This window comes from Camellia sinensis, chromosome 12 (assembly GCF_055761805.1).
Source record: "Camellia sinensis isolate YWXY chromosome 12, ASM5576180v1, whole genome shotgun sequence".
NCBI lineage: Eukaryota > Viridiplantae > Streptophyta > Magnoliopsida > Ericales > Theaceae > Camellia > Camellia sinensis.
The window spans coordinates 154,730,445-154,802,533 of NC_138972.1; the positions used below are offsets into that span (position 1 = coordinate 154,730,445).

Sequence of the window (72,089 nt, forward strand, 5' to 3'; positions counted from 1 at the left end):
ACATGAACCAACGTCGGTCTCTTTGCTCGTTGAATGACAGGTTTAGCCGACCTATCTACATTTAAGTGACCTCGGGATCAATGCCACGCATCTCGTATGGCGTCCAGGCAAACACCTCTATGTTTGCTCGCAAGAATGATTCCTACTCCTTTTTCCTTCTCCTCGGCCAAGCCTGAGCTAAGAAGAAAAAAGCGCTCCTCATCTCCTTGTTGGACCAGAATTTTCTTCAAGGCTTCCTCGTTTTTATCGGCCTGCTTTTTGCCGACGTCATCCAGAATCTCCATGTCCTCGTCTCAATTTTTACTGTTTCTGCCTCTCGCACATTGCAAGTGGATTTCATTGCTGCCATGGATCAATTATTTGCCTGCACCTGATCCCTTCTAACCTCCTCAATTCCAAGCTTCGTTGGGAATCGCAACAGCTGGTGCAGTGTTAAGGGAACAACCCTTATTGCGTGCAATAATGGCCTCTCCAAGATAACATTGTAAGGGAAGGGCGTGTCAATTACTGTGAACTTTGTTCTTACCTTCTTGGTACCTGCCTACACCTCCAAATTCATTACTCCCAAGGGCCATGTCGGTGTTCCATTGAACCCGACCATTGGGTTGTTGGATTGTTCCAAATCATCTCGGTGTAGGCCGAGCTCCTTGTAACATCTGACATACATGATATCATAAAAGCTTCCTTGGTTGATCAAAATGCGCTTTACTTGGCATTCTCCAATCTTGAGGGTCATTACTAGAGCATCGTTGTGTGGATGCTGTACTATGTCAAGGTTTTCCTCAGTAAAGGACACCATTGGTCCCTGGTACTCATTTGTCCTAGGCCTCTTTTGCTAGACCTGGCACACATGCTGTAAGTGTTTCACCTTCTGGGTCTCTCCTCGCATATCATTCTCTTAACCCTTGAGTGGATCACGTTGATCACCCGAGGTTTTGCTTGCTGTGGTTGTGGTGGAGGTGGTGTCGCCGGTGCCTGGGACAGTCTTGCCTACTCTTCCCTCATCCTAGCTTCATCTACCAAATCCTTTCAGTGACCTTGTCTGACCAGATCTTCCAAATGTACCTGTAGGGCTCTACAACCCTGCGTCAGGTGTCCATCTTCATTGTGGTAGGCACAGTGCTTCCCCAGATTTCTCCCCATAAATTCGCCAGGGATCCTCTCCGGCACTTTGTAATACGGCTGATTCCTAATCCTTTCCAGAACTTTATAAACCGGGATCCGGAACATAGTGGTGACTGCCTGTGTAGCCCTCAGTCCTGTTTCTTGTCTATTAAATCCAGTATTATCTCAACCTCATTTCGGCAAGCCGTTTCTCTTTTCCTGCTTCAATGCCTTTGCTCCTGGTGTATCCTCTTCTACTCTGGCATATTTCTCGATCCTTGCCATAAGCTCTTCCATACTCTTTGGTAGAGTCTTCGTTAATGACTTTCGAAACATGCAGTCATCCTTCAGGCCATTCTTAAAAGACACGACTGCCAACTCCTGGTTACATCCTGGTATTTGGTTGAACACCTCATAGTATCTTTGGGCATAAGCCTTGAGGCTTTCACCCTCGCCAATTTTCAGAGCCATCAAGGAGTCTACCCTCAACGGCTACAATTTGTGTGTAACAAACCTGGTCACAAACATCTCAGCCAAGCCTTTCCAACTTTTCACAGTTTCTTTCGGCAACTTATGAAACCAATCTGATGCAATTTTACCAAAAGATGAAGGGAACACCTTGCAGAGCCACGGTTTCTTCCTGGTATACAGTGTCATTGAATTCAAATATAAGCCGACGTGAAAGTTCGATTGGACTTACTGTCATATAGTTGGAACCTCGGCATATGGAACCTTTTTGGGACCTCAAACTTATCCAACTCTATTGAGAATGGCGTTCTCAGCTTGACTGAGGATGTGACCTTGGAATTCTGTCGCTTCCTCTGGAGATAGTCCCTTAAGTCCACCTTAGTCCGACTAGGAGCTCGGCTGTCGACAGATTTTAGCCTCTTTGGCGCGCTGCTCCCGGTGTCGTTATGCGTCCTCTTAGATTTCTCTTCATTCACCGTATCAAAACAAAGTTTCTTCTCTTGAACATGCCGATATTCCTTGACATAAGTTCCTTTGGTACGAGGCATCCTCTAAGACTCCTCTCTCATTGACTCTGCTTGCCCAGCATCCCGTGAAGGCCAATGTGAGCGTTCCTTCACTTTGTCATGCTGAGGGACTGTTGGGATTGCTTTCTGCCCCCCTTTCTGGGCGTCGTTCTTGGCCGCTAGAATCGGCATGTCCTTCAATGGAAACAATGGTTACATGACGTTGTTCTGCATCATGAAGTTGACAACCGATTGTAGGTCTGCCAGCTTGTTTGCCATTCATTTCATCTCCCCGTCCCTCCTTAGGCATCTATCTTTCCATACCTAGAGGTCGCTTTCATTGTAATACTCGCCTTGACCTGCTTTCTTTGGTGCGTCTCCCTCTTGGCCGACGTCCTTTTTTTCGGGATTTTGATTTCATTAAAGTTCTCCTCCTCCATATTAGGATCAGCGTGTTTGCCACTCTCACTAGGGATGTCGTCCCTGACCTTTTTTTTTTGCCCGTTGTTGGCCATCTATTCTCCTTATGTTTCCCATAGATGGGGCCAAATTGTGGGTGTTGATTTTTGACCAAACAATCAAATAGGGAAACTCAGCAGGAGAGCACCGGCAAAATAGATTAAGCCCGAACAACCTGTCACAGAAAGATAAGAATCTGGCGGTGGTTCGTCCATCCGGGGGCACTCCGACGATCAAGTCAGTAATTATCTCTCAAAGATAGTCAATTGTGCTTAACTCACAAGAAAGAACTTACTGCCTATAGTATATCATACATAAAAAATATACCTTAGACCCACGAAGGTGCCCTGTTTATATAGCCAACACTAACCTGATCCCTGCAGAAGCCTAACTTCAATGGACTCAGGCTCAATGCTCATCTTGGACTCTCAGCTAGATAGGGATAAACTCCTTAAGAGCTCTATCTTTATTTAGACTGAGATCCTCCCCTGTTCTAAGACTCTTATCCTTTATCCGATCATCTCGGATTCTGGTATCCACGCAAGTTACCTCGGCCTAGCCAAGATCACCCCGACGCTAGGACCAGGCCACGTGGCACCTCGGCTAACACCCCGGCGTCACCTTGGACACGTGCTGTCATTCACAAAATATGTCCCCACAACTATAATGGATTAATGTCGTGCAATTAAAAGACAAATGTACCCAAGCCATTGTCAATTTTTTTTAGAAATATGGTGGTAGGTTGAGTAATCAAAAACCAATTGCCTAGGGTGAATTGATCAATTTAATGGCCAACTTCTATATTGTTGAATAAGCTTAAAGAAACATGATCCCTAGTGTTTATTTACAGTGATAAATCAAAATGTACTTAATTCACAAACATTCTCACGCATTCACATACACACACGACACACTCCCTCTATGGTGGCCCCTCCCCATTGCTGAACTTGACCATCCAGTTAAACCCCCACTCTGAACCCAAAGTAACATATACAAATATATATATATATATATATATGTATTTTTTTGTATTTATTTAAAGAAAGAGAAGATATAGTGAAAGGGATGAGAGAGAGCCCTCAAAAAGCAGTTAGAGTGATCATGTGTGATTGTCCCTCGCCAAAGTCACATATCTAGGTTCTCTTTGGATATGGCCCACTTGTGACTTCGGAAATTTTCAACTTCCTGTGCACCACCCTGTTTACACCTAGAAACTTATGTTGAACTTGTTTTTTCCTCCAACAATGAGAAATCCTTTCCTAAAGCCAATGGCTTGTGAGATCTAATTGCTTACTATTCTTTTTGATAATGCTAAATCCTCTACGATAAGTTAAATCCACAAGAACAAAAAAAAATCAATTCTCCGACAATTCATAAGCTAATTTTCAACTGAAACCAAAAGAGAAAAGGAAATCTGAAGGTAACACAAACATAGGAAAGAAAAAGGAAATAGTCATGGTTTTTCCTCTACAAAATTGTGAAAATTGTGAAAAAAGAAGTAAAAAAGTAATTAATATATCGTAGCCTTAGAAAACAATTGTTCAATATATCTCAGTGTCATGTTGTTTCTATGTTCAAAACAAGCACTGAGAGGACAACACTTAACTAAGGATTCAGTAAGTGCCTAGCAGAGAGGAAGAAAATAGGCAAGGAGAAGCTAGTTAAGATGTTAATTGGGAAAAAAAAAATTTAGCCAAGGAAATGCCATGATGTTGTTGCATATTGCCTGCCATCTGCTTTTAGTTCGTTGTGCATTTGTCTTTATTTTTTTGTTTAAAATGGTAAGTTTTTTATTTAATTTAATGATATGATTCTATTTTGTTTAAAATGGTAACTAAATCCTAGAAAAAAGCTTTTAGTTGAAAAGATCACTAGTCCGATTTTTATGTGATAGTTAGAATGACATAAGCGAACCCACATTTTAGTTGATCTGTTATTGCTTGAGAACGTAAAACTAAATCTTCAGCAAATTCCTGCAACACATAGTATGAGGACAGAATAAGAATGGAGGAAGCTTAAACCAAAAATAATATTACTGTTAGAGAGCGTCCCTGAAGTCCAATATGCAACCGTTTTCCACCTTTGTGGTAAGGGATAATAACAAGGCGTTTGCTGATGTATTCTTTACAAACAAGTGGTTCTATTCTGTAACAAAAGCCAATGTAGCTTCAATAAACGTGTTCTAGATTCAACTACTTAAGAATAAGAAAGCTATGTGTGGATGCATGTATAAGGGTAATAGGTTGTAGAAGTCACATGAAAATATCAGGTGAGCGTTGAGATGAGTAACTATCCATAGAGATAAATAGAGTAAATCATCTATAGAGATAAATAGATCCCACATTGCATACCAACATTTAACTAGAATAGAGTTCGAAACTGCATATATGACCTTTAGGAAACCACATACAAAGCTAGCACATTTTATGAAACATCACTGAACTTCCATTGTTCCACGTATTATCTTTTCCCCTTGAAATGCCCGAGTTTCTACACAACATCCAAAACTTCATTAAATTATCGTTTTCCTCGTGCTTTACCCTGATTAAGAAATTTTCTGGATATTCTAAGTTTTCAAGAACAATACAAATACTTATCTGAAATAAACCAAGAGATCAGCATTATGGAGCAAGATAAACAAGAACACGGGCAAATCAAGAATTTCATATGGTGCTCACTTAGACCTAGTTTAGTAAAGATTTAGATTAAACCCAAATTCATATGTTGAATCTCCGTTGATAAGTTGTTTTATTCATATTATTTATATTTAATCAAGTTTTATTAATCAAGGATAGTCTGAAAATTCTTAGATTTGCTGCAACATAAGCAATAGTAGTGGTTTGTGGGTCTTGTTTTAGGTCAATCTCTGTTATTAGGTGTTTTTTAAGTCTTGAATGTTCTTAGCAGTCAAACTGTCGTTCTTTGATTTTGCAATTGTATTCCCAATAAAAGTTGGACAGGTCCAGCACCCAATAAATTGATTGGTCAGTGTGGTCAGATACAATGTGTAAACACCCCATTTTGACCGGCTTTAAGACTCAGACGTCATCGATTGAGCGCTCGGTGATGGTGCATGCTGTGCTCGTTCTGAGGTTTCGGAGTTTCGGCTGAGAGCTTTACCCCCGGACCTCGGGACCCTTTCGTGCTTTGCCTCGGTTTGTGAACCAGGTCTTGTTTTCTCTTTCCGAAGGGAAGAAGAGGTCTCATAGACCATCCCTCAGTGGCCGTAAGCTACTTTTCGTGGTCGTAGGCCACTTTTCCCGTTTGGAGACCAGTTTTCGATTTTCAGAGCCGTCGGCCACGCGCCTCGGTTTGGGACCGCTTAACATTCTCCGTTTGGCACGGTTTTTGGCACACACCTTGTTTCCTCTATCTAGAGGGAAACTGTGGCCCGGGAGACCACCTTTGTGGTCGCACGCCACTTTCGTTGCTTAACAGCCTGTTTTCGGGGCACCTGGATGCGCGTTTTGACCCCCGAACCCTCGTTTTGCATCTGTCTTGGTTCATTTTTGGCATGGACCTTGTTTTCATTGTTTGGGAGGTGGTGCAAGGGTGGGAGACCACCTTTTCTCCTTTGAGACCACTTTTCTCCCGCCAGCCGATTTTCTTGTCAGGAAGCTGGTTTCCTTGGTCTTTGAGCCACATTTACTGGTCTCCCACCATACCACTAGCTTGCATTCAATATGGAGACCACCAAATGGGGCTACCGACCACCTTTCTCTAGGTTGAACCTTTTGAACTGGTCGGCTGACCAAGGGAAGTGGTCGGCCGACCACCTGAACTGGTCGGCTCGCCTCCCTCAGTCTTGTCTCTGTGAGTTGTTGCCAGCTGTGCCAGCTGGAAGGCACAAACTGGATCCTCCATACACGTGTATGGAGGATCTTCAACCTTGGTTTTTAGCTTCTTTGAGAAGCTTTAGCCTTGTATCTCTATAAGAGAGGCCCTCCTCTTCCTTGGCACAGGTTCAGAAATTTGTCTAAGGCTTGTGCATACACTTCCCTCTATATCTCTTTGTTTTGGGTTCAAAAGGGTCTTATTCTTGACCTATTACACCACACCTCATAGCCACACACCTCCACCATTGTTCTAAGGTCCTTGGAGGGTCTTGAGAGCTCTCAAAGAGTTGGTTTTGGGCTGGAGAAGTTGCTGTCTTGCTGAGCTTCAAGGGTAATACACTTTTTCCCTCTTTTAAGCTTTATTTTGATCCATCTCTTAGCCTTATTTTCTTGCATATTTGAGCTTTGTTGTCAATTAAAAAAAAGTCTTGTTTTGAGGTCCTTTTGATATTTGTTTAAGGTCATTTTGTTGTTGGGGGTCATCTACCCCCTTGCATGCTTCATTTTGCCTTGTTTTAAGCCATGCCCTAAGGCCTTTGTGTTGACCTTTGCTTGGCATTTTAACCACTGAAATCTAGCAGATTTTCAGTGGTTAATATGTGTTTTTGAGAGCTAAAATCAGAGAAGGGTGACCCTCTCCTTTCTTGTCTTGTTCACTAGCATTTTTGGCCTTACAAAGGAGCCTTCATTTGCACACCTCCAAGCCTTGTTTCAGTCCATTTTCAGTGACTTTTAGGGCCTACCTAGGCTCTGTCCAGAGTTGGTTTTGTTGCCTTGGACGTGTCTCTTGCATGTGTAGAATAACCCCTCTTATAGCCTATCAAAGGAGCATGTCATTCTTGCATGCATAGATCATGTTTCAGTGGGTTTTTAGGCTTTATTTGGCATGTCATGTCTCTGAATTTTGCTGGTTTAGTAGCCTCTTGAATGCTTCATATGCTTGTAGTGTAATCCATGCTCACTAGCTCACATTACATGTTGTTTGGGCCCTTGATTCTAGCACATTTTGGCCATGTTCCAAACTAATTTTATTCATGATTTGGGCTGCCTTAGCTCTGTTTTGAGGTCCCATGGTCGAATGATGTTTTCCACGCATGCTTGTAGTGTAATACCCTTGCCTAGCTTCGAGTTTTGAAGCCTCTTGCATGCTTCATTTTGCCTTGTTTTGAGCCATGCCCTAAGGCCTTTGTATTGACCTTTGCTTGGCATTTTAACCACTGAAATCCAGCGGATTTTCAGTGGTTAATATGTGTTTTTGAGAACCAAAATCAGAGAGGGGTGACCCTCTCATTCCTTGTCTTGTTCACTAGTATTTTTGGCCTTACAAAGGAGCCTTCATTTGCACACCTCCAAGCCTTGTTTCAGTCCCTTTTCAGTGACTTTTAGGGCCTGCCTAGGCTCTTTCCAGAGTTGGTTTTGTCTCCTTGGGTGTGTCTCTTGCATGTGTAGAATAACCCCTCTTATAGCCTATCAAAGGAGCATGTCATTCTTGCATGCATAGATCATGTTTCAGTGGGTTTTTGGGCTTTATTTGGCATGTCATGTCTCTGAATTTTGCTGGTTTAGTGGTCTCTTGAATGTTTCATATGCTTGTAGTGTAATCCATGCTCACTAGCTCACATTGCATGTTGTTTTGGCCCTTGATTCTAGCACATTTTGGCCATGTTCTAAACTGATTTTATTCATGATTTGGGCTGCCTTAGCTCTGTTTTGAGGTCCCATGGTCGAATGATGCCTTCCATGCATGCTTGTAGTGTAATACCCTTGCCTAGCTTCGAGTTTTGAAGCCTCTTGCATGCTTAACTTGAGTTGTTTTCATATTTTGGCATCATTAAACATGTCATTTCAGAGCTTATACTTGTGCCATATTCCCATGTTTTCCACTCTTTAAATACGTTTGAGAGTTGTGCCTATATGCCTCATTTTTGGGCTATTGCATGAGCTTCATTTTGGTGCATTGCAAGCCATCATTTTAGTCTATTTTGCCACTGTTTTGGGTCTGCATAAGGACTATTTGGTTTGGTTTGGTCATTTGGGCATCGCTTTGCATACCTCTAGTGTAATGCACTTCACTAGTTTCGGTAATTGTGCTATCCAACATGCATCGGGTGAGTTGTTTGCATGATTCGGGACCATCTTGTATGTCATTTCAGAGCTGGAACATGTGTCATTGTATGCCATATTTCATCCTTGTCATGCTTTGGTAGAGTTGCACTTTGTTCCTTAGGTTTGGTCTCTTGCATTTGTGCATGTTTGCATGTACATTATTGCCTCATTTTCATCATATTGGCCACTGATTTGGGTGTGGCCGAGGCCCATCCATCTTGGTTTAAGTCCATCTTGCATTGTGTATGCCTTATAGTCCATGTTATCGCATGTTTGATCATTGCATTGCGTATGCCTTGTTCATAACATTGCGTGTGTTAATGCATTGTGTATGCATGCCATATAATCCATGTGCATTGAGTATGCCATTGATTAGTTCATAGCATTGTGTATGCCATTTGCATGCTTGCATGTTATCCTTTGCATGTTTACATCACTTAGTCGCATTACATTTAGGATTGCATACTAGAGTTACATTTGTACATGCCTTGCCATTCTACTTGTTGCATTGTATTTGGAATAGGAGTTAGTCCAAACATGGGAAACGAGGAACGTTTCATACTCTAAGTGATGAAACGTGCCTCGATTCCTGGTCGCCGACACTCTTGACCATCCATGATGGAGTTGTTGGTTTTAGTTACTTATATGTGCATTCATGTCCCATTGAGTCGTGCAATTCGACTCCTTGGCCATCATGCATCGGAATGCGTGATTGATGGCGCGAGGATCAAGGACTACACTCCCTAGAGCTTATGCAATGACAGGGAGAGTGTTCGGGCACACATATGTTGAAAATGCTTTGCCTTCTCTCTCTCTTGCCTTTGTTGCAGAAAAAGTAGAAACCAGGACAATGAACTGGTCGGCCGACCAGGTTTTCTGGCAGGCCGACCACCTTTTCTGGTCTTCACCACCAAGGGTGGTCGGCAGGTGGTCTCCCTTGTCCATAGCTTGGTCGGCAGCCTTCTCACAACTTCCTTGGGTGGAGTTTCATCTCTCTGGAGCCTTGTGTAACTTTCTGAAATTAATTGCAAACAAAGACGAGCCGGGGCATCACGATGGATTTCCCGACAAGGCGACTCGAACATGCATGCATCCTTTATCATTCGGAACAGAGCTGAGACAGTCCATTTCATGTAGCTTGCATGCTAATTTATTTGCTTCCTTAGTTTAATTTGTTAATTAATTAATGTTGTGTAATATTTAGCTGTAATTCGTTATTCATTTTGGTTGTGTAGTAACTAGTTTGATTAGCTTAGATTAGCTAGTTGATTCTGTATTATTTATTCGGACCCTCCGCGAGAGGGCGAACTTTGTAATAAGTGTGCGTGTGTGTGATACATGTCTTCTAACCCCACATCTTTCTCCCTTTTATTTACCAGTTTATGATGGTTAGTTTTAGGGCATATTTCAATTAGCATCTATATGTTCGCATGTTTGCATTCGCTCATCTGTATTGCATGCACCGGGCTCAGCGCATCATGCTAACTGCATTGTATTCAATTCCAAGTTGAATACATGTATCGATTGTTGCATCTCATATGCCATTTTAGAATAGCCGAGCCAAATGTAGTTGCATTTTTGCATGTGTTGCATTAGACATTCTTAGCATAAGTTAGGATTCATGCATGTTTTCTAATTAACTTCTTTCTTTGGCTCGGAGTACTTGGTAAGTGTTTATAACTTAGCATCCTTGCATGTAGTGACTGCCATGATAGCATGCTTACCATGAGGCTATGTGCTTATGTAATAACCCGACCCTCGTGCATGATTCTGGTATTCTTTTTCGTACTTTATTTTGTACTTTTGACTGCTATTTGTGAAAGTCTATGTGAAATTACGTATAATTCAGTGAACCGTGGGAATATGGACTCCTATCTGTTTACTAAGAAAATTATCTGTCACACTTAAGATGTTTAAATTAGGAATTAAGAGCCTTAGAGGATTGATAAACCGAAATTGACTTCACATTTAAGAACATCATAATTTTTAAGTAATAATAAGCAATTTTGTAGAAATTTGATTTGGAATGATTAAATTCATTAAGTTTGTCCTATTCAACTTTGACCTCCTATTATATATATATATATGTGTGTGTGTGTGCTTCTTTGAATAGGAAACTTGAGAACTTCAAAAAAAAAAATCTCTAGAGAAGAAATTAGAGAGGGAAGGGTTTGAAGAAAATGTGGGAGTTCTCAAGACCAAAGAGTGGGAAATTAAGAAGAATTCAAGAGCATTAAGCTTAAAGTAAGTCTAACCCCTCTAATTCTACTTTCTTTCTTTCACAATTTAAAGTAGGAATTTCTTGATGTGGTGGGTTGGAGTTGTAAAGGAATTCATATATTTGACTAAATGGTTATATGTGGGTGTGATGGAAATACTTAGAATTAAGTTATGTTGTGAATTTAAGATTAAGGATTTAGTTCATGTTTGGATTAATACATGTTTATAGTCTTGAATTACATGTTTTTGAACCACACTTTATCAATTAAAGGGCTTATTTGGAGTCTTATGCAAGCTTACAAAAAATGGGGTTTTGTTTGGGAAAATTTCGGACTACACTGCTGGAATCGCCGCACGTGCGGGGATCACTGCCGCACGTGCGGAAGGCCTGTCGCACGTGCGGGGCTAACAGCCGCACGTGCGGCCCATGTTGCAAAAATTTGTTTGCTCGGTTTTACGTGCTTAACCCTCTGGTATTTTTAGAATTTGTGTTTGATGCCTTTACGATGCCTATAAATTCATTCGAAGTGATATGAAACAGGAAACGAATTAAAGAAAAGAAAAGGAATTAATGTCTAAGTTGTATATATGTGTAGGTCTAACCCGGAAAGGACGAGCATTCCGTTATAGCACTGTGAGTAGTAGTACTTTGATGTACCTTTAACCGTTTATCGTTATTGATGTTAAATCTTCGTCGTAAGAATTATGTTGACATAAATGTTATGAATGCTATATGAGGAACATTGTGAAATTATGGAAACATCAAAAAGGATTTGTGAAGTATGGATCACCAACTTGTGAAATATGAAACGATGTGGCCGAGGGCCATTTGTGAAGTATGAATTTCTGAATTGTGAATTGTGAAACTATGAAGCTAAGAGCCGGATTGTGAACCTATGAAACCCAAGAGCTAAGAGCCGGATTGTGAACCTATGAAACCCAAGAGCTAATTTATGTATATGTGAATTTATGAGGCCGAGGGCCGACTTGTGAATTTATGTGGCCAGGGGCCATTTGTGAACTATGAACCTATGAGGCCAAGGGCCAAACTTGTAAACTTGTGAATCCAAAGGGCCGAAGGCCGATGTGATAAGTTGTGAATCTATGAAACCTAAAGGCTATCGTGAATGTGTGAACCCCTCAGGCCAAGGGCCGAACTGTGGAATTGTGAAACCGATAAAGTCATCTGTAATCTAATGAAAATGTGCTTACTTTGTCCTATTAACTTTACGTTAATTATGTCAACTCGTGGGAATGATGTAACAGTTACCATTAGGACTATGATAATTATAAGGCAAGGCAACTATGTTAACATATAAGAATGATTAAACAAAGGTGTATGCTATTGATAAGAGAGCACGTGAATTAAGTCATTTACCCAAAAGAATTTATGTTCATTCTTGAAGAATAGATTCAGAGTAAATATAAGAGTAGCTATGTGTATCCATCTGAATTTGAAGTTATTTTACTATGTTGCTTATGAATTGGAAGTTATTCAGAATCTACGATATAAGTGCAAAGTTTAGCATTATTATGTGACTCTCATGAGACTATGAATTGGTCTCTTATTGTTAAGCGTATGATAATGACATGATCCAACAAGAAACGCTCTAGTTATAATATGTTCCGTTTGAATTAATGAATAATGTTCAAGTATGTTTCAGGCATGTTTCCAATATGTTACAAGTTCAAGTATGTTCAGGTATGTTTCAAGTAAATGTTATAAGTTTAAGTCTGTCACAAGTTATGTATGTACATGTTCAAGTATGCTACAAGTTCACAATGTTGGGGGATTCCTTTATGGAACGAACAAAAAGGAATACTTATTATTGATTTGCTAGCACTATTACGGTGCCAAGTATAAGCAAATATGAATTCTGCTTTCTATTTTCTGAGTCAAGCATAATGCATATGTATGAATTTATTTCCGGGGTATGACATTACATGTATGGTTTGGTCTGGAAGACCTAATGATTATTGGTATGGAACAAAGTGCTACTTGGAACTAAGTGCTACATTGTGAGCCACCGCTAGAGTCCATGTGAGACATCTCTTGAATCCATACATATATGAAAGTTATGAGGCTTATAGCCATCCGTATAAGTTGTTATGAAATGAAACAAAGTGCTACACGGAACTAAGTGCTACATTGTGAGTTACCTCTAGAGTCCGTGTGAGACACCTCTTGGGTTCGTATATGCCATGTGTTTCAAGGGCCTTAGTGCCATATGTTACAAGGGCTTTATGCCATATGTTTAAAGGGCCTTAGTGCCATATGTTACAAGGGCTTTATGCCACATGCTTCAAGGGCCTCGTGCCACAAGTTCCAAGGGCTTATAGCCACCATGTTTATGTTGCAAGATTGAACTTAAGGCTGTTATGTACGTAACGCAGAATCAGACTAACCATGTGAATTCTACATCTTTATATGCATCGCTATGTATTATGTTTCAATTTAAGCATCGTTTTATTTATGTATTACTATTCACTGAGCTTGGCTCACTCTGTCTAATGTCTGTTTCTGTAGGTAACCAACCAAGTGGTCAGTCCTAGTCGTGATACCCGTTTTCTTTTGTCAACCTTCGTGGGTTCAAGCGCTGCACAACGCCATTATTTTTGTAAAGTCTATCGAAATGTTGGCTAAATTTTGATTACCCATTTAAAGTTAAAGAGGTAGAACTTCAATGAGTTTTTTTTTTTTTATATATAAGTCTAATGATGGGGCTGGGTCTGTACATATGGTTATTTATCACCAATGCTACAACATATGGTTTGGAGCTTTATCTATTTTCCATGATGAATGTGATGTATAAGAGGTCCTGGCATGTAGATGTAGCTCAATGGAATTTATATGTATAGTTATTTTCCTATTTTATGCTTCCGATGAGGCCCCATATGTTATTTATTACAGGATAAGTGTTCGTTTTCAAACAGGTCATGCCCAAACTTTTAGGGGCGGGTTTGGGGCGTGACAGCTTATGTGATATAACTACCTGAATGCCTGTGGGTGAAGGTTGGGTTGCTTGAGTTGGTATAATTCGTCGAAACCCGTGTTTTAGCCTACTTGCGAGTAGCAAACTTCAATCTATTTTCAAAACAAACATATATGCGATGCTTTGTTCCAACTCAGGCAATTCAATCTATACTTGTATGCTGTGCGCATAACATAGTAATTCTAGACTAATAAATCGGAATAAGAGCACATATGTTTTCAAAAACAAGATATCATGTTTAGTAGTGGCCGATATTTGATCGGGCGAGCAGGGGTGCTCATTGCATGACCTTCCCCAATCGTACCCAAGTTCCCGAGCCGAGGCAACTTTGGTGATGACGGACACGTGACCTTAGACACGAGTCAAGGTTTCCTAAATTCCCCCCAAAATAAAATATTTAGGTGGCGACTCTATATCTAGCAAAGTAGTCCATGTTTGACACTTCTTTCTAAAATCAGTTTTTCAAAACGATTTGCCGGATTTGGACTCTTTGGTGATTTATCGATCTTGCATTGCACTTTGCAAAATTAGATTTAGAACCATGACATCGAGTCTGAACTGTAGTGAGCCCAATGAACAAAACAGGATTTCTCCCGGGACATTCGGGGACGTCTACACAATGGCAGCCTCATATTGGCAGGCTGGAAATGAAAGCAGGAAAGAAACAAGTTAAATGATGTTTCAACATGGTACAATTTCAAACTCCATTAAATATGACTGAAAATTTTCGTAATCCCATTTCACATGAATCTTATCATAGTATCACAATGTCAAACCAAAAAAGATGTCTATGGCGAGAGAATATAAATTCAACTAGTACTATAAAACATTGTTTTCAAATGTCACTAAAAGCCTCGACAATAACCCTATAATGATGATGTGAATTTAGCGATAAAAAGCACTCCAACAGCCGCTCCAAATCTCTCGCCTCAAACATTTGCTTCTCTAATATCATCTTTATCATTGATCTCTTGAAATCCTCAAATGGGTCGTTCGATTTTTTCACCACGAAGCTCTCCTTTAACCCCGACAACCTCACCGGCGACTCAATCTCCGCTTTCTTTTTTTTTCACTGTCGCCACCGTGTGCTGTGACAGAGGAGGGGGAGGAGGAAAAGGAGGGAAGAGGTCATTGTCGGAATAGCTAGAGATGGAGGAGTTGTAGATTTTGCATCTGTAGACACCCCATTTTTGACCGTCCTTAAGACTTGGACGTCATCATTTGAACACTCGATGATTATCCATGCTCGTGTTCGTTTTGAGTTCCCGAAGGTCTCAGCTGCGCGCCTCGCCTTAAGATCTCTTAACTCGTCTGTTTTGTGCTTGGTTGTGGACCAAGGACTTGTGTTTTTACTTCTGAGGAAATGAAGGATGGCTTGTTGGCCATCCCCACACCCCATCGGCTATGGCATGATGTCATCAGCCTTGTTTCCTTGCCATCGGCCATAAATGTTGGCCGGTCGGCACTTATTTTGGTCGATCGGCCATATTTTCTGGCCGAGGCCTTTTCTTTGCCTCTTTCAAGTATTGTGCATGCCAGCTGTGCCAGCTGATGAGCACAGACCCTCCCCTCCATACACGTGTATGGAGGGATTTGAACCAAAACTTAGCTTCTCTAAGAAGCTTTGAATTTGATTTCCTATAAAAGGGGAGCCTCCCCTCCCTTTCCAGAGGTTCAGCAAATTGATATAGAAGATATATATATATCTCCCTCTCTTCATATATTTGTGTGTGTGTTTGTGACCTAAAGTGTGTTTTTGTTCATACTTTTGCACTAGAGCACCTAGTAAAACACCTTCCTTTGGTTGCTGAGGCACTAGGAAGTTGGTTTTAGAGTTCTTGGGTTGGTTTTGATCCAAGGGAGTGGCTGGAGTTGTGTTCTTGAAGGTGTTCTTCAAGGGTGAGCAACTAACCTTTTGTTTCCCCATTTTGGCTTAAGCTTTTAGACCTATTTGCATATTGTTTCAAGCTTAACTATAAACTGAAAAAAGTTCTGTTTTTATATGCTTAAGATGATTGTTTAAGGTCTCTTTTGGGTTGGGGGTTGTCTACCCCCTCTTAGGCCTTGTTTGGCATTATTTTGGGTCATCCTTTTTGGCCTTTGTTCTTGCTTTGGCTTGACCTTTCTACCACTAAAATTCTGAGGATTTTCAGTGGTAGAAAGGTGGTTTTAGAGTCTTGTATAGGAGAGGGACACCCCTCTCTCCTTGTGTCTCATATGCTTGTGTTATTGGCTCATAATGGTAGCATGTTTGCTTAGCATGTTTTATCTTCATTTCAGCAAGTATTTGGTGTCATTTGGTCATGATATACCTCTGTTCTAGGTTGGTTTAATGGCTTCTTGCATGCACCATATACTTGCCTTGTAATCCTCTCTATTGCCTTAACATGCATCTAACATTTGAACTATCATACTTGCATATTTTGGCTCAACTCAAAGGAAGTTTAGGTCATATTTCAGCATGCTAAAGCTTTGTTTGGTATTGTTTTGATCATATATGCATTGCTTTGTATAGCTACCATACATCCTCGCTTACTAGCTTTGAATGTCCAAGTCATTAGCATGCACTACTTGGACCTTTTTTCATGATTTAGCATCATCTAATATGTTATTTCAATCCATGTTTTATGCTCATATACTTGTATTTTCCATCCTTTCAAAGCTTTGAAGAGTTGGTGTTTTATGCCTCATGAATGGACCATTGTGTATGTCTCCATGCTTAGGTCTGTGGGATGCCATCTAAGTGGATTTTTGGGCTTATTTTGATATTCCATAACTCTGTTTTACATTGTTTAAATCATGCCATGTTTGGTATTGTTAGGTGTAGTGTAACACCCCATTGTAGACTTGTTTGCCTCATGCCTTTTGGAGTTGTATTCTAGCTTGTGTTGGCTAGATTTAAGCTTGGTTTTGGTCTCATCTTGACCTGTCTTGGGACTATTTTGGGTCCCCTTGGCCCTTTGGGGCTTGCCTTACATGGTCATGGTTTGAGTTTCTTGGCTAGCTTCAAGCTTTGAGCCTTCTTGCATGCTTTGTTTGTGTTATATGTGTGATTAGGCATCATTCCTAACATCATTATGGAGTTTATGGTGCTGTCATATATCCATGTTTGCTACTCTTTAAATGTGCTTAAGAGTTGTCCTCTTTATGCCTTAATGCTTGGGCCAATTGGTATGCATGATTGTCTTGCATTTTCATGCTCTTCTTACCATCATTTTAGCACTTATGGCCACTGATTTTGGGCATGGCTGAGGTCTGTCCATCTTCGGTATAAGTCCATTGGGTATGTGGTTTGCATGTTGTTGCGTGCTTATTGCATTGTATATTTGCATGCTTAGATTGCATTGCATTGTGCATGCTTAGCATCTTACATGTTTACATGTTTAAGGCGCATGTCTATTGCATATTAGTTGCATTGCATGACATTAATGCATACTTGTTGCATACTTGGGTTGTTTTCATGTTTGCTTGCATACTCATATTGCATTGAGTTTGTTTGCATGCCATTAGTCTTGTTGCATTGTATAAATGTCCCCATGTTGCATTGTACTTGGCATACTTGCATTGCATTGTGTTTGGTTTGGGGTGTCGAACCAAACACGAGGACCGAGGGACGTTCGTACTTGAAGTGACGAACGTGTCTCAATCCTCGGTCGCTGACACTCTTGATCCAACATGATAGAGTTCTAGGCATTCATGTGTTTTGTGCATTCATTCCATATTGAATTGCACACTTGGCTCCTTTGGCCATCATGCATCAACATGTGTGATTGATGGCCCGAGGGTCGAGCACTACACTCCCTTAAGCTCATGACATGATAGAGAGGGTGTTAGTGCAGACATTGTCTTGCAAATGCATTGCCATGCTCTGTTTGTCCTCTGCTACAGCAAAACAGCATTCTGCAGGAAGATATGGCTGGCCGGCCATCTTCAGTGCCGATCGACTAAACATTGTTGGCCGATATCCTCACAAATGGTCGATGACCAATTCCACAGGGCCGATGTTCCTATATTTTGGCCGGTGACATCCCACAGTGCTCAGGGAGTGGTTCTAAAGCATCCTTGGGACTTGTGCGGTTTTTAGAGGTGTAAAATAGTGCAAACAGAGGCAACATGTGGCATGGCAACGGGTTTCCGAGCGAGGCGATCGAGCATGCATCATTCAATCATTCCAAGGCGGAGCTGCGACGACCTATTTAGTTTCATAGCTTAGTTAATTTGTTTAAATTAGTTAAGGGTTTTGTAATATTTAATTAGCTAGGGTAGTTGATTAATTATTCGATTTGTATTATTTATTCGGACCCTCCGTCGAGAGGGCGAATTTTGTAATAAGTGTGCGTGACTGTGTGAATGTCTTCAACCCCACGTCTTTCTCCCTTTTACTTACCTGCTTTCAATGGTTAGTTTTAGGTCATGTTTCAATTAGCATCCTTATGCTCGTATGTTTGCACCATTCATCTGTATTGCATGCACTGGGCTCGGCGCATCATACTAACTGCATAGTATTCCAATTCTAACTTGAATACGTGTATCGAGTTGTCGCATTTCACATGCCATTCTTAGATTGGCCGAGCCTATTCTAGTTGCATTTTTACATGTGTTGCATTAGCCATCTTAACATGAACTAGGATCATGCATTTGATTACTAACTAGCTATTGTTTTGGCTCGGAGTACTAGGTAAGCGTTTACACTTTAGCATACCGCATGTGTGTAAGTGTTGCCATGATAGCATGCTTGCCATGAGGCTATTTGCTTATGTGATATAACTGCCTGAATACCTGTGGGTAAAGGTTGGACTACCTGAATTGGAACAATTCATTGAATGCGAGTTTTAAGCCCACTCTGCGGGGTGGCAAAAATCATGTTTTCTAAGCCCACCCGAGGGTGGCAAATCCACGTCTTAGCCTACTTGCGAGTAGCACCATCAAACCATTTTCAAATAAACAAACATGAAATGTTTTGTTCCGATTTAGGCGATCCAGTCTATACTTGTGTGTTGTGCGCATCACATAGTAATTTTAGGCTAATAACCGGAATAAGAACGCATATGTTTTCAAAACAAAATATCATGCTTAGTACAGGCCGATCTTCGATCGGGCCAGCAGGGGTGCTCATTGCATGACCTTCCCTTCTCATACCCAAGTTCCCGAGCCGAGGCAACTTTGGTGATGACGGACACGTGGCCTTAGGCAACGAGTCAGGGTTTCCTAAATTCCCTCAAAATAAAATATTTAGGTAGCGACTCTGTATCTGGCAAAGCAGTCCATGTTTGGCACTTCTTTCTTAAAATCAGTTTTCCAAAACGATTTGCTGGATTTGGACTCTTTGGTGATTTATCAGTCTTGCATTGCACTTTGCGAGATCAGATTAAGAACCGTGACATTTGAGTCCGAACTGTAGTAAGCCCAAATAAACAAAATGGGATCCCCCCCCGGGACGTTCGGGCGCGTCTACAACGTCGTGGTATCTCGTCCTACTTGAATTCCAGTGTGTGTGGCGGAGGAGGAGGAGGAGGTGTTAGGAGTAATGAGGCACTAGAAATCAATCACACACAATAACACAAGAGATTTACGTGGTTCAACAATTGCCTACATCCACGGAGAGCGATATATTATTTCGGAGGAAGATTACAAAACTCACTCCTCTCTCTCTCTCACTCTTTCTTTGCTCACACTATTCTATCCCAACTCTCCTCTTAGCCTCTCCATTTATACACCAAGATGGAGGAAGTTGGAGAGCACAGTTAGCACAACACATGGCCAGCTGTGTACTTACCTTTCGATGGCTGTCCACCTTTGAGAGCTGTCATTTGACAAGCTGTGTATTCACGTGTGAAGGGAACCACCCCTTATATAGGGTGAAATCATCACCTCCTCTTCCCATGGACTGGAGCTAACAATTCTCTCCCTCCACGCCCATATGGATAACTGACTTCTCACTTGAAGTCCATCCCGGTCAGTTTCTTGTAAGCTTCCAATTTGTCTCTGGTGACACCCTTGGTCATCATATCAGAAGGATTCTTGTCCATGTGAATCTTCACTAGTTTCATTAGTTATTTTTCCATTACTTCTTGTGCCCAATGATATCGGACATCAATGTGCTTTGTACGTTAATGGTACATGGAATTTTTGCTCAAATCAATTCCACCCTAACTATCACAATGTACCTTGTATTCTTCATGTTGTAAACCCAAATCTTGGATAAACCACTTTAACCACAACATTTCCTTTCCAACATCTACGACAACGCACTTTTGTAGTTTGGACTGCCATGAAACAGGTCCCTCTGCAAAAGTGAACAGAAATCCTGATGTCAACTTTCTACCATCAAGATCACCTGCCATATCAGCATCTGTAAAACCTTCTAAAATTGGTTTAGCTCCCCCGAAACATAAACACATCTTTGAAGTTCTCTTCAAGTACCTAAGAATCCATTTGACCACCTCTCAATGCTCCTTTCCTGGATTGGCGAGGAATCTGCTTACAACGTCAACTGTGTGAGCTATATCTGGCCGGGTACACACCATTGTATACATCAAACTTCCTACACCGGAAGAATAAGGGATTGCCTCCATTTCTTTTATTTCAAAGTTGGTTGTGGGGCACGAACGCTCTGTCACCTTGAAATGGTTGGCCAGTGGTGTGCTAACTGGCTTGGCATCTTTTATGTTAAACCTTGAACCTGTTCAACATATTTCTTTTGTGCCATATCTTCTTGTCTTTCCTGTCACAAACAACCTTCATGCCCAAAACCTGCTGTGTTGGGCCGAAATTCTTTATGTCAAAATATTGCGATAACTCCTTTTTCAACTTGTTGATCATAGCATTATCATGTCCGATAATCAACATATCATCGACATACAACAGTAGGATGATGAAGTTTCCATCTGAAAACCTTCGAAAATATACACACTGGTCTGCTACTGTTCTTGTGTACTTGCGATCCACCATGAATGAATCAAACTTCTTGTACCATTGTCTCGGCGTCTGTTTCAAGCCATAGAGACCCTTCTTCAGTTTGCAGACTAGATTCTGTTTTCCTTTAACTTCAAATCCTTCTGGTTGCTTTATATAGATCTCTTCCTCAAAATCACCATGGAGAAAGGCAATCTTAACATCCATCTGTTCTATTTCCAAATTCAAGCGAACTGCTAATCCCAGAGCTACTCGAATGGAAGTCATCTTCACAACTGGGGAGAAGATCTCATCAAAGTCAATTCATTTCTTCTGCCCAAAGCCTTTGACCACCAAATGAGCTTTATGTTGCAATAGTTTACTGTTGTTTTCTTTCTTCAACTTATACACCCATTTGTTCTTTAAGGCTCTCCTGCCTTGTGGAAGTGGAACAAGCTCATAAGTGTGGTTCTTCTGCAAAGAACTCATATCCTCATTCATGGCTTACATCCAACAGTCTTTCTCTGTATGACTCTTTGCTTCTGAAAAATCTTGGGCTCCCTCTCATCAGTAATCAGAATATACTGAGAAGCAGGATATTTGATTAATGGCACGACAACTCTTCCAAATCTCCGCAACTGAGGCCCAGTTGCCTCTGGTTGAGGGGGTTGCTCCCCCTGCTCAATACCCTCTTCATCCGAGTCTTCATCTCTTTCCTCTTGGTCCTCAATTTCTAGCATTGGATCCTACAACTCTAGCACTTCTTGTTGCACATCATCACATCTAGCATTTTGTGATAGCTTAGGAGATGGGAATAAATCTGGAGTGATGACATCTCTAGACTTTGTAGACTTCTCAAAATCTGCTACTGTCTGGTCTTCCTAGAACACAACATCTCTGCTCCTAAACATCTTCTTGTTCTCTGGGTCCCACAACTTGTACCCAAATGTTGTATCTGAATAGCCCACAAATATGCATGGAGTGGACTTGTCATCAAGCTTCTGTCTGTTTTCCTTGGAGATGTGTACAAACATCTTACACCCGAAGACTCTCACGTGAGAATATGATACCCTTCTTTTGGACCAGACTTCCTCAAGTATCGCAAAATTCAACGGGACTGAAGACGACCTATTGATGAGATAATAGGCTGTACAGGCGGCTTCAGTCCATAATGACTTTGGCAACTTTTCCATTCTAAGCATGCATCTAACTCTTTCCATAATAGTGCGGTTCATTCTCTCAGCCACACCATTGTGTTGTAGGGTACCTGGAATTGTTGTCTCAAGCCGGATACCTCTGCTAGCACAATATGCTGTAAAAGTATTGGAAGTGTACTCACCTCCATTGTCTGTGCGAAGACACTTTAACTTCTTCCCGGTCTTTCTTTCCACCATTGTATGGAACTCCTGAAAGTGCTGAAATACCTCATCCTTTGTCTTTAGGAAATACACCCACAACTTCCTTGATGCATCATCAATGAAAGTCAAAAAATACTTGCGGCCGCCGAGTGACTCCACTTCGATTGGGCCACAAACATCCAAGTATACCATACCGAGAACTTCTGTTTTCCTCTTGCTCATTGAACTAAATGATACTCGATGCTGCTTACCATAAAGGCAATGATCACACGGCTTCAGAGCACTCCCTTTAGATAAGGGTATCCAGGATTGCTTTGCCAACAGATACAATCCCTTCTCACTCATGTGAGCCAGTCATTTGTGCCATAAGTCTGGTGAATCCTTGTCTTCTGCTGCATTATGACTTTCTAGACAGACCTTTGTTTGAGTCTTGTACAGTGTTGAAAACATCTCTCCTCTAGCGATTGTCAAAGCTCTTCCTGTCAGCTTCCAACGGCCATTTCTAAATGTACTTGTATAGCCCTGTCGGTCCAGGGCACTTTTGGAGATAAGATTGATGCGCAAATCTGGAACATACCTCACATCTTTGAGAACCAGCTTATGTCCGACAGTAGTCAGAATACTAATGTCTCCAATATCCACAATCTTCGAATAGCTAGAATTCTCCATTCGAATAGTGCCAAATCTCCAGCATTGTACGAGCTAAAGAGTTATGTGGGAAGTGGCGCGATAGGATGCAGTTGTGTCTATCAGCTATTTTGTGTAGCTGTGGTCAGCCACGTGAAGACAGTCTTCCTCTTCACCAACTGCAAGAAGTATTTCATCAGTTGTTGTGCCTGTTATGTTCTCATCTCCTTTTGACTTACTGTTTTGGTCTTTATCTATCCGGCTTGGGCAGTTTCTCTTTATGTGACCCTCGTGGCCATAGTAAAATCAAGTGAAGCTAGAGTTACCTCGGCCTTTATTGTCTCTGGATTTACTCTTATTGTTCTAGCTGTCACCACTCTTGTTTCTTTCTTTGCCTCTTCCTTTACCTCTGTCTCTGCCTCTATCTTTTGCGATAAGAGCATGGGACTGATTACCTCCTATGTCTTTCCTCCTTGTCTCTTCATTATACATGGTATCTGTGACCATGCTCATGGTCAACTTCCCTTCTGGTGCAGAGTTGCTGAGAGAAACCACCGTCTCTCAACTGTCCGATAAAGAACTAAGCAGTAGTACGGCTTGTATTTCATCGTCCAAGGGCATCTTGACGGTTGCAAGCTGATTCACCAAATTCTTGAATTCACTGGTGTGCTTGGCGACAGACACACCATTCTTCAACTTCAGATTTATAAGCCTTCTTATCACCAAGGCTTTATTTCGAGCAGTCTTTGACCGGTACATTTTGTCTAACATTGTCCAAAGAGCATAAGCAACTATCTCCTGGGCAACATGATGGAACACACTGTGGTCTATCCATTGTCTGATACAATCGATAGTCTTGCGGTTCATTTTTATCCAGTTTTCATCCTTCTCTGCTTCCGGTTTAACCCATTTTAAAAAAATAGGGTCAAACAGGTTCTTATAATATAGGATGTCTTCCATCTGCGACTTCCAGATTACATAATTGGAAGGATTCAACTTGATCATGAATCTTGAAGTTGATGTGGGTTCCTTCATTGTCTTCTTACTTTTTACAAAAACATTAATTCAAAAATCTAACCGTACGAATGTGTCCAGAACACTCCAAATACTTGAAAAATACTATTAGATCGCCAAAATCGGAGTTCAAATAGCTCAAATCTAGCCAAAATAAGTTCGATGGTTTAGATTTGCGGATGTACCTTAGCTGCGTCGCATCGGATAACTCCTCTGCTTTTGGATCGAATCGGGTCTGGTTAGGTCGAGTCAACCTGTTTGACCAATCAACCGTGTAGTGACGTGGCAACACGTGACTATTGATGTGGCGATGACGTGGCATGTCACTCGCCTTCTTCCTTCCGCTGAGCGTAGGGTGCGTGCGCGCAACTAAAATGACGCGCCGATAGTCTCAACGGCGCGTGTGGCGCGTGTCCGAGACTGAGACTCATGTGCCTTCTTCAAGTGGCACGTGAAGGCGCATGAGGGCTCTTCTTTGTAGTTCTGGACTCCTCTAGTTGAGATCTTCCTCCTAGTATTCTCAAAAGTGAATTTTGAGTAACTTGGTTTGTAGGCAATTCTGAAAAACACACCCTGTTTTTCCAAAAATTGACTGACGCGGCTCTGATACCACTTGTTAGGAATAATGAGGCACCAGAAATCAATCACACATAATAACACAAGAGATTTACGTAGTTCGACAATTGCCTACGTCTACGGAGAGCGATATATTATTCCGGAGGAAGATTATAGAACTCACTCCTCTCTCTCTCTTACTCTTGGTTTGCTCACACTATTCTATCTCAACTCTCCTCTCAGCCTCTCCATTTATACACCAAAATGGAGGAAGTTAGAGAGCACAGCTAGCACAACACATGGCCAGCTGCGTACTTACCTTTTGGTAGCCGTCTACCTTTGAGAGCTATCGGTTGGCAAGTTGTGTATTCACATGTGAAGGGAATCACCCCTCACATGGGGTGAAATCATCACCTCCTCTTCCCATAGGCTAGAGCTAATAGGAGGAGGAGGGAAGAGGTCGTTGTCGGAATCATCAGAGATGGAGGAGTTGTAGATTTCGCGACGCGGCGTCTCGTCCCATTTGACTTCCGATGATTCGGTGAGGGCGTCTTCAGAGGTGTATTATGTGCCGAACCCATAGTCAATGGATGAGAAGATGGAGGACACGTGGTGCTTGAAGAAGAAGCAGTGAGTTTGAAAGGGGGTGGGGTTGCCGGCCGGCAGTCAATGAAGAGGGGGTTTAGGAAGAGTTAGGGGACAAGATTTTCTAGGAAGTTGGAAGGGTTTTGGGAGCGGCAGAATTGGAAGGATGAGATGATTTAGGAGATAAAAACCTTAAATCCTCCTTTTGCCATTGTTTTGTCTCTGTTTGTTGTATGAGAATGAGAAAGTGGTTGCTTATATTAGTTGCTATTGTAATATGTATAATATATATAGGCAATGAACCAGCAAGGAAAATATCATATAAAAAGGAATGAATGAATTATTGAAAGGGAAAATAAGATCTTGCAAAGGAATGAATGAATTGTTGCACGCCCATCCCATAGTATTATACGGCAATGAACCAGAAAGGAATGATCTTGCAAAGGAATGAATGAATTGTTGCAAAGGAAAACACCCATCCCATCCTATTATACGGCATTGTTCAGGAAGGAAGCTTTATGACTCATTGATTGATATCTCTCTCAACTTCAGAATTTTACATACATTACACCAAAGCAACCGTAAAAATAGGTTTCGTTTGGGTCAAGATAATCATTTTTTTTAAAAATAAGTATAAAAATATAATACATATTTTAATATAAAATAAATGATAATATATTTTTTCAAAGAATAAATTATTAATAAAAATTAAATTAAATATGATATAAATTAAAATTCTAAAAAAATGTAATTATGTTAAATTTATAAAATTGTCGTATAATTTTCAAACTTTACCATTTTTTTTATTTATAATTTATGATTATTATATGCAATATAATATTTAATTGGGACATTTTTTCATAAATCCCTTTTCACCTACTTATGTTTCGTTTAGTCCATATTATTTTCTTATATTCCAATACCTCTAATAAATGAAATATTTTACTCTCAATTCTTCTATTATTATTTGTCTATTTGGCAGTCTTAGAAATCTTGCTTTCTATTTTTCCTAATTTCTAAAAAAGTTATTTTTTTATGAAAAAAGTAAAATTTGAAATAAAAAAATATATGGATATTATACATATAGAACTCAAAAAGATATGATAAATTCTAATTTAAAATATTTCAAATCTAATTATTAAAAAATAAACGAAATATTTTACTCTCACTTCTTATATTATTATCTTTCTTACTTGATAGTCTTATAAATCTTCCTTTCCATTTTTAATACAAGTATACTTCTCTCACAAATAGACTATCTCATACTCTCAATAAGTTAGTCATTTATCTCATTATTCAGACACAATACACATATCACTTATAAATTTTTTGCATGTGTACATGGTTTTGATCATCCATAGAGATTCGCAAATCCCCTATTACAATGTGATATTTATATTTATTTTTCTTTTTTATGTCAACTGCATGAATAGTTTGTGGTATAAATTTATTCATTGTCATTGATATGTTATGGATTTGACAAACTGTGTAAATAGTTTGTAAAACTTCCATGCATACACAGAAATTATTTATATTGTGATATGGCATTGATTTTGTTTGACTGTAATGAAAAGTGAATTTTATTTTATTTTTATTTTTTTGGTCAATTGGGTGAATAGTTTGTGGTATGAATTTGATTACTTGTGTTATGAATTTGACTAATTATGTAAATACTGTATAAACCTACCCTGCATACACATATAAATTATTTATATTGTGACTTGATTTAATTTATATTTATACTACGTTTGTTTCACTGTAATAAAAAGTGAAAAGAAAAATATAAACTGAATATCACATTATTCATTTTTTTAAGTGAATATAATAGAATGATCATTGAGGAAACCAAAAATTATATAATTTTATGTACAGTTACATGTGCTAAAAAAAAAAAATTTAAGGAAAAGGAAAGGAAAATACACGTTTTTATGACTTTACAATTTTAATATGTAAACCTCTTTTTTATAACATGAAACCTGTGATATATGGTTGACTCTTTATTATAAAAATTTTGAACCACACAAATTTATTTTTAACCATGCGCACTATGTCACTTTGCTATTTTTTTTTAAAAAAATTGAAGTATACAATTTTTAATTTTGGCTTACAAGTTGAACCGTACATTTAAGACATGCACGTTCAATTATTTATTACAAAAAAATTGTATAGTCCAATTTTAGTTCAATTTAACAATAAAAAAATTGTAAAGTGAATACTGTATGTGCCTTACAAAAATATATAAATTAGAATTTTTTACACTAATTAAAATGGTTCGTAAATAAAAAACTACAAAAAAATTCAATTTTTTGCAAAAACAAAAAATGAATAAAAAATAAAAAATGAATCTACAATGTGAGGTTACAAATTTTATTTTTAAGACAATTTTAAAAACACATATGGACTAATAACATAGCTAATCTTTAGATTTAAAATAAATTAAATAACAGTTATTGCCTAACCTTCTTTAAAATCCTACCCAGATACAACTATACCAAAACTATTGATTAAATACAAAAGATAAATTTATTTTTATTTTAGATTTTAAAAAATTAAAAAGAATATTTATGAACCTCCTCCTTAGTTGCAAATTTATCCAAATTATATTAACAACATTTAAAATATCTATTGGCTAAATTTGTTAATTTGAATTAAAAAATCAGATACATTGCTTAAGATTTTTTAAATCTTGCTCAATTTCATGGCTAAATTTGTTGATTTTGAGTTTTAAAAAAATAAATAGATAGTCATTTGTAAAACATTACATAATCACAATCATATCAAATCTATTGGCTATTAAAATCTTTAAAAAAATAATAAATAAAGCATCTATATATTGATTTTGATTTTTGAATTTAAAAAAATTCAAAATTCCTATTAGGGAACAAAATTTGTTAGTTGGATCCAAAAAAAAGTAATGAATTTTATGAACTTTGTAAAATCAGGAAAGTTATTAAATTATTTTTTTGTTAAAATCTTACTTTTTCATAATTTTAATTTACGGGGACAAAATGAGAAAAATTATCATTTTTTAAATATTGTTTTATCCCGTGCATAGCACAGGTCACATGTCAGGGTGCTTCTAATGACAAGGCTTGTGGGAGCTCTAAACCCTCAAACTAAATTTTATGATTTTTTTATTTTTAAATAATAATAAAAACATTTTATTGGTTAAACTCTCATTTAATTATAACAATAAAACTCTAATTATTCCATAAATTACGATTTTTAAAAGGAAAGTATGCTCAACTATTTCAAAATTTAAATTTGAGTGCCACTACATATGGAAGCAATTCACTAAAATCTTTTTTTTTTTTTTTAAATTCTATTGGTTAACTCTATTTTAACCATAACAATTAAATTCTAATTATTCCATAAATTACGACTTCTAAAAGGAAAGCATGCTCAATTATTAATATGGAAGCAATTCACTAAAATCTAATTATAATCATAAAAAAATTCTAATTATTTCATAATTTATGATTTTTAAAAATATATTTTTTTTTTCCATTTCAAAATTTAAAATTATGTGTCATTAAATATGATATACAATTCAATAGAATCTAAAATTTATAATAATAAATAAATAAATAACTTTCAAATGGTTACGTTATTTATGTTACAACTAATATAGAAATCTTTTTCAAAATTTATAATAATACTTCTTTCAAAACTCAATATAGCAAGTTTTCAAAATTACATGTAAAAAAATCAAAATTATTTTTATTTTTATTTATTTCCAAACCCACATACTAAATTTCTTGATTAATTTTTATTTATTATTAAAAATAAAAAAAAATTCTATTGGGTAACACTTTTTCAACAATAAAAATATAACTATCTAATGATTTATGAAATTTAAAAAGAAAGTATACTAACCTATTTCAAAATTGAAAAGTGCGCCATCCACCGATTAAAAAAAAAAATTATAGTTTTCTCATAATTTATAACTTTTAAAAGGAAAGAACACTAAATCAATTTTAAAATTGTGTATCACAAATTATGAAAAGCAACGCACATCTTCCATAAATTCTCTCTTGCACTTATGGATTCAAGTCAAATTAGAGTCGGTGTTCATCAAGTGTTGTAAGTGTTGGTGATAGTAAATTAAAACTCAAAAAGATATGATAAATACTAATTTCAAATATTTCAAATCTAATTATTAAAAAAAAATGAAATATTTTGCTCTCAATTCTTCTATTATTATTTTCCTATTTAACAGTCTTAGAAATCTTCCTTTCCATTTTTCCTAATTTCTAAAAAAAAAAAATTATTTTTTATGAAAAAAAGTAAAATTTGAAATAAAAAAGATATGGATATACATATAGAACTCAAAAAGATATGATAAATTCTAATTTAAAATATTTCAAATCTAATTATTAAAAAAATAAACGAAATATTTTACTCTCAATTTTTCTATTATTATCTATAGCAATCCTGGTTTTGACCGGACTCTGGTTGCATCCCAGATTCGGGTTTAATGATTTCATATTGTTGTTTACCTCTTGATTCCCTTGTATCTCCTTGAATTGGGCTTTTAAGTTGTTGTGGTTGTATTTGGATAGGTTGGTCGTTTGTTTTTCAAATCTTTTGTTGCCCAGATTTTTGGTCCTCCGCTCGAGCAGCATTTCCTACGCTTGAAGAGGCTTTGCAAACTCTCAGGACTTTTGTAGGTCTGCAAAATAACTGGGAAAGTGTATTGTACACTCAAGCAGCGTTTCCTACGCTCGAGTGGGTGTGCGCTCGAGCGGCCATTCTTGTACTCAAGCGATATTTTTCTGTCTGCAAAACTACTGGATGTGTGTTTTCTACGCTCGAGCGTTACTTTTTGAGCTCGAGCGGTGAGCGTCATTTTCATTGTTTCTTGGCGCTTGAGCAGAATAACTTATTGTGTCTGACGCTCGAACGTTAACTCTTGCGCTTGGAGGACTGTACGTATATCAGATCGCAACAACACCTTTTTACATCAATTTTTCGTATCTTTTTCTCTCAAAACCCTAGATCTAGAGCCTCTCTCTGTAAAACTGACATTCTCTCTACATTTTCACCTAGATCTAGTGATTTCTCTACTCGTATGCCTTTGTTAAAAATGTAGAGCATCTCAAGGGTTGCGTTTTGATCCGAATAGAACTTAGTGTCGATATCTTTGGAGTTCCTCCATTGCTTCCTTCGGTCTTCTAAACTTGAGGTAGGGATTTTCTATGCTTCTATATGACTTTTAACTTAGTTATTTGTTTTGTTTAAACATCATTGTGATTTTGGGAGGATTGAAACAAATCTAGGGTTTTGGTTTAAATTCAAAAAAGGGGTTTTTAAATGAGAGTATCGAAAATGATTATGGAAGTGGTTTTGAGGTTATATGGTAACAAAATGGTTGATTTTGATACTTGAGTGGAATAGTTTGGAAAAATGAAAAGTTTGCCCTAAAATGTTTTAAACATTTATTTTGTATAAATAAATAAAATTGGTATTGTAAATGTGAAATTGGATGAATATTGATATAAATTATGGAATTAGGTATGTATTACCTGACACCCATGGAAATTTAGATAATTTATCTGTCTTGAGATTGTATATCTGTTTAGAAATATCTGTTTTAGTCTATCGGTGGAGGGTAACTATGATTATTGTAGAAATTGCATGAGGATTAGGTAAATTGAAACTCATTTCTCATCCGTTGTCATCGAATATGATTATGTCTTTAATTACATTGTATATGTATGATGTTTGGGAGAAGATAGGAGATGTACTCCATATTTGAGAGGAGATTAGGGATGGACTCCATTGAATTAAGTTGGTTGAAGTGTCCAAGGTGAAAATTCTGAAAATCAAGATTATATATGGGTGTCGATTCCTGCAGACAAAATGTCTGTAAAATGGCAAATAGAAGTGCTTGTATGATGATTATTCTGGTTAAAGACTTATTGAGTTGTAGTCTCAGTTTGGTCGTTTGAATAAAATAGACTATTGTTATGAAGTGTAATAATACTGTTGGTGCTGCATGTTTTGTAAAAAAATTATGGAACAGTTTATCAATGGCATTGTAATTGCATCTTTACTATCATATCTTCGTTAAGTTTCATATGTTGTATTGGATTATTTCTACTGGGTATTGGCTCACCCTATAAGTGAAAACCATTTTCAGGTGTTGGTGATATGACTCCGCCAAGGTAGTAGCTTGGAGGAATTTGAAGCAAGAGCTTCTATTTTTGTTGTATCTATTTTGTATAGCCAAGGGCTTAAAATTGTGTTGAGTTAGGCTTATTTTTGTTGTAACCAAAGCAACTTGGAAAGATGTAAGTTATTAGGGCAAATGAATATTTGTGTAACTTTTATTCCTTCTTGTACAAGTCTCTCATGTATATTAAACTCTAAGGAATGAAAACCTGTTAATTCAATTATATTTATATTTATGAGATGGGTTTGTATATTTACTTTGGGGCGTTACATTATCTTTTTTACTTGACAGTCTTATAAATCTTCCTTTCTATTTTTTCTAATTTCTAATAAAAATTTACTATTTTTTATGAGAAAAGGTAAAATTTGAAATAAAAAAGATATGGATATACATATATACTCAAAAAGATATGATAAACTTGAATTTAAAATATTTCAAATCTAATTATTAAAAAAAATAAACAAAATATTTTCCCCTCAATTCTTCTATTATTAGAGTTTTATTTAATTTATTTTTTTTCTCTCACAATTATCTTATTTTTATACCGCAATAATTCAGAGCACTAATTTTGGTGCTCTAATAGAGCACTAATGACATGGCAAGAGAAAAAAAAAACAAACAAACAAACCAACCAAAACCAAAACATCACATCACAGTGGGTAGGGCCCACTGCAATGATTCAGAGCACTAATGACATGGTAAGGAAAAAAATAAAATAAAATAAACCAAGATCAAAATATCAAATCACAATGGGTGCGGCCCATTGCCAGCTTATTAGAGCTAGCTTTAGAGCTTAAGAATTAGAGCTCCAAAGAATTTTTCATTTTATATATATCGTTAAATTTGAACTTGAATTGTTTTTAGTAATTCAAATCGAATTATTAAAATAAAAATATATATTTTACTCTCAATTTTTCTATTATTAGAGTTTTATTTAATTTGCTTTTTTCCCCACGTCTATCTTATTTACCCTGTTATGGAAATAGTACATGTTACTATATAATATATATACAAAATATATTTACTAATAGCCCTCCCTCAAACTCAAGGTGGTTTCAAAGAGACCACGAGTTTGACGAAGATTTTTGTTCAATCCCATTTATTTTTCATCATAGTTTTCTTCAATTATTTTAATTTATGTTTTTGGTTTTGATGTAATGTATAAGGACACTCAATTTAAATCCAAATATAATTAAAATTAATTATATAACTCTACAACATTTTTGCTTACATTTTTATTTTTGGAGATTTTTTTTTAAGGTATCTTGTATTAAGATTTTATAGGATAAAGGACATGCAATATTTGCATAATGGTTGAGATCCCTCAACATTTTTTCAGAGAAATTTCGATCCAGAGAAATTTCAAAACATAGACAAATTTTAAACAAATTTGTCTATGTTTTGAAATTTCTCTAGATCAAAATTTCTCTTGTTTGCTAAATTTTTCTAATTTTCTCTCTGTTTGAAAATTTCTTTGGGTTAAAATTTTGCTCACAAATTTTTCTGTTTTGACTAATTTTCTCTGACTCAAAATTTCTCTAATTTGTTCATAATTTTCTCTGTCTCTGTTTTCACAAAACCAGAGAAAATTGAACATATTTGTAAAATAAAATAAAAAAAAGTATAGAAGATAGACCCCAACTCAACTCTTCTATCTCCCTTTCTTTCATTTCTTTCTGTAACCCTCATTGTCCTCTCCATCATACACATATATCTAGAAGATCAATATGAATATACATACGTATATATCATTATTACCATGCACCTGGTGATGATGATATATATACAAATCACCCATATCAACAACTCACAAATTATATATATATATATATATTAATATGAACATGGTGAAGAGAAATAAGTAAGAGATTCTTGAGAAGATTGAGAGAAGATAAGGCCCAATTGCCATTGATGTAGAGCTTGGACTCTTGTTCTTCTTCATTTTCATCGTCATCTCCAATATTGTTTGGTGTGAGATGGGTGAGCATGGGAGTGGGAATCTCTATTGAGTCAAGCTTTGAGAAGTGTTGGAAGATGAGCAGTAGTATCAAAATGTGCGGTAATGTCACAACACAGAGAGAGAGAAGAGAAAATAAGAGAGTGAAGTGTGATATATGGATGTAGTGAGAGACCTTAAATAACAACAAAAAGAAAAAAAAAATTATGCATCTCTTTCATTACTAAAAGTTAGAGTGGAAAGCTAAATTAAATATTCCTTTAATTAACATTTAAGTTATATTCATCTTTTTTATGCTTTTGTCTTTTAATTGTATTTCCAGAGCAGCAACGTTTCTTTTCTTTTCCTTTTCTTTTTTTTATAAAAAAAAAAACACTCTGATTGATTGTCCAACTTTCAATCTGAGTAAATCAGCACACCCATTTTAAATGAAAAACAGGCTTATTTTTAAGGAAAAATTACAATCATGGTGTAAGATGAAAAATTATTAAAAAAACATGATGGATGCAACTTTTTTTTGTGGCAAAGAATTCATAGAAAAAGTTACACTTCACCTCCTTTTATGAACATTTTTTGGTCAGTCTACTGTGATGCAATTCCCAATTTTTAAAATATTGTTGAAAATACGAAATTAACCACTGCACTATTGATCACCATGTGAATGAATGGTAACTATATTATATTTCATTACATTCACTTAATTATTATGCATAATTTTTTGATACATTATACTTGACCCATTTTAATTTTGATCATTTTCTCACTTTAACCTTTCATGTTTGAAATTTTTCACAATTTACTTCTAAAACTAATTTTTGTTCAAAATTAGACAGAAAATATCACGTTAATCGTCTCATGGCATAAAAATTATCTTATTATACTTAAGTTTAGATTTGCATTAGAAATGTGAATTATACATAATTAAATATTTTTATACAAAAGTTAACTTTTGGAATAAATTAAAAAAAAAAAACACTTCGAAAATAAAGATCCAAAATGGAGGAAAAACCCTTTAAAAACTAAAGTGAAAAAATAACCAAACATAATCAAAGTGTAATTTGCCCTGTGTTATTTCAACATACATGCTGTCAAAGCAAGTTGTAGCAAATTTGTATAAAATTCACTTTTGGTGTGTTCAAATAGCACACAAAAAATACTAGACAGGATTAGTCAAGCAAACAGAAATATCAGGGACACTGAAAGGAACCAACTTTTAAGTTTGCACACACTGTAAATTGATACAGAAGTCTCTTAGCGATTTTGAAGGTTCATAATACATAAAGAAGGCCAGCACGCATGGATTATACAGGTAACAATATAAAAACCACATGTATAATCATGGTACACATACCTCAAGATAATACAAGTAACAATATAAAACCGCACATATAATCATGGTACACATGCTTCATGAACATACTGCATTCTCGCGCTATTTAACAACCTGAATCTCATCTCAAACTCATCACAGGCCATGCAGTCACTCCAGCTGCAGGCAGAGTTGGTCGTATGACTGGGACCCGTTTCACCACTGAGAAAGCTTCATTAAGACGTGCAGCACGGCTCATGAACTGAGATACCTTCTGCAGATAATCAATCAAAAAATTTAAATAAAAAGAAAAAATGTTAGGCACCAATTATGTATCAGGTCTTGCCCCCCTTTCCTTGAAGACTACTTAAACTGCTGCAAGCAAAGAATAGATGAAAAGTGGGACCTTGTTTTCTTAACACCATGAGACTTGCATGTGGTCCAATCCTAGTTGATAATGTAAAAGAATCAATAAAGAAAAAATCTCCCAATGAGGATTACATTTATCCCAAGCCTACAACCTCCATTCACTATTAATTCTGATGGGGTACATCAATGTAACATGACATTTTCTCCTTTTATTTTCCTTGCAATGTTTCAATTCTAAAAAGAAATATTGAAGCATCAAAAAGGAAAACCAACATTCAAAGTCTAGGCATCTTGTCAATATACTTAGGACAAGCAGCCAACACATGACTACTTCTTCCAAGTAGGTCAGCAGCGATTTAAAAAAAACCTTGATCTAGACAACATCAAGCGCAATTCCCACACTTCCATGAAAGCTTGAAATGTCTAGTAAACACTGCTTTCTTTACACTGAAAATGGAGAGAATATACCCTTTATGATTTTTATCAAAGACGAGGGTGCCAAAGATATCTTAATAATGATTTCTTAGCATGAAGGCATATAGTTACTACCCCTCTAGGGGAAAAAAATGGTATGATCACTCAATAAATAATTTTAAAGACGGGGGCCTTAAATAATGCTATGGTCCAAAGATGAATGAGTGAAGAAACAAAGGGGGAAGGGGGGGGGGGGGGGGGGGGGGGGGAGCCATACAATATTTAACAGTATTACAATATTCCAGCAGACAGAGAAGACCAATTATGCATCCAAAGATCCAAAACAAAACCAATTATAATAAGCTTATTTTGTATAGCATGTTCTATTTGTGCAATCAGGTTAAAATAGAACAACTTGGGGAATGTGGCATTTTGTAAGATAGAACATCTTAGGAGAGATAAATAGTAGAGAGAGAGAAGAAAAAAATAGATATTTTGTTGCAAGCGTATTTTTGTCTTAACAAATGGTTTACTCTCAACACTGATGCATGTAATGCACTTCCAGTTAATTTGGAAAGAAATTGTGACAGGTCATTTGAAAGTTCCCCAATTGTAAACTGCAAGTAACCAATAGATTACAATACCTAACCTACCATTTCATTTAGTTGTTAAAAAACCAACAGGGAAAGAACAAAAAGCGAAACCTTTTTATAAAAAAAATTATCAGACCAAATAAAAAAAGAGTCTTATGCTATGAGTTGGTTCAAAAATGAGAATTGAAGTAAGCCATATACTTGTGTGACGCTAAGTTAGCAATATTTTCTTTTCCATGGCCTATTTATAAAATATTCAAAATTTAGAAATTTGATTGTTTTTCATTTTTCAAGTTTAACCTATCAACCAAAAATAGCAATTAAGGTGAAAATACTCTACAAAATACAATGTCAGAGTTAAATGGTACTCATTTTGTGATATATCAATAACATGAAATAAGAAAAACAGCAGTTCGAAACTAAATTAACCAGATGAAATTAAGAGGCAGTTTGAATAGATGTAGATTTTAAATCAAGGATTTCACCTTAATCATTCAAAGACAATAACTCAATTTAGATACAATAGTTCACTTATGAATTTCCAGATTAAGATAAATAACGTGAACATGATGGATTTGAAACAACTATCTAAAACTAGTTATTTGAAATCATGTTCAAAGATTCTCTTTCTAGCTATAAGGAACCTACAAAACTGTCAACTTATCTTATTCCATTTATATATATATATATATATATATATATATATATTATCTATTTGACTTACAAATTACAATACATTGATTTGAAAATCCACAACTATCCAACAGAACCTAAATGCCACAGAATAACTGACCTTATCATCCATGGTAACCTTCACCTGCAAGCTTTGGCTCTTCCGCTTCATCTTATACAACCTTCGTCCCAAGATAACAAAACCCATAACTGCTGCGGCCACCGAGATTGTCCATGCTGGGTTAGCCCTGCAAGCACAATATTTCAAGAACTCAAATGGAACCTTCCACCACACAACAACCCTCTTCTCTTCCTCACCACTTGGCTTCACTGCTCCTATGGCAACACTTTCTTCACCACTCGAAACCACATCTCCACCGGCCTCGCCATCTCCACCTTTTTCTTCCCCCAAAAGCTCTGACCCTTCAGGAGAATTTGCATTATCACCAATACCCATCTCAGTATTGTGATCAAAGTCCCCAAATTCCATCGAAATTGGTCCAATTTTGCCAGAATCAGACAACGATTTCCCCAAATCCTCACCCTCACCTCCAATTTCTCCAACTCCTTCAAATCCCGCTTGAATTTTCTCATTTTGAACAAAACCCAATTCGTATTTACCTTCGAATTCCCCAAATTTACGATCGTCAGATCGATCGCTCCCCGAATCAGGCCAAAACTCAACCGATTCCTTATTCGGATAGTTAGTCTCCGATTCAGGATCGACCCAATTCAGATTATCAGAATTTACAGAGTCCTCAACGCACACATCATTATCCACAAAATTCTCCATATAATGGCTCTCCAAATCGAGAGAAAAGTGATCTGTTCGAATCATACCTTCAGAGACACCATCGATCCCCTCCAAACCCTTCATGTTCTCAACCGAATCGGACGAGTTAACTGAGTCGGTCTCATCCGAGTTGTGGAGAACCTCCCAATCTTGAAATTCACCCTCCATGGGATCGTTGGTGGTCTCAAAATATCAAACCGAAACAAACAAACGAACAAGCAAAGCAAGCAAACCTAAACCTAACCCTAAAACATGAAAGAGGAGAGAATCAGATGAGGATGAAATGCTCACACAAACAACAATACATATGAAAATCTAAAAAAGTAGGAGTGGAGAGAGAAATAATGAATTAGACTCTAGAGAGAGAGAAAGAGAGAGGAGTCGCTGTTATAGGTAGATAATCTCTCTCTCTCCTTCCTATTTTTTTTTTTTTTTTTTTTTGAACTATTCTTTTCTCTGAGAGCTTCCATATGCACGCACCATATCTCCTCTTTCTGCACACTTAATAAGAGAATGTGTTAAAAAATTGTGTGTGAAGGATGTGTATAGAGAGAGAGTGGTGTGTGTGTAAATAGATACTCCTCTTTTCTCTCTATTTAAAACCTCCAGAATAACCTAGAGGCGGGTGGCATTGTGGTTAAGACTTGGGGTTTAAACCCCAAGGTCGCAGGTTCAATTCCTTTTTTCCTATGCCAATCTCTTAGGTGAGGTTGGACCTCAAGTTGTCTAATCAGCACTTGGTGTGGATTCAATACTCTCCCGCTGTGCGAGTCCTGACTTAAGCGAAACTTATCTTGGGAGGTCGGGGCAAGTTCTCAGGTTATAGTCCCCTCGCTCGGAACGGCTAACAGGACACCTTGGTGATCTCTGCGAGGTTGGACCTCAAGTTGTCTAATCAGCACTTGGTGTAGATTCAATACTCCCCCGCTGTGCGAGTCCTGACTTAAGCGAAACTTGTCTCGGGAGGTCGGGCCAAGTTTTCAGGTTATAGTCTCCTCGCCGGAACAGCTAACAGGACACCCTGGTGATCTCTACAAGGGGCAATACTCCCCCACTGTGCGAGTCCTGACTTAAGCGAAACTTATCTTGGGAGGTCGGGGCAAGTTCTCAGGTTATAGTCTCCTCGCTCGGAACGGCTAACAGGACACCCTGGTGATCTCTGCGAGGTTGGACCTCAAGTTGTCTAATCAGCACTTGGTGTGGATTCAATACTCCCCCGTTGTACGAGTCCTGACTTAAGCGAAACTTGTCTCGGGAGGTCGGGCCAAGTTCTCAAGTTATAATCTCCTCGCCAGAACAGCTAACAGGACACCCTGGTGATCTCTACAAGGGGCACTGCCATGGACTTGCGGGAGGATAGGGAGGATTTTCCTGTAACAAAAAAAAAAAAAACCGTCAAAATTGTTGTGATATCTAGGCAGCATTTCGCATCCCATAGTTCGTTTGGGAGTTGGGTTGATTTTTTAATTATTTTAAATTGAGATTAAAAAGTTTTTAAAATAAGTTTTTTTGATTTTTGCGAGAAAAAAATTATAAATTGAAAGTGATATTTTGATTTATTTGACTAAAAAATATATTTTATCTTTTTGTGACTAAAATAGTCTTAAACTCAACTCAACCCAACCCTACCCTTCTTTCCAAACGAGTGCATAAAAGTGTATTTTTTTAGTTATATTTAATGTATTTGATTTTAATTTTTTAGAAATCGAATTTTTATTTTTCATTTTTTTATTTTTATTAAATACTTTTAAAATTTTAAATAATTTTTTTACTTTTTTTAGATGCATCTTAGAGCATCCTCATCTCTTCCCTTATTATACCTCATTACTCAAAATAAGGAGTTTTTTTGTCAAAACATATCCCCAACAGTTCCCCTATCCAACCCTCCAAATATAAATATTGCTACAGTGACTCCCTATTTGGTGGAAGTAGCAAAGTAGATGAAGAAAATGGATTACAAAATCAAATATGAAACAAAATTGAAAGAATTGGAATGCACTAATTAATCGAAATAATATAAAACTTTTTCATTTAAATACATAAAATAACTTACAATTACAATCGTTGCAAATGCAAGGATCTTTAACAGGTTACAAACAATAGGTGTTGATTCTCACTGAGAACTCTTAGGTTTTTTCTAAAAAACTCTGGGTCTTGAATGAATAATTTGATTACATTATATAGAAAAGAAAATTTACTATGCAGCATGTGAATATGTTGATTGATGAAGGCAGCTGGTAGCACCTGGGGAAGAACAAAGCTGTCGGTTACTTTCGGCTGATTGACAAAAGTTGAAGCAGCTTTTAACTTGAATTGATTGGTGAATAATAAAAGTGAACAGTAACTTTTACTATTCATGACTTTCGGTGGAACAGGTAATTAAAGGAATCAATATAAGTACAAATTGGCAGCTTTTCTCAAAAGAGTATTAATTGAAGCTAATTTGTATCTATATGGAATCTAATACAGAGCTGATTAGGCATATGGATCCTGAGCATCTTGAAACTCGGGTCCAAATGGGTCTTGATTAGTTGATTCTTGTGAACTGTCTGAACTTTCTTCTGAACTGGACTTTTAGACTGGTGCGGGAGGTTCATCATCAGAGGGTTCATCTTTTAATTGGGCTTGGGCCTGATCCATCAGGAGACGGGCCATTTGAAGCAGTTGATCACTGGCTGATCATGGCTTAACCTTTGGTTTAGCAGACTTGGACTGAGCAGACTTTGATTTTTCTGATTTGGGCTTTGATTGGGCTGGCTGAGTAGCAACAGCTTTGGATTTTGGCTTGGATAATTTTGCAGATTTATCCTTTGGTTTGGGCTTGGAACCACTAGATGAGGGGCTTCCAAGATTGACTGTAGGAAGACTTGGGTTTCCTTGAGAAATTGCAGCAGTTGAGTTTTGCTTGGCTTTAACAGTTGCAAGAGTAGGAGCAAGTTGATCAATTGGGAATTTAGCTTGGAAAATTTCAACAATGCGATGCACTGTGAACTTATCCCACCATTTAACAGAGTGTTGTCGGATAATTATATCATCAGAAATTCCATAATGTCATTTAAATATCCAAGGAATTTTTGTATTTAGATATAAAAATGAGCAATAAAGGAAACTTCCTTTGATGAGGAGTAAATGGGAAAACAATAGCAAAATAGTTAATTTGTTCAATCAGAATATCATGGAAGATATCTGAAATGGCGTCATAATGAGACCACTATCTTAGAAACCAAGAAGGTAATTCTGATTTGAATTTTTGATCAAATTGAATGAACCAAGAGTGACTGAAGGTGTCATTTTGGTACAAGAAGACTTTGAACCAAGCATCAATGTAATCATGGTAATTGTATTGAATAGAGTGACCAGGTAAATCACGAAACTGAGAAGGAAGACCCCATTCAGCTAAGAAAATAATATTGCGAATGTAACAAGAATGATACAGAACCTTACTAGCATAGGTTCGATCATAGATAGGTTTGATCAAGATTGATTGGTGATTTAACAGGATATATTTATAAAAGGTTATTGATTTAATACAGTAAGACCTTTTTCAGTGAAAGGAGAGGCTTTTTCAGAAATAGTTAGTTTGGTAAGTAGTTGTTCTATAGCTTTAATAGTGGAATGATCTTGAGTAATTAAACTAGTTCTTTTGGATCTATTGCTAGGTAGATTAAGTAAAGGGTGGTCTAAAGCTTGTTTGTTTGGGGAAATGTTAGTTGAATCTAATTGAGTTTCGATTTTATCTAATTGTTTGCCAATTGTTGATAAACATTGATTAGTATAATTATTTTGTTCAATAACTTTTTTAATGTCAAGATCAGTACCAGGTAGTTTAAAAGGAGAGGCTGGGACCTCAGATCCTTGATGATCAATTATAATATTTACTAAAGGAGGATGACTAGAACTAATAGTAGTATTAAGAGAAGTTTTCCATTTATGTTTTGTGATTGTGTTAACTTTTTTGTAATAATTGTCATAATATGCAAGGAAAGGTAATTCTATACTATATTCAATCATAAATTCATACCATTTCCTAGTTATGCTAGATTGTTAATGAGTATCATATTTAGAACGATAAGCATGTCTTTCAGTTTTATATTCTTTAGAGCGAAATTCAATAAGAAGTTTATCAAGATCAGGAGTAAAATCTTTTTTGATTGTCATTAATTGGGGATTTATTGGAGGTATAAATTCTTCGAAATCAGTTTGAGTGAGACAATTTTGAGATTCTTCCTCATTGTCAGATAAATGTGTGTGAGTAGAATAAACAGGTTTACTAATTTGAGAGATAACAGAGTTATCAATTCCTTTGAGTTTACTATGGGAAGTTTGACCAAGATGAATTTGACTATTTTTTCTAAACAGAGGAGTATTAAATATTTCATCTTCAGTTTCAACATCAGTGGGGACACTAGATGTACTATGCCTAGAAGATTGGCTTCGATTAAATTTAATACGTACTAAACCATTAGTGTATTGTTGAATATCTTGAATATCTTGAATAAAAGATTGTTGTTGATTATGTTTATAATTTTCATTAACAGTAATCCATTAATTAGGGAGAGTAATATTTTTCCATTCAATCATTTAGGGAACATTAATATGTGAGTCAGTACTACTACTTTGAATTAACAGGGTTTTATCTTTTGGACTTTTGTGTAAAGCTTGAACATTTAAGTTGGTTTTCATAGATTTATAGTGAACACGACAAATCAAAGCAATATTATGAACTTTTTCTTTCATATTAGTAAATGAACCATTCAATTGAATATTTAAAGTTAATGCATCTAAAATATGTGGATCACGTAAACTAAGTGTAAAATCAGGAAAACAATTAAAATGTACTGGACCTTTATGAAAACTAATTTCCATCATACCCATTAAGCTATCATTATAATCAATAAAACGAGCATCACGTAAACATAACAAAACAGAGGTATTTTTTCCTTGCATGGTTAGTGGTTTAACACCGACTTGAATTAAGCCTAAACGAATAAAATTATTACGATTCTTTAAATGTCTTTTAATAAGGTTAGCATCAAATAATTGACAAGTTTTCCTGGATTTTTCTAAAGCATAAACTTGTTCAATAGTTTTAACATGCAGATTAACATGAAAAGTATTCTGTATAAAAGTAGTTTTATAAATTTTTTCAATTGATAATTTTGGTATATTCCAACTTAAATTAATTTTATCATTTTGTATTTCAACATCTTCTTCATTAATTACTAATCCTTGATTAGGTATTAAGGGCAAAGTAGTTGATCTAGAACTGACTGACGAGTTATTTCTAAATAATCGACTCATTTTATGAGTAATTAATCTGTACTACAGGAATTTTAATACATTGTCTAAATTTATCATGTTTTCTCATACCCGCGTTCATACATACCCTATTCGGAAGACCCCTAAAATCCAACACTGCCTGACCTCAGGACTTACCTAGGAATGGGACGAAAGTGGGTGACTACACAGCAAGGTGGAAACACACAGATAGAATTTTTGACAGATTAAGACGACTGACAACAGAGTAATTAATCAAAAAAGGAGAATGATTAAACAGAATTAACCAGACAGTGAGCAACAGATAACAACATAACTTGGCTCTGATACCAATTGGTGGAAGCAACAAAGTAGATGAAGAAAATGGATTACGAAATCAAATATGAAACAAAATTGAAAGAATTGGAATGCACTAATTAATCAAAATAATATAAAGTGGGTGACTACACAGCAAGGTGGAAACACACAAATAGAATTTTTGACAGATTAAGGTGGAAACACACAGTGACTCCCTATTTGTAGGGAGTCACTGTAGCTCCCTCATATCTGATAAATTATTATTTTATTTCGTTGAAGGTACGAAAGATGTCCTCCAGAACGTCCTCCAAATGTCCCGTGAGAACCTTGGAGCTAAAGAAAAAAAATGTCCAAAATTAACTTGAGAGGTCAACCCCCGGTTTGTTTTCCTCTTCCTGTTGTGCTGCAACATGTTATGTTGTTTGTTGCATGTGTATTTATTATTTTATTATTAAAAAAATATTTAAATTTAAAAATAATTAAAAATATTATTTTATAATAGAATAGAGAAAAAATAAGGAGTTTGTTGGAGAGGTAGATGAAAAAGTAATTCTTAAAATAGGGAATGAATTTTTTAATAATATTTTAGGATAAAATTTAGATAGTCTGATAAGGATGCTCTTACTTAAATATATTTAAATAGTGAAATATTTGTAAAAAAATATTTTAAAATATTAATAAATACCCAAAAATATGAAAAATATATATATATATATTTTTATTTTTTTTATATTTTAAAAATTTTTAAATATTTTTTTACAAATATTATTATTTTTAAATGTATTTATGTTAGGTGTGTGTAAAATTTTTAAAAATTGTTTAAAATATTAAAAAAATTCAGTAAAAACAAAAAAAAAAATACATAAAATGAAAAAGTCAATTTTTCTGAAAAGTGAATTAATGAGATGAAAATCAAACAAAGTGATTATTTATTTATTTTTTTTATAAAAAATTAAAAAATATATTTATTTAAATCATCCAAAATACCCTCCTAATTTAAGATTATGGCATTGGCTAATGGAGGATGGAGAGTTATTGTTGGACTTTATGAGCTTATTTTTTAGATAATTTGAGCCGTTCATATTTTAAGATTCGTCGAGTATATCATCCCTGCAAATAATCAAATTGATCGAATAATGATAATCATGTGTTTAGATCATTTTTGTATAAAAAATAGAAGGTGAGAAAATAATCGATTAATGCAAAATTGTTCAAAACACGTGGTTTCTATTATTTGATTAACTTGATTTTTTACAGAGATAATGTACTCGACGAATCTTGAAATGGGAATGGTTTCGATTATCAAAATAGGGTCCAAAAGTGGATCCACTAAACTAAATTGGACGATCCAATCCAATTTCAGATGGAAGATAGTCCAATCCTTTTAAAAAAATTACAAAACAATATAAAGTGAAAAAAAAATATTTATTAAGAAGTGGGCTCAATTTTTACTATGATTTCTTTGCGTATCAAAAGTTACATTCTTATATATTTGTAATTATTTTTAATCTTCTGCATTAGTATATAATTTTTGCTTAAATTTTTTACCATAATATGATTTAATTCACACTTATATTAAAATGATTAGCAGTAGATTCATGCAATAAATACGATTGAAAGGTACAATATAAATGTATAAGAATTCCATTATACATGTATCATATTATATCATATTAAGTCACATCATTTTCTTATTTAATTATGATCAATTTTTTTTTTTAATTATGACATTATTTTAAAATATTTGATTATAAATTTTTTATATTTGGTTATGATTTTTTTTAATTATAATTCAAAAAATATAAAATTATGCCATTTTCTTATCTAAACATACAAAAATTGACTTTTTTTTTTTTTTTTTTTTTTGTGTGTTTGTTTGGTCAACCCTTGCATTTGCTCTTATTCTCATGTATTTAGGCCTAGTTTGGGGTGTATCAAAAAAATCTAAAAGTTAAAAAGTAACAAAAAAAAGTTAAAAAAATTATCACTATTCACAAATTAAAAATGTCAAAAAATTAAAATACATAATATTTAATCAAACAAAATTTACACAATTTACACAGCTGAAATGACTCTGTACTACCGAAAGAGGAAAAAAAAAAAGAATTACATATATAAAAGCACTAAGTTTGACGGAAATATTAAGCCTGTGGGGGCCACCACGGGTCCCGTTTTGATCATCCGAACCGTTTAATATGTAGAAATTGTCCAGAATTATATGCCTATAAAAAATTCACGTTGATTGGAAATTGGTAACTACATGATCAAATCAGTTTTGTATAAAAAATATATGGTGTTATAGTTAACAGTTGACAAGAAAAACTAACACGATCAAATAGCTTTTAATATCCAATCAATGTGATTTTTTACAAGCATATAGTACTCGACGAGTTCTACACATTGTACAATTCCGATTAGTAATACGAAACCCGTGGTGGGCCCCCACGAGCCGAACAACACCATCCAATTTATGTCCGAAAAGAAGAGAATCAATCTCCTACACTATATCCTCTGTCGCGCTGCCCCTCACGTTTCCGACCGTACGGGCTATTCCATCTATAACTTCTCTTATACACTTATTTATACAATTTTTTTAATACACATTTTTTCATAAAAAGTCAAAAAATTAACCAAAACATCCATATTTTTTTCCTCAACTTTTTAGTCCAAAAAAACAAAAAGTGCACTTATTTAGGACACCCCAAACAACCCCTGAATGGTGCTACATACACTAATTAGTGCACAAACTAGTGTACTAACATTAGTTATGACATTATTATTGACCCCGCTCATTATATAAATTACAAATATTGAAAACATCTTAAATTATGTCACATCGTTAATTGGTATACTTGTACTAATTGGTGCATATAGCATTAGTCTAAATTAATTAACTTAATTTGAGGAGTAATGGTAGATATGCAATTTGCTTTTTTATTTGTTTTGTAATTAAAGACATGTAAAAAAATATTATTTCTAATACTATAATAGAAGTATCTTGCGAGATTTATAAATTCAAGAGAGAGAAAAAAAAACTTAGCCCTAAATCATATTGTAAAATTAATTAATAAATAAATAAATATGATAAATTTATGTGATAGCAATTTATAACTGTACGAGCACGAAATAATCTTCTCGTATAATCCTGTTGATCAAGTCTGTGCTCCTCCAAACGTTGTCGCTTTACTCTCTGAAAACACAAACGTGAGCTAGCCGGCGGGTGTGTGCCGGATACCTCTCTGATGCCTAAGTCAGTAAAATATACAAATAGACTAAAGCTCTGCGTATTCGGGAATCAAAGTTGTGTTACCTTTACATAGGTTATGTTGTGAGCTTTTATAGGTTCCGCATAACACAATCCTAGTAGGACTCTTATTCCTCCATGTAGAGTCCTCATAGGAATCACACTCCTGAAAGATAATGCTTATCCTTCAACACCCTCCTCACTGCTTAAACCAAGTGAGATGGTTTTACCTCGGTTAGATGACAGTATGACGAGCTAACCTTTGTCATACTTAATCTTGCGCTATCACCGTAACACATAGCTTGGTACCTCGGTTTTGTCTATCTAAATCGAGCTAATTATACTAAGCTCTGACCGGGCTAACAAATATCAAGGACCACCATAAGAAACCCAAATACCTCGGCTCCGAATACTATGACTGAGCTAATTACCACCACTCCGACCGTGGTAACAGTAACCATACTTGGACTGAGCTAACACTAAGGTCCATTTGCTAAACCCTTTTCACCACGGCCCACAGAACGGCCCATCATTACACCTTGGCCTAGCTCGGCCCTAATGCATATAACAAACTCCCTCTCAATTGCCCCTTAATTCCATCTGCGTAGCATGATTGGGATTACTTGTTACCTGCTGAGCTAAAAGCAATCAAGTCAACCGAGGTCACCCCCCACCGGGCTGCCGACTAGTCCGGTTCATAACGCCCTCTCAGTCTGCATAACTGAATCGTTTCCTATTCGCATGAACACGTGATTGGCTCCCATTGGTTAAGTACAACTGGCTGCACCGCCTCGTAATTCGAAAATTTTGAACAGTCCCGCCTTTCTCACACACTTTATCCAAAAACCCTAAGTTTTCAAATCAAAACACTCATGTTCGTCTTCTCTCTCGTGCCCTCTGAATTTCTTCTCTCTTGTTCACTACATCTATGGAGCTTTGCATTTTTGGCCAACACCCTTACTGTTCCAATCCCTGATCTTCTATTTCGAAGTGGTAAGTAACTGAGTCTCTTCCCTTTGTTTTTATTTTTGCGAATGTGTATAGTATAGATGCATATACTCATATATTCTACAAAACATACTCTGTAGTTTTGATAAAATGGAAAAGAACAGATGGTTCCAAAAACCAGACCCCCAAACCAGAGGTTCGTGCTTAAGAACACACCCTCTGGATTCAAAAAACATGAAGTTTGAATCTAGAATCGTGGTGTGACCGGGCTAAAAACCTATTTGGGCAACTCTAGGCTTAGGTACAATCGAACTAGGGAACTCTTTAGGTGTGCACCCAACCAAACTAGATAACTTCCCCAATAACCGAACTAAAACTTCACGCCAAACTAGATAACTCTTCAAATGACCGAACTAAAACTTCATGCCAAAAATTTAGTTTCATTTAGCCGAGCTAAAGGCCTTTGTACCAACCGAACTAAGAACAAATAGTATTCCTCATAGCCGAGCTAGGTTTATACTTATTTTGCCTTTGTACTTAGCACGGTCCAACGATCTGTGCTTAACACTTTTTCTTTTCACTTTGCAGACTGAGTTAGGTTGCCCAGGCACTCCTTTGAGCGCTTCAACCGAGATACTCAACACCTTCTTAACTATCAAGCTAGTACTCAAGCTAAATTATACATAATTCAAGTCCACATGGGTAAATATAGATTTTTAGTAAACTCTCCAGGGGCTATAGCCGAATTCCGCAAGGATTACAACATCCCTGACGACATCCACCTTTCACTCGCCAAACTAGACACAACCCCTTGGAGAAAACTGGGCTTCGTTCCTTTTTCCGTCATATTTATTGTGGAGGCCGGTCTCCGCTTTCCCATTCAACTTCTTCTTTGTGAATTCCTCAGACAAACAAGACTTTGCCCTAACCAGCTCTCCACAAATTCCTACAGAATAATAAACGGCATCCCCGAGCTAAATCGCCAGCTTGGCCTTAACCTCGATTTAGCCGAGTTATTCCACCAATACTTCCTTGGTCAGAATGAAGACGGCTGGGTATATTATTTAAGAATAAGACGCCGCCGAGAAAAAATAATAAAGAACACCCTAGACAAAGACGTAAATGACGATGATTTTTCTAGGTTTCTGGGAATTTTGAAGACCAAGAAGCCCAAATACCAGGAGACCGGATTAACTGGAATAAAGGAGTAGCCGGTATACATACCTCAGCTCAGTTTTGTGCGTTCTTTACCCTGTTTATATATTTTGCACCGTGCTAACCGTTGTTTTTTTTTTCTTACGCATACTTGAATCATCTAAAGTCGCAGTACAATTACCCCAATCTTGACATATTACGCGCTGCACTCCGGTACCGCGATAGAGGTTGGGCCGAGCTACTTAATTTTGAACTGACGTACAGATACAGCAACAGGAGGAAGACCAGGGTGACAGATTTCCTCCTGGAACCTTCCCCAGAACCTGATCCATCATTACCCCAAATCAACCTCATCCCACTAACTGAAGAACAAGAGATGGCCAAGAAAAGAGCAGTCAGGGCACTCATTACCGAGATGAATCAAGCTGAGGTACCACAAGTCGGCCAAACACAAGAGGCCGTGGTGGTTTTTCTAACAGCCCAGCCTTCATCATCTCAGTCAAGTAAGCGTGCTCGCACTTCCTCAACCGAGCCACGCCTTGTTGACGAAGAAGACACCATACTTCCCCAAACCACGCTACCGAGCCTAGAACCCGAACGTTCCGACCGGGCTAACTCTTCTGAGTGGGCCCCAAAACTTACATTTAGGAACCGAGCTATACAAAACACGGATTCTGTGGTAGCAGACAAAGACCATACACTCGCCTTTAACCTAGCTAGGAGTGTGTGCTTGCCCCCTGACATGGAACACCATGACCATTTGACTAAGCTAAAGGCCATCTGGTCAGCGACGAAGTCAATGGTGCGAGTAAGTACTCCTTCTAATCGTCTTTCAATTTTGGACATCCGTTTGCTTAGTTTTCACTCAAAATTGCTTACCGCCCTTTTGCAGGCCATGCAGAAAAACCACATTGCGCATAAGCGTGTGTTGAAACTGTGCAAGACGACAAAGCTGGTCGTGGCTGAGGCCGATAGTAAGGCGGCCGAGCTAAACGAAGCTAAGCAAAAAATGGCCGAGCTGCAATCAGAAGTCGCCCGACTCACCGGGCTAGTAGATTCGGTGGAGGCGGACAAACAAAAGGCCTTGACTGAGTTGAAGGACCGTTATCTGCGTGAGCTTGCTAAGGTTGAGAAGAAGAAGAACGCCGAGATAACGGAGCTGGAGAAGAAGATGGAAGACGCGGAAGACCGCGGCTACAAGGAAGGCAAAGCCACATACATCTTGCAGTGTGAGGCTACTAAAGACATTTTTTTCAAGTGTGAGCGGAAGGCAGCTGTGGCGAAGCTCGGTCATGGCCAGGAGACCGAGGTTTTTCAGAACTCTCCTCCACATTTCATTCCGAGCTACATGGTGGAGCATGCAAACGCCATTCAACAAAAATTTCTTGAAGTTGAGGAAGAAGAAGAAGCATCTCCGGAACCTAACAACACCCCGGTCGTCGCCAATGATCTCGTTGTTCAGTCAGCTCGGGTGGAGCCACTGGTGAAAGACTTGGTTAAAAATCTAACCGAGCTACCTGCTGAAACCAGGGTTCGAGTTGATCTGGATGCGGATCTCAACGACCTTTTTGCTTGATCCTGTATTTTCTGCTTTTTACTTTTTGGAAAGAATGTGTAACCGGGCTAAAGTCCCACTTCTTGTAATTTTTACTTGAATTTTGAATGAAATCTTCTTTTGATTTCCTCAACTGTTTGTTCGGTTTACTCCATGCTTGCATTTATTTTCCACTATGATTTGCGTGAAGTATAATATTTTCTGGCCGAGATACCTATCTCGGTCTTAACCTTGTAATCTGGTTGGTCATACCTGCCAACCTCTTCAGCCAAGATCCTTATCTCAGTTGAAGAGTACCAAAAGTTGGTTATTCCAGCCAACCACTTTTCAGCCTAGATCCTTATCTCGGTTGAAGAGTATGAAAAGTTGGTTATTCCGGTCAACCACTCTTAAGTCTGGATCCTTATCTTGGCTAAAGAGTACTCAAAGTTGGTCATTCCAGCCAACCACTCTTCATCCTAGATCCTTATCTCGGTTGAAGAGTACTAAAAGTTGGTTATTCCAGCCAACCACTCTTCAGCCTAGATCTTGACCTCGACTAAAGAGAGATAAGTGTTGGTTTTTTCAGCCAACTTTCTTCAGCCGAGATCCTTATAATGGCTGAAGAGAGCTCAAAGTTGGTTATTTCTGTCAATTTAGAGCCAAAGTGTTTGGTTATTCCTGCCAAACTTCTTCAGCCTAGATCCTGATCTTGGCTGAAGAGAGCTCAAAGTTGGTTATTCCTGCTAACTTAAAGCCAAAGTGTTTGGTTATTCCTGCCAAACTTCTTTAGCCTAGATCTTGATCTTGGCTGAAGAGAGCTAAAAGTTGGTTATTCCTGCCAACTTAGAGCCAAGTGTTGGTTTTTCCAGCCAACCTCTTCAGCCTAGATCCTGATCTTGGTTGAAGAGAGATAAGTGTTGGTTTTTCCAGCCAACCTCTTCAGCCTAAATCCTGATCTAGGCTGAAGAGAGCTCAGTGTTGGTTATTCTTGCCAACCTAGAGCTAAATGTTTGGTTATTCCTGCCAAACTTCTTCAGCCTAGATCTTGATCTTGGCTGAAGAGAGCTAAAAGTTGGTTATTCTTGCCAACTTAGAGCCAAGTGTTGGTTTTTCCGGCCAACTCTGCTTTCATTGCCCCTAGCTCACCAAAACTACTCTTACAGAAGAAAACAATTATGCTAAAAAAGGGAACGACTTGTTCTATTGAAAAAGAAAAACTACAAGTATTTTAGTGAAAAAGCTAAAAATAAAATAGTTTGAGATTGGCAGTGTTCCATGGCCTGGGAATGGCCTTGCTGTCTCCATCTTCCAAGTGATATGCCCCTTTTCCTGCTAATCCAACCACTTTATAAGGTCCTTCCCAATTAGGACCTAACTTGCCATCTCCGGGTACCAGGGTGTTTCCCATTACTTTGTGCAGCACCCAATCTCCAATCTTGAATTGCCTCGAATGTACTGTCTTGTTATATTTCCTGGATAACTCTTACTGGTATGAGGCGATGTGAACTAGTGCTCTTTCTCTTCTTTCTTCTGCAAGGTCGAATTCCAAGGCTATGGCTTCTCCGTTTAAATTTGGATCAAAATTTTCACTTCTAACAGTGGGGAGGCCAACTTCTAATGGGATTACTGCTTCCATGCCATAGGCCAAGGAAAAAAGTGTTTCTCCTGTTGACTGCCCAGGTGTGATACGATAAGCCCATAAAATGTGAGGAAGCTCCTCAGCCCACTTGTCTTTTGCTTTCTCTAACCTTTTCTTCAATCCATCAAAGACGACTTTGTTTGAGGCCTCCACCTGGCCATTGGTTTGGGGGTATGCCGGTGTAGAGTTGTAGAATTCTATCTTGTACTTTTCACAAAAGCCTCTAAAAATTTTGCCATCGAACTGAGTGCCGTTGTCAAATATTAGAGCCTTGGGTATGCCGAATCGAGTGATGATATTTTGCCAAACGAACTTCTTCACATCTTTCTCCTTTGTTGATGCGAGTGTTTCTGCTTCTGCTTCCACCCACTTTGTGAAGTAGTCTGTTGTTGCAAGAAAGAACTTTCTGTTGCCGGGTGCCGTTGGAAGTGGTCCTACTATGTCCAAGCCTCACATTGCAAAGGGCCATGAGCTAGTCAATGGTAGAAGCTCTCTGACTGGTTGGTGTATTTGGTGTGTGAACTTCTGACATTTCTCACATTTCTTGACATACTTCTCTGAATCTGCTTGCATGTAAGGCCACCAATATCCTTGTGAAATTGCTTTGTAGGCCAATGATCTTCCCCCTTGGTGGCTTCCGTATACGCCTTCGTGTATCTCGAACAAAAATGCCTCGACCTTGCTGGGATGGACACATTTCAAGTAAGGTCCTGTGAAGGATTTTTTGTACAAGGCCATTGATGGGGAGAGCCAAAATCGCTGTGACTTTGCTCTGATCTTGTTTGCTTCTTTCTTCTCTCTAGGTAAGACGCCGTCTTTTAAGAATACTATAATAGGATATATCCATGAAGGGCCTAGTTCGGCACAACATACCTCTGTTACTTCGGGTTCTTCAATGCTTGGTCTTGGTAGGAAGTCGATCAGTAATGGATGTGGGATGGATGTATCTGCCATCGAAGCAAAGCCTGCTAGTTCGTCTGCACTACTGTTTTTTTCCCAGCCGATCTGCTCTATCCGCACTACTTTGAATTTCATGATTTCCCTTCTGACTAACTCTTGATACTTTGTCATCCTCTCATCTTTTGCTTCGTAGTCGCCTGAAATCTGGTTTACTACCAGCTGGGAGTCACTGTAAACCATTAGCTCGGTGGCCTGTATGAAAAGTGCTGATTTTAGGCCTGCTAAGAGTGCCTCATACTCCGCCTCATTGCTTGATGCTGGGAAGCCAAGGTTGACTGCTTGTGTCCACTACTAGGCCACCTGGTGAGATGAGGACTATGCCAAGTCCTGTACGGTGCCTGTTGGATGCTTCATCCACAAAGAGCTTTCACATCTCTCCAACGAATAACTTCTAGCAAGTGGAGGGGTCGGATGATGTCTTGGGGTCTTGAGTGTTGTTTTCTTCCAAGTCCCTAGCTGCTGTTGGGGTTTGCTCTTTATTATCTAATTGCCCCAAGTCTTCACTTGTCGATGAGCCCTTACTGGGAATAGCATGGTTTATTCATTCCTCTTGATCTTCAAGCCTGTGTGGTTTGCAATGTGGCTGGGTATCCTGAATTAGGGGTTGCGCAATTCCTGCGGCACTTTTCGTCCCCATTCCTGTCGTACTAGTCAAGTTACCTGGGCAGATGTGATGACTTCTTAGTGTGAACTCTGCCACAAAGTCTGCCAAAGCTTGGGCTTTTATTGCGGTTCTGGATTGAAACTTGATATCAAACTGTCCCAATTCCATTGCCCACTTCAAGATTCGCCCAGAAAAGTTCGCCCTCTCAAACAAGCTTTTAATGGAAAAACTATTAGGATGATTATGGTGTGGGCGTGGAAATATTGCGACAGCTTCCTTGAGGCCATCATCAAGGCTAAGGCCAATTTTTCCAATGGTAAGTACCTGGTTTTTGTGCCCAGCAAGATCTTGCTAACATAAAAGATGGGCAGGTGTTGGATTCCTTTCGCTCTGACCAACACTGCGCTGACTGCGTGCTATGAAACTGCCAGGTACAAAAAGAGCTCTTCTCCAGGTATTGGGGTTACTAGCAACGGTGGAGATGACATGTACTCTTTCAGGCTTTCTAGGGCACGGTCGCATTCTTCATCCCACTCAAACTTGGCCTTTAATGCTTGGGAGAATGGTCGACATCTGTCTGACGACCGACTTATGAACCGGTTGAGCGCGACTGCTAGGCCAGTGAGATGTTGTACCTCCTTGACTGTGTTGGGCCTCTCAAGATCCTGGATTACTTTGATATGAGAGGGGTCTGCTCCTATACCTCAGTTGGTTACCAGAAAGCCTAGGAATTTGCCTGATCCTACGCCGAATGCACACTTGGATGCATTTAGGCGCAACTTGTTCTTCTTCAGAATCTGGAACATCTCATCTAGGTCCTTGAGATAGTCGCTCTCATTCTTGCTTTTGACCACCATGTCATCTATGTAAGCTTCCATTGTTCTGTCTAACAATGGTTCAAACATCTTGGTGATCATCCGTTGGAATTTTGCCCCTGCGTTTTTTAGGCCAAAAGGCATGACCTTGTAACAGTACAATCCTCTAGGCGTTGTAAAGGATGTGACCTCCTGATCTGGTTCATACATGGCGATCTGATGGTAACCTCTGTACGCATCAAGGAAGCTAAGTTGATTGTGGCATGCCGTTAGGTCTACTAGTTGGTCTATCCGTGGTAAGGGAAAGTTGTCCTTTGGGCATGTCTTGTTGACCGTTTTGTAGTCCATGCAGACACGCCATTTTTCGTTCTTCTTTGGCACTACTATGGTATTGGAGATCCACTTAGGGTAGTGCACTTATCTGATAGCTCCTGCCTCCAGCAAGTTTCCCACTTCTTCCACTACTATCTCGGCGTGGAGTGCTAATCTGCGAGTGCGCTGTATAACCGGTTTGGCTGTTGGGTAGATGTTCAGTTGGTGACAGATGAAATTTGGGTCAATACCAGGCATGTCATACGGTGTCCAGGCAAACACTTCGATGTTAGAGGTTAAGAATTCCATGACCTCTATTCTCTCAGTGTTGGACAAAGACGAGCAGAGCAAAAAGAACTTTTCTAGGTCCTTTTCATCTATTGCCAACATCCGCAAATAGTCCATTGCTCTCAGGCTCTTCCACCATCTGTATATACCCTTTTGCAGCGCGGCTGCCATTTACTATGACAAAGCACTGTTTTGACATGACCTGGTCTCCAAAGACCTCTTCAATTACTCCGGTTTGGTTGGGGAACCGCAATACTTGATGTTAGGTTAAGGCTACCGATCGCATGCCATGCAACCATGTCCTCCCTAAGATTATGTTGTAGGTGGAAGGGACTTTCAATACCCAGAATTCCACATGTTTTGTTATGGTTCCTGCTTTGACTGGAAGAATTATCTTGCCTACTGGCCACTCTAGCATTGAGTTGAATCCAATCATGGGAGATATTGTAGGTGCCAAGTCCTTATCCTCCAGTTTCAGTTGTTTGAAGGTTTCGTAATGCATTATCTCGTATGAGCTTCCTTGGTCGATCAAAATCCGTTTGACGTCGAAATTATTCATGCGTAGAGTGACGACCAATGCGTCATTGTGAGGGCAATATATCCTTGCTAAATCTCTATCTGAAAAAGATATGACATTTGTGGCCTCTGTTCTCCCCTTTTTGATGGCAGGTTGTGCACTTAATACCTCCCTTAATTGCTCAGTCTTTTTGATCATTCCCCTTAGCTCACATACCCGCTCAGGTTCAAATACTCCATGTATTACGTTAATTACACCTTGAGGTGGGGCGTCAACCGGCATTCCGTTTGGGTTGTTGTGGGTTTGGGGGGCTGGTTGTGTCCCTCATTCTATGTACTGGTCCAGGTGCCCAGCTGCCACTAATTCCTCCAAGTGCTGCGGCAATGGCGTGCAATTTTCAGTGCGGTGCCCCTTTTCATTATGGAAGGTGCACCAGGACCTCTTGTCATAGTCTCTTTGTGCTTCTCCCAACTTAGCTGGCCATCGGACAAAAGGTTCATTACGTATGTCATTGCGAATCCGGTAGATTGGTTTTTTGAACACTGTGGTGATAGCAGTGCGAACTCTTAACTTCCTCTTGTCTAGGTCCTCTCTGTTGGCCCGCCTGCCTCACCCATTCCTGTTAGGTTGCTCTATCGTGTTGACTTTTGCTGTAGTCTTTTTATCTGTTGTGCCAGATTTCGTTTTAGCGCGGGCGCTATCTTCTTCCACGCGAATATGTTGGTGCACTCTCTCTATTAAGGCCTCCATCGTGAGGGGTGGCATCATAGTAATTGAGACCCTCAATTTGTTACCGACTGGCAGGCCTCGTTTGTATTGTGCAATGGCGAGGTTCGTAGGGCAATCCCCAATCTGGTTGAAGCTTTCCCAATAACGACTGTTATAGGACCTCAACGTCTCTTTTTCGCCCATGTCAATAGAGAGTAATTGGTCGATCTCCACTGGTGTCTTGGTGTTCGTCCTAAATCTAGTTACGAACGCCTCTGCCAACTGTGCCCATGAGGCGATGCTGCCTTCTAGTAGCCTTTTGAACTAGGTTAAACCTAGGTCGCCAAGGCTAGATGAGAACAAGATACACATTAAGGCCTCGTTCTGCCGGTATACTGCCATAACCTGGCGAAAGTGGCTTAGGTGCATATAGGGGTCTGTCTTCCCTTCATAAGTAGTGAATTTGGGCTGGTGAAAGCCCAAAAGTAGTGATGCGTTCTCAATTGCTGGAATGAACGGCGAGCTCTGTAACCTTGCTAATGTTTTGTCTGTTGGTTTGTAAGCAAGGCGCGGCATTGGCATTCCTACCTCGACGCTCCCATGCGTCCGAGGGGCCAACCGCTGAAGGCCTGAAAATATGCGCGGGTAGCATGGCTTGGTATTCTCCTTCCATCGTGCCCTTTCTTCAAGCACAGTTTGCAAGTCAGATGGCCTGGGCAACTCCGTGTGCCTGGATGACGTTTGGTGCGTCTGCGAGGGCCGATAGGTGCTTCCCTCAGTATATGACCTCTCAGTCCTCGTTCTCTCAGACCTGAAGTAACGAGTCCTGGAAGTCCTTGATTGAGTGTCACCCGTTCTAAGGCTCCTACTTTCTGCTTGCAATGGTGTGGTATGCCTACCACGATCTTCCAAGTGGCGAGGAGGCGTGTTGCCTTTGCGCCCCTCTCCTGTCGCCACCCCTTTCCCTTTTATCTGGCGTTTCATTAACTCTACGTCTGCCGCCATCTACCTTATTAACTCGTCATGTTCCTTCACGCGATCTTCTAGGACTTGAGGGTCAATCCTCCGCCTCTGCCTTTCAGGACTTGAAGAGCGACGGGGGCTGTTAGCCCGCCTCCCCCTTGCATTCCTCCGGGGGTTCTGTCGCTGGGGTTCTAAATCCGCCATGGGAGGGATAGAAGGCAAACCTTCGCGCCTTCCACCCCCTCCTCTGGGGTTTGTCCGTCGATAGCGGATTGCGGCAAATCTTCACTGTGCGCCATTGCTTCCAATTAGAGAGGAAAAACTCGATCAAGATGTTTTGTTCTTTCTGGAATTCCCACAGACGGCGCCAATTGTATGAGCACAAAATAATCTTCTCGTATAATCCTGTTGATCAAGTCTGCGCTCCTTCAAACGTTGTCGCTTTACTCCCTGAAAACACAAACGTGAGCTAGCCGGCGAGTGTGTGTCAGATACCTCTCCAATACCTAAGTCAGCAAAATAGACAAAGCTCTGCGTATTTAGGAATCAAAGTTGTGTTACCTCTACATAGGTTATGTTGTGAGCTTTTATAGGTTCCGCATAACACAATCCTAGTAGGACTCTTATTCCTCCATGTAGAGTCCTCTTAGGAATCACACTCCTGAAAGATAATGCTTATCTTTCAACACCCTCCTCACTGCTTAAACCAAGTGAGATGGTTTTACCTCGGTTAGATGACAGTATGACCGAGCTAACCTTTGTCATACTTAATCTTGCGCTTTCACTGTAACACATAGCTTGGTACCTCGATTTTGTCTGTCTAAACCGAGCTAATTATACCAAGCTTTGACCGGACTAACAAATATCAAGGACCACCATAAGAAGCCCAAATACCTCGGCTCCGAATACTATGACCGAGCTAATTACCACCACTCTGACTGTGGTAACGGTAACCATACTTAGACCGAGCTAACACTAAAGTCCATTTGCTAAACCCTTTTCACCACGGCCCACAAAACGGCCCATCATTACACCTTGGCCTAGCTCGGCCCTAATGCATATAACAAACTCCCTCTCAATAACATAAGTAATATAAATTTTGGTTTGGTTGTAAAAATTATAATTAAATAGGCCATGCAGTAGTGATAACTTTCAGATTTTCCAATTTGTTTGCAACTAAAGATATGTATAGAAAATTATTTTTAAAAACTATAATAAAAAGTATGAAAAATTAGAGATATCCCTGCCAATATAAATTCATAGTACGCGGACTCTTAACAAAAGATGCTTCTAAAGTGAGATACTTCATACTACTAACTTTGTAGTTTAATAAGTGATTGGAAAAGTGTGTTGTTAAAAAATAGTAAATATTAGTAGAAGATAATCACTTTATAATTTTAACTTATGCTAAACTTTATACTTTTAATTTTTTATTTTATTTTTGTGTGTATCAACACTCAATTGGAGAATCACCATGTTTGTTTCTAGTTTTTTGAAAACTTTTATCAGTATTTTCTTGTTTTTCGTATTTTTTTTTTATTTTTACTAAATTTTTTAATATTTCAAGTAATTTTTTTAATTTTTAGATATACTTAACATAAATACACTTAAAAAGTATAATTTTCGGGAAAAAAAATCTTTAAAAAATTTACTAAATACCTAAAATACAAATATATATATATTTTTTTATATTTTTGTGTATTTATTGATATTTTCACAAATATTTTATTTTCTAGATACATTTAAGTAAGGTGCATCCAAAAAAATAAAATAAAAATGCTTAAAATTTTGAAAATATTCACTAAAAACAAAAAAATACGAAAAATAAAAAATTCAGTTTTTAGAAAACTGAAACTAAATACATTGATTCAATAAGTTTCAATTTATTAATTTACTACAAATTCATTAATTGATATTTCAAAGAAAATCTAATTTATTAGTTTACTTCAAAGTTTTTTTTTTTTAACCTAAAAAAAAAAAAGAAAAAGAAAGTTTAGTGTAAATAGAATTTGATAGCACATATGACAACATGTGTTGTGTCGAACTTGTTAGCTTCGCATTAATTTAATTAACATGACATTTTTATGCGAGAACATAGTAAAATTTTAATCATGCTAAAATTTTGCATTTTGCTCTTATCACTGGAGTTGATTTTTTGTGTTCATCAAAGCATTAGGAGAGTACTACTAGAAAGGCGCTAATAAGTTGTACCTATGAAAGTAGGTACTGATTGAGTTTGACAGTAAAAAATAAAAAATAAAAAATAAAAAATAAAAAGTAAAAATAAAAACAATTAGTGTGTTTCGTTTCAGTTTTTTAAATTTAATTTATTAAAAATTAAATTTTTTGCTTTTCATATTTTTTTTTATTTTTAGCGAATATTTTTAAAATTTTAAACAATTTTTTTACTTTTTTAAATGTACCTTACTTAGATGTATCTAAATAGTAAAATATTTGTAAAAAAATATTTAAAAAAATTAATATATACACAAAATACAAAAAATAAACTGAATTTTCATTTTTTTTTTTTTGTATTTTTTGGTATTTAGGGTATTTTTTAAAGATTTTTTTTTTATAAATATTATACTTTTTAAGTGTTTTTATGTTAGGTGTGTGTAAAAAAATTTTAAAAAAAATTTGCTTAAAATATTAAAAAAAATTCATTGAAAACATTAAAATATGAAAAATAAAAAAATAAAATTTTTTAAAAGCTGTTTTCTAAAAACCAGAACCAAACAAATTGAATCATACTTTTCAAAAAACAGAAAAAAAATTTAAAAATATATTTATCTATGAAAACTATGACAATCACTAAAAACCCCTTTTCATTTACCTTTGGAAATGAAATGGTTTTGGTCACTACAATTTATTTTATACTATCTTTAAGACAAGTTTAAATTATAAACAACGAATTTTTTTCAATTAGCGATAGACATATTCGTCACTGGTGATAAAACTTCAACAATAAATCACAAGGTTTTGGGCCATATATAAAATTATTTTTCCTTGTATTGTTAACTGAGAAAATTGTCAAATACAGTAGTCATTTTCTCTCTCTATACTTCTCTCTCACTCGTGTTCGTGACAAAAACATTGAAGGGAAAACAAAAATGAATTAAGTTTTTTACCAAGTAAAAAATATACAAAAGATCCCAATACAAATTTCCCTACAATTAGAAGAATAAATCAAATGAGCTCTAGAAAATACCATCCCTACCCTAATCTATATTATAGTATGCATTCTAATTTATCTCTAAATTTGTAGCAATTCTCTGCTCATCACCCGTCTTCGTTCTTCCAAGCACAATGCCGCCTATGGCAAGACTTGAACCCTATTCACTAACTATTTTTATATTGGCTATATACGGTGACGGTGACGGTGACGGTGGAACTTCATTTTCTTCTGCATCCTATTCATTGATGATCGATTTCCACCATCAACCGGTAGCGCTAGCCACAAATTGTTGAACGTCGATCACCATGATAGTTATGTCATCCCTATTACCTCTCCCTAAAGACATATCGACAAGTTTTCTACAAGATTCTTGTGAATTCTTCTTGTTTTTTAATACCACATCAACTGCCTCTTGATCATTTACCTGTTTCAGAATCACAAATTATTAATTGTCATTTCAAATTTGTAGTGCAGTGAGGTTGTGAACTGACAGAATGGTAAATCAAATCTGTCATTGGTTTTTAATAACATATGTAGTTTAGCATAAAATGAGATGAGATGAGATGAGATGAGATGAGATAAATAGTAGTACATACCTTATCCCATAAGCCATCAGAAGCCATAATCAAGAAATCACAGTCAGAGGATAAAGGGAAGTTGTTAATATGAGGCTCAGAAATGACCCATTGTTTCAAATGCAAGTCCCCTATTGCTCTTGACACTGCTAGTGATCCATTCACTCTCCACACTCCATTTATACAATGCACATATCCACCCTGCAAAGCTCAAAATAAATTTCTCAAATCAATATATATGTGGCCACAAATTTATTTATTTATTTTTTAAAATAAAGTATATAAATGTTGGATGTCGGATGATGATAGAGAGGCTTACTTACAGAGCTTTCAATTCGAAAACGTTCATCTTCTCTGGAGAGGCGATGATCGGTGGTGAGTACATGAGCAACTCCATTCCTACTCAGAACTACTTTACAATCTCCCACATTGGCTACATGTAGATTTCCATCTCTAAACAGCACACTTGCTGCACATGCTCCTCCATTTACTCCCTAAGAACCGCCAAATATGTAAAAACCAATTAGTCCAATTATCCATATATATCTATATATAAAATCTTTGAATATATGAGAATTCTGCTAAAATGGATCGGTACCCCAACTCAAGCAATTCTGCTATATATATATATATATATTTTTTTTTTCTTGAATAATTTTTTTTTTATTTAAATTTATAATTAAGGCGAAACTTGGAAAGCTACAAATGAGCCAGACAAAAAAAGATGGGCATTTCAAGAATCAATCTATTAATGAAAAACAAGCCCACACCTACACCTAAATAAATATTTTAAATAAATTTAATAGCCTATATTAAGTCAAGCCCACTTATTTTAATGAGGTTGAAACTTTCAAATTAATGATGTCTATAATCATGAGAAAAAAATTTAAAAAATTGTTTTTGTTTTTAAATTTATTTACCTGACTAAGAAATTCCTTATCAGTGTCCAAATAGCCGCGATGTATGGCTGCTTCTAACTGATCTTCTTCGTCTCCGACAAATTCAAGTGCTTTCACAATGTTCTTTCCCAGATTTTCAGCAACATAATCTGCTGCAGCTTGCCCTCCATGTCCATCAATCACTGCAAAAAATGCCTGCAAAAAAAATTAAAAAATTAACACCCTTAATTTGCAGCCAATTAATATATGTGGTCTCCTAAATCTTGACAATAGAACATCTAAAAAAATCTCATCTACTAATAACTAGAAGATTAAAATATACTTATAAGAAACCCATCAAAAAAGAAGAAGAAGAAGAAGAAGAAGAAGAAGAGAAGATCATGTTATTTGGAAAACTTTAGTTGTTGATTGGATAGAGCTATAGAAGGGAACTAGAATTAATAGACGGAATTTAGGCAATTAGATACATGATTTCGATTAGTTTTTCCTTTTTTGGTCTTCAACTAGTTTGTATTATAAATAATGATGTGGGCTATGGGAGTTAAATTTTGAGGGTTCATCTCTTTTTCGCCTTGTGAATTTGAGGACGGATCATGGTAAAGAGTTATTCGACTTCTCCTTTCCTCGCTTCCCTGTTCTGCATCAACAATTGGGTTATGATTTTGAAATACCAAAACTTGCTTTTGATTGCAAGATTCCAACAGCTTTTTTTTTTTTTTTTTTTTTTTTTAAAAGCAAATCACTTTCACGATGATTATCACCAAAAGGAAGGCAAGTCAATTATGATTTTTAGTTTTCATATGTGACACCTATCATTACAAAATCAGATATAATAACCTTCTACGAATTGTAAAATTATTTTCACTAAAACGAGAATTTTGATGACCAACCTGTTTACGGTCTCCGAGAATATTAAGCAAAACACCATACCGATCTTCCATAACCTCCCTCTTTCCTTTTTTACTAGCCAAGTAGTAATCTCTACCTTCCACAACCTCAAACTCCTCGCTCCGATCTATTTTTTTATCAACATCACCAAATTCCAAACTCGGATAGTGTTCTGGTACGATGAGCTTCCCAGGCCTCTTCTTCAACCTAATAGTACTGCTGCTAGTAGTTGTAACCGCCTTAACGTCACCGACCTTTCCCTCTACTTCACAAAACATATTTTCTTCTTGGAGTTGTGGAATATTATTCGTCACCGAATCATCTTCTTGGTTGTCTGTGGATCCCAAACCTCGATTCTTTGAGTTCTTCGCGTGTTCAAAGAAAAACCAAGAAGAAGATGGTGGCGGTGGCGGTGGTGAGGTCAGAGATGTAGCTATGCAAAGCGTGGTCTTCTTAAGGCCTTGAAGAAAGTAAAGAAAGAAAGATATAATATAGAAACCCAAGAGAAAGTCTTGTATATCTATCATCTTGTTAATGAATATTCCAAAGTTTGTAGAGGAAGTAATAGCTTTTTGAATCATGCAAAAAAGAAGAAGAAAGAGGTTTGTGAATGATTGATTCATGCAAGAAAAGAGAAGGATGGAGAGAGGGTTAATATTGGGGGTAGGGAAGAGGAAGAGACAAAAATGGTTTTGGCAAATAGAACTAAATCCAAGGACTTGGTCTTGCAAAGAATGTGTATAGAGATACAGAACAAGTTATTGTTGGAAATGGTCAAATCTCCTAGGACTTGGTCTTGCAAAGAACGAGTACACCTTGTCATCACCAAAAGTGTGGCTTGGATATTTAATTTTGGAAATACATAATTTATAAATAGATTTTTTCCGTATTTAAATTGTCTTGGGTAGTGATATTTTTGTAGTTATTAATTATAATAATAAGTGTACGAGCAAGAAATAACTTTCTCGTATATTCCTGTTGATAAAGTCCGCGCTCCTCCAAACGTCGTCGCTTTACTTCATGAAAACACAAACGTGAGCTAGCCGGCGGGTGTGTGCCGAATACCTCTCCGATGCCTAAGTCAGCAAAATAGACAAATAGACAAATGCTCTGTGTATTCGAGAATCAAAGTTGTGTTACCTCTCCATAGGTGATGTTGTGAGCTTTTATAAGTTCCGCGTGACACAATCCAAGTAGGACTCTTACTCCTCTATGTAGAGTCCTCATAGGAATCACCTTCCTGAAAGATAATGCTTATCTTTCAACACCCCTCACTGCTTAAACTAAGTGAGATGGTTCTACCATGGTTGGATGTCAATAAGACCGAGATATCATGGCTATGCTAAAGCCGCAGACTAGACCGAGCTCCCACTAGCTCAGTTCTTCATTTCACTGCGTGTACCTCGGTTTAACATATTCCAACTGAGTTGTCTGAGACCGCACTAATCACATCGAGCTTGGACCGAGCTAACCAATAGTAAGGTTCTGAGGAAAGCTCATCATATTTCGGCTCAATATGGTATGACCGAGCTAACTGCAGAGCTTTCTTGGACCGAGTTACTCAACAGCAAGATCCTAAATAGAAGCCAAAAATACCTCGGCTTAAGATGGTTTGATCGGGCTAACTGTCACCGCGCCAACCGTGGTGACCGAGCTAACCACCAAGCTCCTTCGGACCGGACTATCTGCACGGCTCCTCTGGACCGGACTAATTACAAGGCTCCTTTTACTCAGCTCTTCTTACTGTGGCCCATAGAATGGCCCATTACCCAACTCTGCCTAATTTATATATAAATTACCCTTTCAATAAGTATTTTGATTTGTAATATAGTTCTCAAAAGTTTCTATATGCACAACAAAATTATTTATTTACATTATTTATTTTTTAGGGCTGCTAATAATACTCTCAATTTTTTTTTCCCGCTTTTTTTTTTTTTTTTTTTTTTTTTTTTTTTTTTTTTTACCACACTTTGTTTTTTTATTATCTTAACATAAAGTTAAAATTTTATGACTTTCTCTAACCTGTCAAGTTCCAACTTTGACGCTACCCCACCAATCATCGCTACCATTTCAATTTTTTCATTCACAAAAAAAATATTTTGTTTACAACGACTGAGCTTTTCTCTGATCATCATGTATCTAGATTGAAGGTTGTTATTTGAACTTGTGAGATCCATTATAAATTTTATTTTGATAATTAGATTCGTTTATTTTGTAATTTTTTTATGTATATTATTTATATAAAAATAAATAAATTGATCAAATAATCATAACTTATTTAATTAATTACAATTATCTCTAAAAGAAAATTGAAAGTAAGTGTATTTTTAAAAATAAATCATCTATTTTTTTGTAACAAATGCAAAAAATATAATAAATTAAATAAATTATAATTAACAAATCAATTTAATTTTTTATATAAATAATATATATAAAAAAATCTTACACAAAAATTATTTAAATAAACAAAACAGAACCTATGGGAAAGCGCCCTCCAAATAGGCCAGCCCTTTTTGACAACTTAGGTAAATTACAAATATATGGGTAAATTACACTCACTTCATATGAGATTTTTGACAAATACAGTGATCTTTTTTGTAATTATAATAATTATAATAACTTCTTTAACTTTACCTATATTCTCCGGATTCTCTTTTTTTGTCAAATTGGAACTAACAAGATTACTTTTTCTATAATAAATGACCTAAGTGCCCTTCTTTTTAAAATATTAAAAAATATTTTTGAATTGGAGGACATGTTTGAAAGAAACGAAAAGCGTTTGAAATAGTATTTTTGGATTTATTTTTTTTAAATATTAAAAATGTTTAAGAAAATTTTATTTTTTATTTTAAATATACAATTTTTATTTTTTTATTTTAAATATTTTATTTTATTTTGTAAATATTTTAATATTTTTAATTTTAATATTTTAAACTCAAAACACATTTCCACATTTATATCATAACCAAACACATAACTCAAAACTCAATTAAAAAATTATTTTCAAACTTCATAACCAAACACATAATTCAAAACTCCACACTATTTTCAAAACTTTATACTCAAATCGTAACCAAACACATAACAAAAAAATTAAAATATTTAAAAATATATTTATAAAATAAAATATTTATAATAAAAATTATATATTTAAAATAAAAAATAAAATTTTTAAAATTTTTTAATATTTAAAATATTAAAAAAATACAACACATAAATGTATGAAATATAATGCACATTATAATAAATAAATAAATATTTAAAATATAAAATATTTACCCTAAAAAACTAAATTCGAAAAATTTCAAAACTTATAACTAAACAATTTTTTTCTTTTTAAACTTAATTCAAAACTCATAACTCAAAATATGACTTCACGCACAAATCATGATTCTAAAAATAATTTTAAAAAATAAAATAATTTTTTAAAAAAATATTTTTTCTTTTAAAATAAAATTTTGGAAAAAGTTTGTTTTGAGTTTTGAAAAGAGTTTTGAGTTTTGAATTAAGTTTTAAGTTTGTGTTTGGTTATTAGTTTTAAAAATAATTTTTGAATTGAGTTTTGAGTAAAAATATGTTCTGAAAAAAGATTTTTTTTAGTTTTAAGTTTTGAATTGAATTTTGAGTTTTGTATTTGGTTATAAGTTTTGAAATTTTTCGAATTTATTTTTTTAGGGTAAATATTTTATATTTTAAATATTTATTTATTTATTTTAATGTGCATTATATTTCATATATTTATGTGTTGTATTTTTTTAATATTTTAAATATATTTTTTAATATTAAAAATTTAAATATAATTTTATTATAAATTTTTATTTTATTTTATAAATATATTTTTAAATATTTTAATTTTTTTGTTATGTGTTTGGTTACGATTTGAGTGTAGAGTTTTAAAAGTAATGTGGAGTTTCGAGTTATGTGTTTGGTTATGAGATTTGAAAATAATTTTTTAATTGAGTTATTTGTTTGGTTACGATATGAGTATTGAACTGTGTTTTATGTTTAAAATTAAAAAAAATAAAATATTTACAAAATAAAATAAAATATCTAAAATAAAAAAATTTATATATTTAAAATAAAAAAAATTCTTAAACATTTTTTAATATTTTAAAAAAATAAATCCAAAAATACTGTTTCAAACGCTTTTTGTTTCTTCCAAACATGTCCTTCAACCCAAAAATATTTTTTAATATTTTAAAAGGAAGGGCAATAAGGTCATTTATTATAGAAAAAGTAAACCCGGTAGTTCCAATTTGACAGAAGGGGGAAATCTGGAGAATATCAGGTAAAGTAGGAGAGGTTATTGTAATTATTGAAACTACAAGGGAGGTCGATGTATTTGTCAGAAACCTCAAAGGAGGTCAGTGTAATTTACCCTAAATATATCTCTTGAGATTTACTTAAAGTATAAATTATTTTTTGTGATTTGAAAAATTACAAATACTCTCTTGTTAAAATTTTTTATTTAACAGAATTAATTAAAAAAAATATAATTCATAATTATTCTCCTCTACAGTAATGAAATTACCTATATTATTAATTAAAAAATATTGCTAACATCATTAAAAACTGTTAATTAATTTGATAATTTATTAATAAAAGGGATTATTGTTATGAAATTAAAAATTTTAAGAGGTGGAATATAATTTTCAAAATCACAAGAAATGATTCATATTTTAATCAAATTTTAGACAGTATATTTATAATTTACCATACAACTTATCACACACATTTAAAAAAACAAAAAGGAAAATGCTATGGATCATAAATAATTTATCAAATTTTCTACCAACCTAAGACCTACACAAATCTACATATATATGAGTCTCATACCCATATAAAAAATTTAATAAATTATTTGGAGATCCGACTATAAACAAAAAAAAAAAAAACAAAGAGAGATTAGGCAAATCAGTCCTAAACATAGTCTAAAATATGTTGGACTTAAGCCACAAAAAACTAAAATAATGGCCCCGTTTGGTGTAGCTGTTAAAACAACTTATAGATTATAGCTTAACAGATTATAGATTATGACTTTAATCAGAAGTTGTTAATCTGTTTGGTGTAACTGTTGGATTATATATTTAAGTTGTTGTGTAGTGTTTGTTAAATAAGTTGTGTAAGACCCCTAACTTTTGTAAACCTTATTAGATCCCAAATTTTGAGTTACTATAACAAAGCCCTTAATTCGTTGATTGCTCGCAAATTAAACCCTAGAGTCAAAAACGCATCACGGACGAAATCATACAAACCCTAATCGACCCTGGAAGCTTAGAAATCATTTATAACACTCTAATATTAATTATTTAACTCTCAAATTTTAGATTAATTGAACTAACCCCAACTTTCGGTTTTTACAGTCTTCATTCAGTTATTTACCTTTAAATTCAAAGCAAGATAATACAAACTGAATTATTTTTCCTAAACACTAATTTATTAACTCTTCACTTGAAATAGATATTTTAATTGAGCCCAAGCCCTCACATTTTTATTAAATCACAAATTGACCTCAAACAAGTACCATCATATATTTATATATACACTTGTACCCAAAAAAATCTTTTTTTAACATTATGTTTTACAATTTCCAAGATTTGTACACAAAATAAATAGGCAAATCTCCCCAAATCTCGAGGACATGACTAGCCGTCATCATTATACTTTAGTACAAACAAATCCCTTGAATCTTGGAGCAATAATGACTTTGGTACCAATAAAGATTTGCTATGAGTATTTAAATTAGCCCTAAACCTAACTAGATCATAATTAAATACATAAATAAGGTTCCAATACATGAGTTTAATTCCAAGCCCTCGTTTCTTTTATTAATTTCAAGAATTACCCCAAAAATAGTACATGTACCCTAATACTATTAGTACCATCAATCAATTGAAATCTATATATATATATATATATATATATATGCATACATTGAGAACTGTGCCCCTAATACCTAAAATCATTAAAATAATAGCCCCTTCACCCTTCCCTATGGCAAGCCTTCCTAGGAGAAAGTGAAAAACCAATTTCCAAGAACTACCATCATGAAATTCTAGGAAATCCAAACTTAGTGACCTAGACCTAGGTTGCAAATCTCAAAACTAGTTACCTTTCAACTAGAGATCAACTAATTGATGCCAAAACCTATGATTTAGCACCTTAGTTACTCCTATCCCATTTGACACCAACCAAAATTCTAACTTTCCATCCATTTTCAACTAGTGGGCTTTTAGGACTTTTTGCATCAAAACTTGTCTATAAATACCCACACCCCCTAGCTTGCAAGCACAAACACCACACCCACATACACACATTAGGTTAGAGAGAGGGAGGAGAGCAAGAAAGAGAAGTCTAGAGAGAAGAAGGAGGAAGAAGAGAGCTTCTTGTGCAAAGCTTTGTAGGTAAGCCACAACACAACCTTCTCTTCCATTTTCCTTTTTTAATACATATTCCTAAGTGTTCTAAATAATGTTTTCAGATCTGTTGTTACTGAGTTCTTATGTTAAAAATGCTAAGGGTTGAGTATTGATTCCATCTCTCTTGTATTTCCTCCATTTTGGCACAAAACCATCTCTTTTTATACCAATCTCTCAACTTTTCAAGAGCACTCTTTCAACCAAATTTTCTGAGTCAAACATGTGATAGTCAGCATATTTTCTTCACAAAAGAAATGAAACTTTCCCTGGATGGAACCCCTTTTTCATAAATCTTCTTGTTTTGAGCAAAGCACCTTAGAATCTGTTTTTTTCAGCCCACTTCCAGAAATTCTAGAAAAATGTACAAAATTATTATGGACCTCTATTTTATATCAAAACCTTCCTTAAGATGTTAGCTTTCAACTAAAATTAGTTTCATCGAAAAATATCAAGCGGTTTGCAAGAAAGTCAAATTTTCGTAACGGTCGACGGATCTGGACAGATTCTGGACAGCGCTGGAGTATTTTCTAAATAACTTAAAATATGGAAAAGCAATCCCATTTCCGAAAAATGTTCTAGAAACTAGATCAAATTCTCTACGAACTATAGGAAGACCGAGTCCGGTGAGGGATCTGAAATAGTCCTTTCATTTTAATCTTTATGTGATATTAAAACTGGAAATTTTGTTATGCATGAATGTTTTATGCCTTTGTATTCATGAAAATGTTTAATTGATTATGATCATATCTTGGCATGATATTGTATGTGTTATGTTATGTTCTTCAACTTCTTTACCTTATTGATGCATGCTTGTGTGGATATTTTATCTTGTTAAGTTGTCTAACCTTGATGTAAAACATTTAACTTCAACGGGAAACCTAATTGGGAGGGTATTGGGTTTTCGAGCACTTGAGTAATGAAAAGATGAGAATATGTGATATATGGATTTTTGGGATGCGTTCCCTATTTGAAAGTTAAAGTCTTGCGCAAGCAGTTGTCGCGTAAACCCTAGAATGGAACGGACGTATTCGGACTCCTTGCGACAGTTTGAATGGTGAGATAAGGTTGGGTCCGGATGGGACATTCAGGATGATAAAACTTTTTCTGGAAGGATGAGGTTGGATTCAGGAGATAAAACTTTTTCTTTTCGCTATCCCTTTTGAGGCCCTGTGGTTGGCGCTACGCGGTATATAACCGTTGGTAGGCATCCGAGGTTAGTTCTGCAACAAAGCAGCAAAAGAGGGAGTTCCGAATAGTCTGGTGTCCAATTCTTGTGGTTGGGAGGACGAAATCTCTTTGGGGGATTTCTAGTTTACTAACATCTAACTTGTAACCCTTTGTTTATTTGGTTGAGTATCATGCTTTACTATTTGATGTTATAATTGTGATTGTGTATTGGACTGGGAAAAAGGGATGGGGTGTGTGTGTGTTTACTGGGCATTCAAAGCTCACGGCGTGTCATGCCAGGTGCCGAAGAGGAGCTTATAGCTGGAGACGAGCTGGAAACCTTTGAAGACTTTTGGCTATCTTAGGAAAGTTAGAAATTCCTTTTGATATTTTGTAAGGCTCATATGAAGATTTAAGTTTCTCTTGGGATGTAATGTAATGGAACAAGCCTTTGGAATTAAGAATATTCGAGGTTGTTATGTACTTATGTTCTATATATTTATATGTATGAACCTTATCGTTGCTTATGAGACCTTGTGTCAATACCTTTTAAGATCTGTCAAAAGGGTAGTGCGCTGCCTAAGAAAGCCGGACTTAGAAGGGAGGCTAACTTGACTCCTTCGGCGATCTGGGATCTTACTTGGTTATTGACCATAGGACTCATTAGTGACTCTCCCTTGACTGCAACAAATAGTGTAGATTCGGAGCGTCACAAGCTGTGAAATAACTTTTTTAATTAATTTTTATTTTTTATTTGTCTACATTTCTCATAAAAAATAATAATAATAATTTATAGTCCATTTGGGTCTTTTTATATTTTTTAAAAAATAAAATATAAAAAAATCTAAGAGTATAACCATAAATTAACATGTCAACAGCAGAAGCTGATAATCAGAAGTAAGGGATAAGCAGCTTCTCAGAATCAGCTTTTTTGAGTTAAAATAAGCTTTTAAAATCAGAAACTGTTTGAAATAAGTTTAACCAAACAATCCAAAATAACTTTTTCAAAGCTAAAAGGTATAAGTTAGTTTTGAAAAGCTGAAACAAACACCCTCAATAAGCTAATACATGAGGCTAACTAGGCATGCAAGCAAGACACAAAGAGAGAGACTAACCCCTCTAATTTTGGATTTCAAAATGAGGTTTTTGCCACTGAAAAACCTCTGAAATTCAGTGGTTAAAAGGGCAAAAAAAGTTGGTTTGAAAGTGATGAATAATAGCACAAAAGCTTAACAAGTAAAGGAGTAAGAAGAGTGAACCACCCCCTAACTCAAAATAGCCTCAAACTAACACTTTTAAACCATAAAACAGAGTTTTTGACAATTCAAAATCAGCTCAAAAACAGTTGAAATAGATGGAAAAATAAGTATACAAAACAAGCTTAAACAAAGCAAGTGCTATACCTTTGAAACAAAGCACAAATTAGGAACAAATTCAAGCTCAAATCTCCTTCCAAACCTCAAATAAGACTCCAAGGAACCTCAGCTCAAAGATGGACAAGTTTGATTAAGGGTGTTGGCATGCAAAAGTATAGAGGAATTAGGCAATTAAGCACAAAATATTAAGAGAGAGAGAGAGAGAAAGCTAGAGAGGGAAATATTTCTTTGATCTCAAAATATACAACTAAACAAATAAAAAAAATTCTAAACTCTCTGTCTAAAATTTTTTTAAAAATTTATCTCCAAAAACCACACCAAGCACACCTGCAATTTCTCATTATCACCAAATAGCCCCAAATTCAGTGGTAGTTTCGCCCAAGACTACCTAACCAACACTTGAAAAAGGCAGAGCATTTATCCAACACTGTTTAAAATGCACAACCCACCACTTAGGCTACAATGCCTCTCCTCTCCACCTCTGCAACCTCTCATCATACCAAACTTCCACTTCTCTCTCTCTCCTTCTTCTTCTTCTTCATCATTTCTTTTCAATAATTTCAAGCCCAGGCGCTTCAGCTTCTTGAAGCCATTCTCTTCCCTTAACGAAACGAAGAAACGAAAGACCCTCCAAAAGGGTATTCCTAAAACCCCCCCACAGAGCCCCAGGACGCTGTTGAATCTGAAACCAAACAATGATGGTGATGAAGAAGAAGAAGGTGGGTTGGAAGCTGAGACTGCTATTAAAGGAACCCTTTTGGCTGGTTTCTTGCTTGTGGGTGTTGTTGGTGGGTTTGTCACGGTTGGGTTCATCTACAAGGATCAGATCAATGCCTTCTTAACCCAGTTTTCGGGTTTCATTGAAGGTAATTTCTCAAGAATGCCATACCCATTTCAAAATTCTTTAGAATTATGGCCTAGATTTTGTATGTATTGCTATTGGAAATTTGGGTTTAATATCATACCTTCTTTTAATTTTTTTAAATTGGTGTAAAATTGTTTATGGGTACCAGAAGTTTTGGTTATGTTGAACGCTATTTCTTTATATTTGAAACCCATCAAGGGTTAATACTTACACGCCCAAGAAAATTTTAAATTTGTTTTAGGGAAATCACAAGACATCATTGGACTATTTGAATCCATCAAATTTAATTCAGATTGATTCAATTAATTAGGACGGGATATAAATATGCAACCAATCACAAAGAGAGAGAACAAGATTAGAGCATCTCCAACCCACTAGGCATATAATGCTTGTTAGTTAAAATGCCTAGTATAACTCATTTTTTTCAACTCCAATGCACTAGGCATATGATTAG

At 36.4% G+C, this 72,089-nt stretch overlaps 3 protein-coding genes across 4 annotated transcripts in view; 1 reads left to right on the plus strand and 2 right to left on the minus strand.

Moving 5' to 3' along the window:
* Positions 1-34,054: 34,054 nt before the first annotated feature.
* On the minus strand, positions 34,055-37,480 carry LOC114263939 (uncharacterized). Its single transcript, XM_028204519.2, has 2 exons — positions 36,336-37,480; positions 34,055-34,440 (listed from the first exon to the last, which is right to left on the minus strand). The coding sequence occupies exons 1-2, from the start codon at positions 37,173-37,175 to the stop codon at positions 34,309-34,311; spliced, it is 972 nt and encodes a 323-aa protein (XP_028060320.2). The 5' UTR covers positions 37,176-37,480; the 3' UTR covers positions 34,055-34,308.
* A 21,884-nt stretch (positions 37,481-59,364) lies between these two features.
* On the minus strand, positions 59,365-62,559 carry LOC114263938 (putative protein phosphatase 2C 2). Of its 2 annotated transcripts, none has more exons than XR_003629746.2 (5): positions 61,811-62,489; positions 60,942-61,115; positions 60,341-60,515; positions 60,043-60,222; positions 59,365-59,870 (listed from the first exon to the last, which is right to left on the minus strand). XR_003629746.2 is itself a non-coding variant. In XM_028204518.2 (5 exons), the coding sequence occupies exons 1-5, from the start codon at positions 62,429-62,431 to the stop codon at positions 59,709-59,711; spliced, it is 1,308 nt and encodes a 435-aa protein (XP_028060319.2). In that variant the 5' UTR covers positions 62,432-62,559; the 3' UTR covers positions 59,365-59,708. The 2 variants fall into 2 exon arrangements, 1 of the variants encoding a protein (XP_028060319.2); XM_028204518.2 differs by having other exon boundaries at positions 60,345-60,515; positions 61,811-62,559.
* Positions 62,560-70,986: 8,427 nt separating this feature from the next.
* Positions 70,987-72,089, plus strand: part of LOC114263937 (uncharacterized) — a 5,380-nt gene continuing 4,277 nt past the window's right edge. The window contains exon 1 of the mRNA XM_028204517.2: positions 70,987-71,636. Within this exon, the coding sequence (XP_028060318.2) occupies positions 71,207-71,636 (430 nt within the window). The 5' untranslated portion in view covers positions 70,987-71,206. The remainder of the gene's footprint in view (positions 71,637-72,089) is intronic.

What these genes read in the sequence shown, in the direction of transcription:
- LOC114263938 (XM_028204518.2), bottom strand. Translation starts at nt 62,431, where the DNA reads ATGAATCAATCATTCACAAACCTCTTTCTTCTTCTTTTTTGCATGATT. An exon ending in TTCTCGGAGACCGTAAACAG is followed by an intron (nt 61,116 to 61,810) that starts GTTGGTCATCAA and finishes TTTTTTTTGCAG; the next exon opens with GCATTTTTTGCAGTGATTGA. An exon ending in CTGATGGCTTATGGGATAAG is followed by an intron (nt 59,871 to 60,042) that starts GTATGTACTACT and finishes ATTCTGAAACAG; the next exon opens with GTAAATGATCAAGAGGCAGT.
- LOC114263939 (XM_028204519.2), bottom strand. Translation starts at nt 37,175, where the DNA reads ATGGAGGGTGAATTTCAAGATTGGGAGGTTCTCCACAACTCGGATGAG. An exon ending in AGGTTACCATGGATGATAAG is followed by an intron (nt 34,441 to 36,335) that starts GTCAGTTATTCT and finishes GATTATCTGCAG; the next exon opens with AAGGTATCTCAGTTCATGAG.